Raw genomic sequence first — 72,089 nt, 5'->3', positions numbered from 1 at the left:
AAAGCACAGATGCTCACAGGCATGTATTTAAGCAATGCCGGCTGGAATACAGTTCCGGGGTAGGAGCTTGGCTGCTCGGTGCGCGCGCTGCCTTTTTTCGTCACAGTGACAACACCTTCTGTTAGCGAAAACAGGTAACTAATGTATGTCTTTCGTAACAGCGAGGTTTCATAAAGCGAATGTTTGAAGAGCAGGGGACACCGATAAATAAATAAAATAAAAAAATAGAGGTGAAAGCTGGGCTTGCTTTCAGCGAGGTCACTTTCAGCCGGCATGTCCCTGACACTCGCGGGTTGTGTTACACAATGGGGACACAGAGGCTACATTTTGCTCACACACTTTATACCTGTAATTTCTGTTGATAATGTGAGAGGCAATTACAGGCTCCAAGTGCAGCATGAAATGGATGGTCCAATTGATGAATTTACATGCAGACATTGAAATTATTATAAATATTAGTGTGCAAATGGAAATAAATGGTTTATTGCTGTTACTAAAATAACAGGTGAAAGGATTAACTCTGCAATGAATACCATTTCCTATTTGCAAGTCAGAACTTTAGGGCCACAGCATGATTAGCTTTTCTTCTTATGATGATGTTTCTTCTCTCTATTTCCTATTTGTGCACCAGTTCTGAAATCACGGTCAGACTGAGGCGTACTATCAGCCATTGCTGTCGTTGCTCCATGTCCCATGTCTTAAAGACAGGTGCATTTATGGAGCCATAGAGTGCCACAACACAGAAACAGGCCTTTTGGCCCATCTAGTCCACACTGAATTGTTATCCTGCCTAGTCCCATTGACTCACACCTGGACCATAGCCCTCTATATGTTTTTCATCCACGTACTTATCCAAACTTCTCTTAAATGCTGCAATTGAACCCACATCCACCACTTAAGCTGGCACCTTGCTCTACATTTGAACAACTTCTGAGTGAAGACCTTCCCCCTTATGTCCCCTTTAAACATTTAACTTTTCACCCTTAATGCATGACCTCTAGTTCTGGTCTCGCCCAACCTCAGTGGAAAAAACTGGCTTGCATTCACCCTATCTATACTCTCAGAACATAGGCTTTACTAGAAGCCTATCCAATTTATTCTCCTCCCAGTCACAAAATCCTAGGACAGAGGGAAGCTTTTCAGCCTGATATTCTGCTGGCTTTGTAAATGATTGATCCCATTGGTCTCAATTCATTTTTTTTAAACTATTCAGAAACATTATTTTTTCCTTCCACCATCAGATTTCTGAACGCATGAACATTATTACCTCATTATTACAAACAAGAGAAAATCTGCAGATGTGGAAATCCGAGCAACACACACAGAATGCTGGAGGAACTCAGCAAGCCAGGCAGCATCTATGGAAAAAAGCACAGTCGCTGTTTCGGGCTGAAACCCTTCAGCAGGACCTCATAATTCTTTTATTTTATGCAATACTCATCTAGTAGTTCGCGCAATACTAATTGCAACAATTCACTGTCTAAGAACATAGAACATTACAGCACAGTACAGGTTCACAATGTTGTGCTGACCTTTTAACCTACCTTAAGATCATCTAAACCTATATAACCCTCTATGAGTCCTGACGAAGGGTCTGGGCCTGAAACGTCGACTGTACCTCTTCCTAGAGATGCTGCCTGGCCTGCTGCGTTCACCAGCAACTTTGATGTGTGTTGCTTGAATTTCCAGCATCTGCAGAATTCCTCGTGTTAGCCCTCTATTTTTCTGAAGAAAATAATATCTTTCTCTATCATCCAGATACATTTGTTAATGATTTTATAAATATAGTTCCCACTTCTCTTCTTTGTGGAAGATCATGTATTCTTTGAAAATGCTTCACTATTGTGAATGTCTTTTTAAGATGATAGAAAAATGCAAGGGGTCTGTAGGCGGGAAGGGTTAGATTGATCTTAAAGTCGGTTAAAAGATCAGCACAGCATCATGGGTCAAAGGGGCTGTATGGTGCTGTGATGTTCTATGTAATGTGTCCTATGAATTGGAAATACTTAGCAGGTAATTGAATTAGACCCGTCTTCCTGTGCCAAGCCGTCACTGCAATTTGCATGAGCGTTAAATTTCCCCTCTCAAAACTAATGGTGAAAAACAAGTGTAACAGCATTAGCGTGTTTAACATCCTGAAATTGATAATAAATGAGCCCTGTGCTGTGACCAGGCTGAGTCTGGTGTGTTTGCTAATGCTGCAATTCAGGAGTCAGAGAAGAGCCCTTAAAGGTAGCCACATAATATGGCGACCATGGGGGAGAGAAATGCTTCAGGGGAATCAATAACAGGTTGTACATCTGAGAACAGAAAACCTCTTCTATTCATGCAAAGCCGCTCCATCAAGACTGGAAAGGAAGGTGTGTGGGGTGGGGGGGAGTTAGAATAAGCTGGAGGGAGGGGAGGAGTACAAGCTGGCAGGTGATAGGCGAGACAAGGTGAGGGGGAAGCTGGATGGGTGTTGGAGAAGGGGGATGAAGTACAGAGATGGAAGGTGATGGTAGAGGAGGTAAAGGGCTGAAGAAGAAGGAATCTAATAGGAGAGGACATTCTGCCCCCTTCTTTTCCTGTCCTGATGAAGGATCGCAGTCTGAAACATTAACTGCGTATTCTCCTGCCTGACTCCAGCATTTGTGTGTGTTGCTCAAGATTTCCAGCATCCTCACGCTCTCAAGTTTATCTTTGGTTTACCATCCATTTTAGTAGGCAGTGGAGAGTCAGTCACACAGCTCCATGTCTGGGGCCATACAGAGGCCTGAGCCAGTAAGAACAGTAGAATGCCTTCCGTGAAGGACATTTAAGATATTTGTGCCCTGAGGGGGGAAATATGGGACCTCACATGAATCCACCTCTGCTTCCCAATTGTTTCTTTCGGGGGATGTGTCTCCTGTATAAAACAATGAAAACCAGGCTGCAAGTTCATTGAAATTATGACAGGTGAGCAAAGAGAACATTCAGCATAACTTCACTTCAGAGGTACACCTTTGCTTGTTTTCAGCAGAATTTAAGGCTATTTGTAAATGCTTCATAATGCTGGAGCATATTCTCTGCATTGCAAATTTTGATTCCCGCAGGTACACCTGCCAGAGTTATGTATTACTGTACCACTGGAGTTTGGGACTGTATTTTCTGCCACATTCACGAGGGAAATGCAAAGCATTTCCCATTATGACTCGTAGGCCAACTTGGGTGAGTTTATTTCTTTTTTTAAGCAAACATCGTGGAATAGGCCCTTCCAGCTCTTCGAGTCATGTTGTCCCAACACCCCGACAACCCCAATTTAATCCTACCCTAATTACTGGACAATTTACAATGACCAATTAACCTACCCAGTACGTCTTTGGACTGTGTTAGGAAAACAGAGTACCCAAGAAAAACACATATGTTCCACGGAGAAGATGTACAGACACTTTATAGAGAACGCCGGAATTGAGCTCCAAACTCTGACGCTCCATAGGAAACATCCTCTCCACATCCACCCTATCTAATTGATGCGAATTCAGAGCAAGTAACTAGGTTTTGAACTGGAATTGGAATTGGTTTTATTATTGTCACATGTACTGAAATACAGTCTTGCATACTGTTTGTACCGACCCTGGTGCCAGGGTCCGGGGTATTTCTGATCGTGTCCAAGATATCCTGAAGTGGGAGGGTGAGGAGCCAGAGGTCGAGGTACATATAGGTACCAATGACATAGGTAGGAAAAGGGATGAGGTCCTGAAAGGAGAATATAGGGAGCTAGGAAGGGAGTTGAGAAAAAGGACCGCAAAGGTAGTAATCTCGGGATTACTGCCTGTGCCACGCGACAGTGAGAGTAGGAATGCGATGACGTGGAGGATAAATGTGTGGCTGAGGGATTGGAGCAGGGGGCAGGGATTCAAGTTTTTGGATCATTGGGACCTCTTTTGGCGCAGGCGTGACATGTACAAAAAGGACGGGTTACACTTGAATCCTAGGGGGACCAATATCCTGGCAGGGAGATCAGCGGGGGCTACTGAGGTGACTTTAAACTAGAATGGTTGGGAGGTGGGAATCAAATTAAAAAGGCTAGGCGTGAGGAGGTTAGTTCACTACAGGGGGATGGGAACCAGTGCAGAGAGACAGAGGGGTGTAAAGTGAGGGTAGAAACAAAAAGTACTATGGAGAAAAGTAAAAGTGGCAGGCTGACAAATCCAGGGCAAGCATTAAAAAGGGCCACTTTTCAGCATAATTGTATAAAGGCTAAGGGAGTTGTAAAAGAGCGCCTGAAGGCTTTGTGTGTCAATGCAAGGAGCATTCGTAATAAGGTGGATGAATTGAAAGTGCAGATTGTTATTAATGATTATGATATAGTTGGGATCACAGAGACATGGCTCCAGGGTGACCAGGGATGGGAGCTCAACATTCAGGGATATTCAATATTCAGGAGGGATAGACATGAAGGAAGGGGAGGTGGGGTGGCGTTGCTGGTTAAAGAAGAGATTAACGCAATAGAAAGGAAGGACATAAGCCGGGAAGATGTGGAATCGATATGGGTAGAGCTGCGTAACACTAAGGGGCAGAAGACGTTGGTGGGAGTTGTGTACAGGCCACCTAACAGTAGTAGTGAGGTCGGAGATGGTATTAAACAGGAAATTAGAAATGTGTGCAATAAAGGAACAGCAGTTATAATGGGTGACTTCAATCTACATGTAGATTGGGTGAACCAAATTGGTAAAGGTGCTGAGGAAGAGGATTTCTTGGAATGTATGCGGGATGGTTTTTTGAACCAACATGTCGAGGAACCAACTAGAGAGCAGGCTATTCTGGACTGGGTTTTGAGCAATGAGGAAGGGTTAATTAGCAATCTTGTCGTGAGAGGCCCCTTGGGTAAGAGTGACCATAATATGGTGGAATTCTTCATTAAGATGGAGAGTGACATAGTTAATTCAGAAACAAAGGTTCTGAACTTAAAGAGGGGTAACTTTGAAGGTATGAGACGTGAATTAGCTAAGATAGACTGGCAAATGACACTTAAAGGATTGACGGTGGATATGCAATGGCAAGCATTTAAAGGTTGCATGGATGAACTACAACAATTGTTCATCCCAGTTTGGCAAAAGAATAAATCAAGGAAGGTAGTGCACCCGTGGCTGACAAGAGAAATTAGGGATAGTATCAATTCCAAAGAAGAAGCATACAAATTAGCCAGAGAAAGTGGCTCACCTGAGGACTGGGAGAAATTCAGAGTTCAGCAGAGGAGGGCAAAGGGCTTAATTAGGAAGGGTAAAAAAGATTATGAGAGAAAACTGGCAGGAAACATAAAAACGGACTGTAAAAGCTTTTATAGATATGTAAAAAGGAAAAGACTGGTAAAGACAAATGTAGGTCCCCTGCAGACAGAAACAGGTGAATTGATTATGGGGAGCAAGGACATGGCAGACCAATTGAATAATTACTTTGGTTCTGTCTTCACTAAGGAGGACATAAATAATCTTCCAGAAATAGTAGGGGACAGAGGGTCCAGTGAGATGGAGGAACTGAGCGAAATACATGTTAGTAGGGAAGTGGTGTTAGGTAAATTGAAGGGATTGAAGGCAGATAAATCCTCAGGGCCAGATGGTCTGCACCCCAGGGTGCTTAAGGAAGTAGCTCAAGAAATAGTGGATGCATTAGTGATAATTTTTCAAAACTCATTAGATTCTGGACTAGTTCCTGAGGATTGGAGGGTGGCTAATGTAACTCCACTTTTTAAAAAAGGAGGGAGAGAGAAACCAGGGAATTATCGACCGGTTAGCCTAACATCGGTGGTGGGGAAACTGCTGGAGTCAGTTATCAAGGATGTGATAACAGCACATTTGGAAAGTGGTGAAATGATCGGACAAAGTCAGTATGGATTTGTGAAAGGAAAATCATGTCTGACGAATCTCATAGAATTTTTTGAGGATGTAACTAGTAGAGTGGACAGGGGAGAACCAGTGGATGTGGTATATTTGGATTTTCAGAAGGATTTTGACAAGGTCCCACACAGGAGATTAGTGTGCAAACTTAAAGCACACGGTATTGGGGGTAAGGTATTAGTGTGGGTGGAGAGTTGGTTAGCAGACAGGAAGCAAAGAGTGGGAATAAACGGGACCTTTTCAGAATGGCAGGCGGTGACTAGTGGGGTACTGCAAGGCTCAGTGCTGGGACCCCAGTTGTTTACAATATATATTAGTGACTCGGATGAGGGAATTAAATGCAGCATCTCCAAGTTTGCGGATGACACGAAGCTGGGTGGCAGTGTTAGCTGTGAGGAGGATGCTAAGAGGATGCAGGGTGACTTGGATAGGTTGGGTGAGTGGGCAAATTCATGGCAGATGCAATTTAATGTGGATAAATGTGAAGTTATCCACTTTGGTGGCAAAAATAGGAAAACAGATTATTATCTGAATGGTGGCCGATTAGGAAAAGGGGAGGTGCAACGAGACCTGGGTGTCATTATACACCAGTCATTGAAAGTGGGCATGCAGGTACAGCAGGCGGTGAAAAAGGCGAATGGTATGCTGGCATTTATAGCGAGAGGATTTGAGTACAGGAGCAGGGAGGTACTACTGCAGTTGTACAAGGCCTTGGTGAGACCACACCTGGAGTATTGTGTGCAGTTTTGGTCCCCTAATCTGAGGAAAGACATCCTTGCCATAGAGGGAGTACAAAGAAGGTTCACCAGATTGATTCCTGGGATGGCAGGACTTTCATAAGAAGAAAGACTGGATGAACTGGGCTTGTACTCATTGGAATTTAGAAGATTGAGGGGGGATCTGATTGAAATGTATAAGATCCTAAAGAGATTGGACAGGCTAGATGCAGGAAGATTGTTCCCGATGTTGGGGAAGTCCAGAACGAGGGGCCACAGTTTGAGGATAGAGGGGAAGCCTTTTAGAACCGAGATTAGGAAAAACTTCTTCACACAGAGAGTGGTGAATCTGTGGAATTCTCTGCCACAGGAAACAGTTGAGGCCAGTTCATTGGCTTTATTTAAGAGGGAGTTAGATATGGCCCTTGTGGCTACGGGGGTCAGGGGGTATGGAGGGAAGGCTGGGGCGGGGTTCTGAGTTGGATGATCAGCCATGATCATAATAAATGGCGGTGCAGGCTCGAAGGGCCGAATGGCCTACTCCTGCACCTATTTTCTATGTTTCTATGTTTCTAATTACGATGCAGTGCATTGAAGGAGAACGAGGTAAGACAATAATAATGCAGATTAAGTGTAACAAGTGTCTGAGTTTGTGTGTAGGTTTGCATTGATTCTGTTGTATTTCTCTGTTCTACTAAAAGTAAATCTCAGGTTAGAATATGGTGACACATACTGAACGTACTTTGATACTAAAGTTAGTTTCAACTTAGAAATTTGAATATGTTCAGAGATTTGTCAGTGGCATCACATGGCAGAGGATCCTGGCCTCTTTTCAAGATCTGATTGTAATTTGTGTGCGACTGGCAAATTAGAACATTCCTACCTGAAGAGTGATGGGCTGCTCCAACTTTACGAAATTATGTCACAGATGCTATAACTTATAATCACATTGCTGTTCAGCTGAATGCTAAATTCCAAGCAAAATGGTTCTGTTCACTGGAGCTTCTGTCTGTTCATGAGTGAAATGTGTAATAGTGGAAACTAGCTTCACAGACCAGTTGAAGAGACAATAAGGTAGATTTTGGAGTACTATGTGCAATTCTGGTCACCAACCTACAGAAAAGATGTTAATAAGTTCAAAAGTTCAAAGTAAATGCTAAGTTCAAAGTACCTGAAATTCAACTTCTTGTGAGCGCACATAGTAAATTTAAGAAAAATAATAGAATCAATGAAAGACCGCACCCAACAGGACAGACAAGCAGCCGATGTACAAAAGACTACAAACTGCAAATACAAAAGAGAATAATATTAATAATAATATTATATTAATAATAATAATAATAAACCCACTTTAATTCACTGAATCAGATGAAAATTGGGTTTCAAATCAGAAACAATGGAATGATTTATACCTTGACGCATCTTCTATACATTGATCATTTGAAATTATATGCTCCTTCATCAGTAGGGCTAAAGCAATTGATTCAAATAGTAGAACTATTTTCGAAAGATATAAACATGAACGTTGGACTGGATAAATGCAGAGCATTGAACATAAAGAAAGGTGCAATAGAGCTAACAGAATACAAAAGAGAGCAGCAGGATACAATACAACCGATGGCTGAATATGAAACATAAGTATCTGGGATATCAACAAGTAAAGAAAATAGATCACAGTGTGATAAAGGGAAAACTTGTGACAGGATTTACTTCAACGCTTAAAGAAAATCTGCCAAACAGAGCTCAACAGTAAAAATATAACAAAGGTCATAAACAATTCTGCTAAACCTATATTAACCTATTCTTTTGGCATAATATCTTGCTCTGAAACCGATCTGGAAAAATTTACAAAGAAGTACAAGAGCTGAAATGACAAATTTCAGCAAACATTATGTACACTCGAAAGTGCTTAGATTAACACTACCTAGGACAGAAGGGGGAAGAGGAATAACAGATATAAAAATCTGCACAACAGTCAGATAAAACTTCTAAGGATATATTTTCATCAACGAAAACAGGATTCAGCACTCCACACGAGCATATGCAATTCTGATATGTATACACCACTAAACTTAAAAGAGAGCACAACCCAGAAAAAGAAAGAAATTATCACTATTGAAGAAAAAGTTAACCAAAGAAAAAGCATAGCCATACATGGAAGACATCCCCACAATCTGAGCAGATCATATGTAAACAAGGAAGTGTCAAACACCTGGCTCAGAGTTGGAAACCTCTTCCCAGAAACAGTAGGTTTCCTCGTGGCAATACAGATTAACACAAAAAATATCGATAATACAAAACAAAAGGCTAACAAATTCAAGACAATAAATGTAGAAGATGCCAAGAGAAGCCAGAAACAACACATTACAGGATCCCATAGCAGTTTAACTCAGTCTGATTAATTACACAGGCACAATCAAATGGCAAACGTCATTCTCCAAAATCTTGCTTTAAAATACAAAATCATAAACCAAACCATACCTTACCATAAATACAAGCCTGATCAAGTTTTAGAGTCATATATGCAGCTTTGCTGTCCACATGCCCTAGTGTTGAGTGAAGAGCCAATGAAATAGCATCTGCTGTGGGCCTACAGGTCGACCTTCACTAATCCGGCACCATTGGGACCTGAGGAGTGCCGGATTAGTGAGAATGCCGTATTACAGAAGGATCACATTAAGCATAATCAGAGCTGGATTATCGAAGGAACTGGATTACAGGTAGTTGGATTAGTGAAGCTCGACTGTATTGTTCTGGTAGGCAAAATGGAATGATCCAAGTCACTTTCAGGCAGAGGTTGATTTGTTTCATCACCAGCCTCTCAAAGCACTTCATTGCAGTGGATGTAAATGCTACTAGATAATAGTAATTGAGGCAGATTACCACATTCTTCTTAGGCATCAGTATATTTGAAGCTTGCTTGAAGCAGATGGGTACTTCAGACTGCCGAAACGAGAGGTTAAAAATCTCAGTGATAACTCAATCCAGTTGATTAGCACAGGTATTTAGTACTTGCCAGGTACTCCATCTGGGCCAGATGTTTTCCATAGGTTGACCCATTGTTCTCACGTTGGCCACAGAGACTGAAAACACAGGCTCATCAGGGGCTCTTAGAATTCATAATGGTTCCTCCATGTTTTGATAGTTAAAGCGAACACAGAAGGCATTGAACCCCTCTGGGAGCAAAGCCTTGTTGGCATCTACATATATCTCTGGATTTCACTTTGTAAAAGGTAATAGCATTCAAGTCCTGCCACAGCTTTTGGGCATCCTTCAGTGATTAACATTTGGATGGAGTTGCCACTTTGCACGTGAGATGGCTTTCTGGCAATTGTATCTGGGCCTCTTGAATCTTACTTGGTCGCCAAACCTGAATGCCACTGATCTGGCCCTCAGCAGACTGCAGATCTCATGGTTCATCCAGATTTACCAGTTGTGGGAGATTCTGACTGACTTTGTGGGGTCAAACTCATCTATATACTTTATACTTTGTACTTTATACTTCATTGTCACCAAACAATTGATACCAGAATGTACAATCATCACAGCGATATTTGATTCTGTGCTTCCCACTCCCTGGATTACAAATATTAAATATTAAACGTATTAAAAATAGTAAAAATTAGTAAATGCTAAAAATTTAAATTATAAATCATAAATAGAAAATAGGAAAATGGGAAGTAAGGTAATGCAAAAAACCGAGAGGCAGGTCCGGATATTTGGAGGGTACAGCCCAGGTCCAGGTCAGGATCTGTTCAGCAGTCTTATCAAGTTGGAAAGAAGCTGTTCCCAAATCTGGCCATACGAGTCTTCAAGCTCCTGGGCCTTCTTCCGGATGGAAGAGGGACGAAAAGTAAGTTTCAACTATGACTGTTTTTATAAAGTCTGTGACAACCGTGGTGTATTCATTCAGTTCCACAGATGAGACCAGTGCACTGATTCAAAGCAATCCCGTAGCCACTCCTCTGTCTCCTACAATCATCCCCTTGTTGTCCTAATCTCTGGAGCCTTGCTCTTTAGCCTTTGCTGGTCTGCATGTAAGAGAAAGACAGACAGCTTATCAGATTTCCCAAAACCTGGGCATGGAACAGTGGGCATTCCTCATATTAGTATAACAGTGATCTAGAGTGTTGGAGCATCTGGTGCTACAAGTTATATGGTGATAGTAATTGGGCAGGGGTTTCCTCAACCAAGCCTGATTGAAGATCCTGACTATGATTTACAATGTGTTGGGGTAGACAGTTTCTTGATTGGTGATGGTAGCATGTAATATCTCGAGTGCCTGATTAACGCTGGCTCATGGAGGAATGTAAGCCATGGTCAGGATCATGGAGCAGAATTTGCTTGGCAAGTAGAATGGTCAGCACTTAATCATTAAGTGTTCCAGGTTGGGGGTTCAAGTGTGTGACAATACCATCATGTCCTAGCATCACAAAGAGTTTATCATGATCACAACATCCACCTTTTGCCTTCTCAAAATCAGCATTCGGTCCATCCTGTGTATCAAGAATCCTTTGAGGCTTACCAGTGTATCTGGCATGTCCAGAGTGAAGCACAAGACACAGTGATTCTTCATTTCGCTCTGGTACAGCAATATCAGTTTTGTTCCCCATTGACTGTACATTTGCTGACAAGATGGTGGGTAGAGGGAGTTTCAATCTCAGCCCGGCTTTGAGTCCTTCCCTCCTCTCTCTTCTAGCCATGGTGATGTACCTTTGTCCACTTACAGGTGCCGTATCTGCATTGCTTGAGAGCTAGGTCTGCTGAGTCCTTCAGAAGTCTGGGAAATCGCTAGTTCATTGAGATGGTTCAAAAGTACATTGCTTAAAGTGAAACTACAGGCTGCAGATTGCAGCAATTGTAGTTCAGAAGCGACTTGCCTTTCAATAAGATTGAAAGAGTACAGATAAAATTTACAAGGATGCTGTTGGGGCTTGAGGACCTGAGTTATAGGGAAAGATTGAATAGGTTAGAACTTTATTCCCTGGAGCGTAGGAGGATGAGGGGAGAATTGATAGAGGTACACAATATTATGAAGGGTATAGATAGAGTAACAGCAAGTGGGCTTTTTTCACTGAGGTTGGGTGAGAACAGAACTATAGATCGTGGGTTAAAGGTGAAACGTGAAATATTTAAGAGGAGTCTGAGGGGTAACATCTTCACTCAGAGGATGTTGAAAACGTGGAATGAGCTGTCAGCGGAAGTGGTGGATACAGCATTGATTTCAACATCTAAGAGAAAGGTAGATAGGGACATGAATGGGTAGTGTATATGGAGGTCTATGTTCCAGGTGCAGATTGATGGGATTAGGCAGAATAATGCTGTAGTATGGCATGGACTTGTGGGTCTGGAGGCCATATTTCTGTACTGTAGTGTTGTAGAGTCATGGAGTCATAGAGAAGTACAGCACAGAAACAGGCCCTTCGACACATCCAGTCTGTACTGAGCCATTTAAACTGCCTACTCCCGTCGACCCACACCAGGACCATAGCCCTCCATACCCTGACCGTTCATGTACCTATACAAACATCTCTTAAACGTTGAAATCGAGCTCACATGCACCACTTGTGCTGGCAGCTCATTCCACATTCTTACAACTCTCTGACTGAAGAAATTTCCCCTGACGTTCCCCTTAAACTTCTCAACTTTCACCCTTAACCCATGACTTCTAGTTGTGGTGCCATCCAACCTCAGTAGAAAAAGCCTACTTGCATTTACCTTCTCTATACCTCTCATAATTTTGTAAACTTTTATCAAATATCCACTCAATTTTCTACGTTTCTAAGGTCCCAGCCTATTGATGATTACAGAATGTCTCTCTGCTAGTTCCCATTCCCTCCCCTCTGCCTTCCTCTTTTCCCAATCAGATTCCTCTCCCCCTGCCCCCTTCCCACTCTCAGTCCACAATAGAGACCCAAATCAAAATCAGGTTTATCATTACTCCCATATGTTATGATTTTTTTTTTGCGGCAGCAGTACAGTACAAGATAAAATTACTACAGCACTATGTAAAATTTTTAGACAACCTAGCTACGTATACTGTACGTGCCTAAGACTTTTGGACAATATTGTATGTCCTGTATTGTTAGCTGATTAATTAAATAAATCTTGGGCAAAGTACCAATGGCAGTGATTACCAAACTACTGTTTCATCATTAAAACCTGGCTTTCTCACTAATGTCCTTCAGCTGTCCTAGCCTGGCCTACATGTGACTGAAAAACACAGCAATGTGGTTCACACTCTGCTGAATCCCTGAAATAATCTATTCAGTCATTCAGGTCAGAAGTTAATGGGCAATCAGGCTTAGATTATATATGTTGGTTTTCCCACTAACACCCAAATCCAATGAATTAATATGTAAAATGTACTCTTTTAGTGGCCATGTGTTCTTTTAATTAGTTCACAGATGAAGATTTTGCTCTGTTTAGATTCAAAATAAGAATTTTCCATTATTTCATTTATTTGTGGCTTAATCAAGGTGACTAGTTAGAGTTGCACAAGATGAAAAGAAGCATAGATAGATTGGAAAACCTTCTTTTCCGGGACGGATATGGCGAATATGGGAGGGCATAATTTAAGGTGTTTGGAGTTAAGTACGGGGGGTATATCAGAGGCAGGTTTTTTTACACGGAAAGTGGCAAGTGCATGAAATGTACTGTCAGGTTTGGTGGTAGAGACAGGTACATCAGGGACAGTTAAACATAGAAACATAGAAAATAGGTGCAGGAGTAGGCCATTCGGCCCTTCGAGCCTGCACCGCCATTTATTATGATCATAGCTGATCATCCAACTCAGAACCCCGCCCCAGCCTTCCCTCCATACCCCCTGACCCCCGTAGCCACAAGGGACTGTTAGATCGGTGCATGGATGACAGAAAACAAATGGAAGGTTATCTGGAAGGGAAGCATTTGATTGATCTTGGAGTTGGTTGAAGTGTTGGTACAATGTCATGGGCTAAGGGCCCTGTTATATGCTCTACCATTCTATGCCTATGTCTATGTCTATGTCTATGTCTGTTTCTATGCGTATGTCCATATTTCTATCTAAACATAAATGAACAATTATTGCTTGATGGCTCTGACCTTGTGCTCTCTGAAGTTTAGAAGAATGGGGGGGTGGGTTCTCACTGAAACCTATCAAATACTGAAAGGCCTAGTTAGAGTGACGTGGAGAGGATGTTTTCAGTAGCGTAGGGTGTGGGGTGGTCTAGGACCAGAGGGCACAGCCTCAGAATACAAGAACGTCGCTTTAGAACAGAGGGGAAGAGGAATTTCTTTGATAATTTAGTTATTTGATAATTTATAAATAACTCTTAGCAATGTTTTCAAAGGTTTTGAAGGTTCCAAAGGTACATTTAATGTCAGAGAAATAGATACAATATACATCCTGAGATGCTTTTACTTCACAACCATCCACAAAAACAGAGGAGTGCCCCCAAACAATGAATGACAGTTAGATGTTAGAACCCCAAAGTCCCCCCCAGCTCCCCTCCTTCCCACATGTATGCGGCAGCAATCAATGATCCCCCCACCAGCAAAAAAAAGTGCATCGGCACCCGCCACCGGGGCACTCAAGCGCATAGCAAAACAACAGCAACGACACAGTCTTGCAGTACCCCAAAGACTACTCATTCACATGGTATTCAACGTACCGCTGGCTCTCACTCTCCCTAGTAAGGGAGAAAGAGGTGTCTCCATTTCACAGTGAGAGGGGAGACATAACAAACAACTCACTGGTTTATGATGTTAATAGTCCATTGCCTTGCTTTTTCCGAGCTCTGTGCCCAAAGATCTCAGGTCTCTGAGCATACAGCCATAGATCTTCGGAATCCTAAGACTCACCGATCTCCTTCCGGGACACTGACCTTTGATCCGCCCATCTCCAGAGCCATGAAATCTCGGACATCTGAAGGTGAGTGAAGCTCTTAGGCCGTGCCCTTAGTGTGTCAAATAACGACCAGTCGTGAAACCCCGAGAGCGGGTCCCATTCCTGCGAAGAACCAAAGTCAGCATGTAACTCCAGGTCAGGGTCTTCAAAAGAACTCTGAAAGGGAAAAATAGAGGTATTAAAGATGGAAATGGAGCTGTTTCTGAAGATGCAAGTGAAGGGGTCGCCATTAGGCGTCATTAACTCTCCTAAACTCATCCTCCTAGAAATGTTCTCTACCTTTTCCCTTTTAAGCTGGTCCCAAAACGATTGTAATTCCACATCATTGTCTGTCAAGCCAAAATCATTCCTCATTGCTCCACTACTTGATAAGAATCCTTCTCCCTTTTGAATGCCCTTTCCAAATGTTGAGTACCTGAAATGCTTAGTTCCCAGCTTTGTTAACAGTGCAGTCATATTTTTGCAGTCTGGAAAAATAAGACCACGTTGACTAGGAGAACAGGCTCAAAGGCCAAATGGACTACCCATGGAACATAGAATGTAGCACAGCACAAGAACTGGCCCTTTGGCCCACAATGTTTTGCCGAAACAATTAAATTAGTAATCAAATGTTGAACTAATCTCTTCTGCCTACACAATGCCATATCCTTCGATTTTCACATTCATGTACCAATCTAAACATCTCTTAAAAGCCCCTAATGTATCTGCCTTTACTAATATTACAGGCACCCACCACTCTGTGTAAGAAAACTGGCCCCCCATATCTCCTTCGAATTTAACCCCTCCCACATTAAATGCATGCCCTCTGGTAGAGCATAGAACATAGCCCTTTGGCCCACGATATTGCGCTGACATTCTAACCTACTCTAAATTCTATTTATCCCTTCCTTCCCACATATTGTACCCTTCCATTTTTCTATCTTGCTTCTAATTTTCTATGTTTCCATCCTTATTTATTTCTATTTTACCACTAACTTGTTCCTCTTGTGAACGTTGTGTGCAATTCAGGTGCAGCATTATATATTTTGATAGTTTAACATTTTTCTTGACTTAATTCCCTTCACTTGTGCTGCTTATTTTTATATACTACACACGTACTTTTTCTTTTCTCCTTTGAATTTCCCAATCCCCTGTCTAGCTAATTCAAACCCTCCCCAGAATTACTGGCAATCTCCCCTTCAAGGATACCGTCCCTTTGTCTGTTCTTTAATATATGAATTGAGCTTCAAACATCATGAATATATTCCATTATTTTGGTGAGATTCCCCCTAAGGGGGCTAATTAGTAATCTGCTCAGCTCTAAATGTGTTTAAACTTTTGACAGGAAAAAAACACTCTGCCATTTAAGTACTCTCTTCTCCAATGATGAAATTCTTCACACATATACCCATTATCACCAAGGTCTCAAAAATCTTTAACTTCTGGATAATTAATTTCACAGAATCCCAGCTAACAACACCATTCATTTTATAACAAAGCACTCCTGACAGGAAGGTTCAGTCCCGGATGAGTTCAGCTCCTGCAAGAGCAGTCGTGCGATCACTAGTCGAGTATAATGTTCTGAGGAGTTATATATCGGTGGCTGCAGAGGCCGATCAGGGTCTGGCCCCTGTGCCACTTGCTGACCACCATGGGACTTAATCTGGATGTTAGGGTAGATTCCCTTAATGGAGAACATCTGTGTGTGACTTTGTTTAACAAAGTGCATGAGCAGCTACCACACTGTGTTTGACAGATTGGGGTCAGTGTCCATTGGTATAGAATGCAAGGCAACTGGGGACCTTTCACTACTACAGCCTTCCTCCACCTTTACTGCCATTGAGATGCATCATCATCTCCACCAGCTCCACTATGAGGGTCTTGGTTGAATGGCGCTTTGTCTCGAACCTCCATCTTGACCTTACTGCCATGGGTGACTTTACCAGGAGCTCAGCACCAGGTGGCTCAACCCCAGACAGAATCGATCTCAGGAACTCGCAAGCCTCTCCACCATCACAAGATGATGATCCTCGGAGAAGACCTCGAACAACACTAAACCAGTTCATCACCATCCACAACAAAGCAATTCTCTTGACTGGCTCGCCATTCACCTCCCCACAAGCAATTGCATTCTCCACTACCACGTGTGTTTTTTTAAAATGTGCTGCATTGGATCCAGAGTAAGATTTACTCTATCTAAGCCTTTCAGTAAGAATCCCACTCATTCTTCTAAGCTCCACAGAGTACAAGCCCAGAGCCATCAAATGCTTCTCATACATTAACCCTTTCATTCCCAGAATAATCCTTGTGAACGTCCTTTGAACCCTCCCAAATGCAGGAGATCTTTTCTTAAAGGTCCCAAAACTGCTCGCAATCTCCAAGTGCAGTCTGACCCAATGCCTTATGAAGGCTCAGCATTACATTCTTGCTCTTATATTCCCATCCTCTCAAAATGAATACATTTACTTTCCAGAGGGCCCATAGGGTTTTCATGGCAAGATACGGAAAGTAGATTGCCAGGCCTTTATTCTGCACAGACACTGCTGCTGCCCAGGTTGAGACTCAGCTGGGTTTGAACTCAGGACCATCTGCCTTGAAGTCCAGTGCTGATACCACTACACCACTAGCCAGCCCAAACCTTTCTATGGTGCATTGATTAAAATTGGTAATGCTGGAGGGAGACCCTCAACTAGTAGAGGCAAAGCAAACATTTTAGTTATACAAATACTCCAAAGACTGAGAATTAGCACCCTGCAGAAGATAATCTTCTAACCATTTAGCCATCATCATCTAAACTGAATAAAGAAATGGTATTTAGAGGTTAATAGCAAAATAAGAGCAATAGGAGATAGAAGGAAGGGAGGGAACAAGGGAATAAAGAACAGAAGGGTGAAGGTTAACTGGTAATGGCAGGCACGGTGTAAGTTTGCATCTGAAAGTTTTGGGATAATGTCAAATTTCATTGGTGGTATTCATCTTCAGCAAGGACATGGGAGAGATGGGAATAGGGCAGTGGAGATTTAAGAGAATTTGCATGCATGCACCTCCACTTCTTCATATTTTATAATCCATCTTGGGTGACTATACTCTTTTAAACGTAACTAATAATTAGCGTGACTTTCTAATATCCAGATAGGTTTGATTCCGACAAGATCCATTGCCTGGCCTCATCAATCACTTTCATCATGTTCTCAAAACTCTCAATGAAGCTTTAAGACATGCCTTCCCCACACAATATGCCAATGCCAAAAGTTGCAACAGAAGCCCAGGCTTATGGAAATATATTATTGATTCTTGCATTTCTCACAATTTCTGTCACTCAACAATCTCCTCAGAACAATGAGAATAAAAACAGTAAAAATTAAATCGAACCTCCATCAAAGTGTTGCAGAACCTTCCAGACCCACTGTATAATGAGAAAATGTTTACAGAATGTTGTTACACAGAGAAACTTTTCCAATTCTAGGCTTTTGACATCTCCCCATTTTTAATGGAGACTGTCATAGTGTAGCTGTGGAGCTCTCTGAATGGAAATCTATATCCCTCCATCTCATACACCTCTTTGAGATACTTCTTCAAACCTATCTGGTTGAGGTCTGTTGTAATATATCTTTCAGTAAGGAAGAATCAAGGAACATTGAAATTCTTTTAATTACACTCTGCATCCAGTTTATTAGGTACACCTGTATATCTGCTCATTTTTGCAAGCATCTAATCAGCCAATCATGTGGCAAGAAATGCATAAAAACACGCCGGCATGGTGAAGAGGTTCAGTTGTTGTTGAGAACAAACATCAGAATGGGGAAAAAATGTTATCAAAGTGATTTTTATCATTTGGGGTGATTTGAGTATTGCTGAAACTACTGATCTCCTTGAATTTTCACTCACAACAGTTTTTAGAGCTTACAGAGAATGGTGTGAAAAACAAAAAAAATCCAGTGAGTGGCAGCTCTGCGGGTGAAAACATCTTGTTAGTGAATGAGGTCGGAGGAGAATGGTCAGACTGGTTCAAGCTAACAGAAAGGTGACAGTAAATCAAATAACCATGCATTACAACAGTGGTGTGCAGAAGAACATCTCTGAATATACAACACGTTGACCTTGAAGTGGTTGGGCTACAGCAGCAGAAGACCACAATCATATTCATCAATGACCACTTTATTAGGTACAGGAAGTACCTAATAAAGTGGCCACTGAGTGTATATTAAAGACATTGCCCAGAGCGAAGTAATTGCTGACATGCTTTTCCAAGTGAATGCTTTGAAAGTATTGGATCTTCTGTTTCTAAAGTTTTTCTAAAACTTGAGTAAGATGACCAGACATAATGGAGCAGATCCAAGCTACTGATGGCACACTGCTAGGATGGTAAATGAGCTGCGAAGATAATATCAAGAATCTGCAAAGGGATGTAAATAGGTTAAGTGAAAAATCGGACAGTCAAATTCTCCTTCTTTGTCATAGGAAGTTACCCCCGTTAAAGAATGGCTATTTGGAGCTCTGTTCAGTTCTCGTTGCCCTGTTATAGGCAAGATGTTATTAAACTGTGATAGTGTTGAGTTTCTTGTCTGCAAAATCGTAAACATAATTGAAGATTTTAAGCCTTATCCCTTTGGGTACCCTCACTATAGGGAGGTTATACTGCATCCCTCTATACTTCAAAGACTAGCTTACTTCCCTGTAAAAAGCCTGTGGCAAGGTTTAGCTACCAACACCCACTTCTTGAGCAGAGTCCCCCTCCCTACCAGCAAGGAGATGCTTCCAGGTAATGAACACACTTTATTTTACACAGAGAGCTCTGACCCTTTGGAAAAGACATGCTTCTGTAGTAAAAGCTAAGGTTTGCAATAAGCTTCTCAGGCCCTGGAAAGGGAATATCCATCTCAACACTGGAAATGTTTAATAAAGGCTTTAAAAATAAACCTGGAAATTCTAAACTTGTATGCCTGACATGAGTAGTGATAAAGTTATTGAAAGGTATTCTAAGGGACCAGATATACGAGTATTTGTATAGACATGGACTGATTAAGGATAGTTAGTATGACTCCGTGTGAAGCAGGTCATGTCTAACCAACCTTATAGAGCTTTTTCAGGGTGTTACCAGGAAAGTTGAGGAAGGCAAGGCTGTGGATGTTGTCTGCATGGACTTCAGCAAGGCATTTGACAAGGTCCTGCATGGGAAGCTAGTCAAGAGGTTTCAGTCGCTTGGCATTCAAGATGAGGTAGCAAATTGGATTAGACATTAGTTTCGTGGGAGAAGTCAGAGTGATGGTAAATAGTTGCCTCTCTGACTGGAGGTCTGTGAGCAGTGGAGTGCCGCAAGGATCGGTGCTGGGTCCATTGTTATTTGCCATCTATATCAATTATCTGGAAGATAATGTGATTAACTGGATCAGCAAGTTTGTGGATAACACCAAAATTGGGCGTGTAGTTGGCAGCAAGGAAGCCTATTATGGCTTGCAACAGGATCTGAACCAGCTGAAAAAACGGGCTGAAAAATGACAGATAGAATTCAATGCAGACAAGTAGGAGGTGTTGCGCATTGGTAGGACCAACCAGGGTAGGTCTTTCACAGTAAGTGGCAGGATGCTGAGGAGTGTGGTAGAACAAAGGGATCTGGGAATAGAGGTCCATAATTCATTGAAAGTGGTGTCATAGGTAGACACGGTCCTAAAGAAAGCTTCTGGCATATTGGCTCTGATAAATCCAAGTATTGAGTACAGGAGATGGGATGTTATGTTGAAGTTGTATAAGACCTTGATGAGGCCTAATTTGGAGTATTGTGAGCAGCTTTATTCAACTACCTACAGAAAAGATGTAAATAAGATTGAAAGAGTACAGAGAAAATTACAAGGATGTTACTGAGTCTAGAGGACCTGAGTAAAATGGAAAGATTGAAAAGGTTGGGACCTTATTCTTTGGAATGTGGAAGACTGAGAAGAGATTTGATAGAGGTATACAAAATTTTGAGAGGTTTAGACAGTATAAATACAATCAGGCTTTTTCCACTGAGGTTGGGTGGGATTACAAGTTGAGGTCATGTATTAAGGGTGAAAGGTGAAAAGTTTTAAGAGAACAAGAAGGGAAATTCCTTCACTTAGAGGGTCATGAGAGTGTGAAATGAGCTGCCAGTGCAAGTCGTGCACCTGAGTTTGATTTCATTGTTTAAGAGAAGTTTGTATAGTACATGAATAGCAGGGGTCAGGAGGGCTGTGGTCCTGGAGCAGGTTGGTGGGAGTAGGCAGTTTAGATGGGCTGGCATGGATTAGACAAGCCAAAGAACCCGTTTATGTCGTGCACTTTTCTATGACTCAAGCAACCCAGCCACCCACTGTGTATTTCCAGAACATTCTGTTTTGATTTTAGATCTCCAGCAGTGCTATACCACTTGGATATATTTATTTCTTGCTAATTATATCAATGCATGATATTGATGTAGAAATTCATCAGGAAATTGAGAGCAATAATAAGAATTACTGTCATCTGTATTTCAACTCTACTTGGATGGTATATTTAATTTAGCAACACAGAGCTCTCCACAGAGCCATACCTTTGACTCAGCCGATTTGTCAATGAAATTCCCTCTGTCTTAAGACACAAGAGATTCTGCAGGTACTGGAAACACATACAAAACTCTGGAGGAGCTCAGGTGGTCAGGCAGCACCTGTGGAAGGAAATGAAATGTAGACGATTCAGGCTGAGATCTTTTATCAAACTGAAAAGCAAGGGGCGAGAAGCCAGAGGAAGAAATGGGGGGAGGGGGAAGAAAAGATCATGGATGAGTCTTTGAGGGCTGTTCTTCTGGAAAGAATCATGGACTTCATTGGCCGAATGGCCATTTGCCTCAGGTGAGCCTCAGTGAGGGAATAAAAACGCAGGAAGCAGACATGACTGCAAAGCAGCTCTTGAATGGAGATGAAGCAACTACCCAGAACGACAACATCTGCAAACCTGGCTCAATAAAACTGGCTTCCTGCCAACATTTCCTTCACAGTTATCTGATGAATTCTTCAGCACCGGGAAGAGGACTCATCTCTGACTCCAGCCCAGTTGTTAAGGTGAAGGATAATCCAAAGGGAATTCAACTCAATAAATACTACTGCCCTACAAAAATAAAATTATAAATCTTTAACTTTATTATTCCAATCAACCCTTAAATCTTAGAAAGATGCTGGAGAAACTCAGCTGGTCAGGCAGCATCTATGGAGGGAAATAAAAAGTCAAGATTCAGGCTGAAACATTTCATGTAATGCTAAGGCTTTATAAGGCATTGGTCTGATTGCACTTGAAGTATTGTGAGCAGTTTTAGGCCCCATATCTAAAAAGATATGCTGGCATTGGGAAGAGTGCAGGGGAGGTTCATGAGAATGATTCCAGGAAAGAAAGGGTTAATGTATGGGGTGCATTTGATGGCTTTGGGCCTGTACTTGCTAGAGTTCCAAAGAATGGGGTGGAGGTGATGTCATTGAATTGTTTTGTATATTGGAAGGCCTAGATAGAGTGGATGTGGAGAGGGTATTTCCTGTAATGGGGGGGGTCTAGGACCAGACGTCCCAGCCTCAGAATAGAGGAATGTCCCTTTAGACCAGAGATGTGGAAGAATTTCTTTAGCTAAAGGCTGTTGAATCTGTGGAATTCATTTCCACAGACGGCTGTGGAGGCCAGGTCACTTGGTACATTTAAAGCAGAAGTTGATAGGTTCTTGATCAGCAAGAGTGTTAATGGTTAAGGAGAGAAGGCAGGAGAATGGTGTCTTGTGGGATAAGAAAAAAACAATCAACTGTAACGGAATGGTAGAGCGGATGCAATGGGCCAAATGGCCGAATTCTGTTCCTATGTCTTAAGATCTTATGGTCTTCGTCAGGACTGGAAAAGAGGGGAGGAAGTGAGAGAGAAGCCAGAATAAGGTATTGCGGGAAGCAGGAGGATGGTTCACAAACTGGCAGGTGGTAGGTGAGCCTCAATGAGGGAAAAGAAATGTAGGTGGTGTAGGGTAGGACAAAAGAAAATGATATGGAGATCTAGGAGGTGAACAGTGGAAGATCTCCTATCAGATTACTTCTTCTTCAGCCCTTTGCCTCTTCTAATACATGCTGGCCTTGCTACCAACATCCATCTATGAATGAATATTCATACACCTTTTCCTCACTGCCAACAGTTCTGTGGGTAATCATCAATTCTGAAGGAAAGCAGTCACCAAACATCCTAAAGTGAATGGTCCTTTAATGAAGGCAATAATGAGCGGTTGCCATGTGTGTTTAAAGGAGTGTTTTGCATTATATCTGCTGTGAATGCTAGAGCACCTGTAGCATTATAATTGTCAGTTAACCAGAGACCTACAAGCACAAGGCTGCAGATATCTGAAAAGAAAATTAAATCAAACAGAGTAGAAATTAAGTCTGCATTCTCTGAACCTATAGCACAAATCTCTTAGATCATTGCTAATCTGCCCCTCAACTCCATTTACCTGTTGTTGCCCTCTGTTCCTTCTTGAAGCAACTTTCTAGCTCGCGTAAATGGCATACACAGTGCAGTAATGTCTGTAAGCCCATTAAGCCTTTTGTGCGTCTGATCAAAGAGATGTGCAGATCAGAGCTCAGTGCTTAATTCAATAGAATGCATTTGGTAGCTTTTGAAGCAATGTGGTAAGCTGAGGCTCCAGGTGACCTATGGAAATGTGCATTGCTCTGCTGACGATCGATGCCCGTGTAGCTTTTCTTGACAGATGCAAATGTTGCTCTTTGTGGTACTTACAAGCTGTCAGGAGAGCAGAGCAGGAACTCGAAGCACTGGAGACAGAGACATCTGGCTCGAATCTTCTATTGTGTCTGCTTTATCCCAACGGGGTAATGACATCCTCTCTCATTAGCAAGCATTGATTTCGAGTGTAGGCTTCCTCCTGTATCGATAATGCAGATCTACCCTTCTAAACAAAATGAAGTATGCTGTGAGGGGGATTAGACCAATGCACCAACTCTGTAATTATATGCCTGGGTCTCAAGGCACAGAGCATTAACCTCTGCTGGACCTCCTCCATCTCCTGCTAGTGTTTGTGTGTTGCACCAACCATTTCTGATCTCACTAACAAGGGCTGCAGCTTTACTGCATGAATTTTAAATGTCAACCGAAAATTATGCTGGGAGACAGAGTCTGGAATCTCTAAAGGCAAGCAACATAAATGAGCCTAACATTTATATCCAGATTTCAAGCTTGTCACGGTATTTGCCTTAACAGATCGCAGTTGAAGAAAATTCGTCACAATTTGCTAGAATACGGATTTTGAAGCCCTTCAAGTACTGAAATTTACATAGAAAGCATCAGTTTAACAAAGCAACCAAAATGCCACTCAGATACTACCCTGCTCCCACTCACTAATGTGAATTATTTTGCATTTAGTTGCTGCACATTTGTATCTTGAATCACATTTTGGGTTCCAGCATCTCATTCCAGGGATGAGCTTAGAGCTCAGCCCACGGAATGCTGAGGAAATGGTTCCAGAGATTAAACTTGTTAATGTGAATTAGGAACGCCAGCAGCTCCAGCTACAAGCCCTGTGGGAAAACCATTAACTACCCTTCCAGGTTTTATGAGGCATTGGTCAGACTGTACTTGGAGTATTGTGAGCAGTTCAGGCCCCTTAACGAAAGAAAGGACGGCTGCTGGCATTGGACAGGGTCCAGAGGACAATTGGAGTTAACACATGAGGAATATTTGATGGCTTTGAGCTGGTACTCCCTCAAGTTTAGAAGAATGAGAGGGCATTTTCATTGAAATCTATCAAATATCAAAAGGGCTAAGTAGAGTGGATGATAAGAGGATGTTTTCTATATTGGGAGAGTCTAGTATGAGAAAGCACAGCATCAGAATACAAGGGTGCCCCTTTAAGACCGTGATGAGAAGGAATTTCTTTAGCCAGAGGGTGGTGAATCTGTGGAACTCATTGCCACAGATGGCGGAGTATATTTAAAGCAGAGATTGATAGGTTCTTACTTCATATGGATGTCAAATGTTACAGGAGGAAGGCAGGAGGATAGGGTTGAGAGAGATAATAAATCAGCCATGATGGAATAGTGGAGCAGAATCAGAGGGCTGGGCTGAATGGCCTAATTCTGCTCCTATGTCATATGGTCTATGGTCTTACTCTTAAAGACAGCTAGCAATCCAGTTAGTTAAACATCCCCTAACACTGCTCTCTCTGCCCTTAGCCATTCAGCTAAGGGCACAGTCTCGGAGAACCAAAGGGAGAAATTTGCTTGATTGTATTAGATCGTGCGGCTCCAAGTGTCAGTATTTAAAGGCGAGGGATGAACTCACTCCACCCGCAGTGACACGGGTTGCTCAGATTCCTCCAGCATTTTGTGTGTTGCCTCAGATTTCCTACCTCTGCAGTTTTTTAAAAAATGTCTCCATTTGTTAGTGAGTCTAGAGGAATTTTATGGCTGTGCCCTGGGGTAATTTCTTCCTTTACCTGAACTGGAACTGGAGCAGTCCTTGAGATGGAGGGTTATGAGGAAAGATAGAGCATTTTGGGCCCTATACCCTGTGGAGCTTAGAAAAATGAGAGGAGGATTTTAGTAGAACTCTGAAGAAGCTTGTCAGATGCTATGAGGATATTTCCCCGGTGAGAAATCTAGAACTAGAGGTCATAATCTCAGCATGTATATTCCCTTACTCGGTCCTGAGATAGAACAGATTTCTTCCAGAGTCATGAATATATGAAATTCTGTACTCAGAAACCCAGAGGTTGAATTATTCAAGACTCAGAGATACCGCTTTACGGATTACAGAGGAATCGGAGGTTATGGGGGATAGGATAGATGTGGATTTGAGATCAAGGTCAGGGCAGCGATTTGTTTTCTGTAAAACAGCAAAGGGATGAGTACTCAAATGGCTCACTCTTGCTTCTATTTATGTCCTTATAGAACATAGAACATAGAAATCTACAGCACACTACAGGCCCTTCAGCCCACAATGATGTGCCAACCATGTAACCTACTCTAGAAACTGCCTAGAATTTCCCTACCGCATGTAAACTAATCCATCGTTCCTGCCACCAGATTCTGCCGCCCAAATTTCACCACCAGCACATCCTCTCCAGTAGCTGAACTATTCCGGTGCACAAGGACTGAAGGACATCGATTTCCTGCCCCTGATAATTGCACAGGTGTCTTACTGCACTCATTGAGAAACTTCAGAATTTGTATGTTCACCTGAATACATAAATAAGTTATAGCACCAGGGAACTTGGTTCAATTCTGCCTTCAGGTGCTGTTTACGTACAATCTGCATATTCCTCCCTCATCTTAAAAAATGCTGGAAAGTGAATTGGTTGCATGGTGGCATAGTAGTTAGTGCACACTTTACAGTGCCTGCAGTCACTGATCGGGTTTCAATTCCCGCCCCTGTCGGTGAGGAGCTTGTTTCCACGTGACCACGTGGGTCTTTTCCAGGTGTCCTGGTTTTCTTCCTAAACTCCAAAGACTATGGTGGCTATGTTGGCACCAGAAGCATGGCAACATCTGCCGGCTTCCCCTAGCACATCTCAAATGATGGTGTAAACGGTGCATTTCACTGTATGTTTTGATGTTTCGATGTACACGTCACAAATAGAGCTAACGTTCTCTCTTCTGTCTGCCTTACTGTAAGTCAGCTCCCGTACTGGTGAGAGTCGAAGTGCAGCCAATGGGCATGTGAGAAAGAATAAGTCATAGTCCCCCAGGGAAATAGAGAGAGTGACAATGGGACTGTGGGTGCTGTCCTGCTGGGAGCCAACGCAGACTTGATAGTCCAAGTGGCCATTTTCTGTGGCGTGGTAAATAAACACACAGGAAGCATACATGGCTGAAAAGCAGCTCTTGAATGCAGATGAAACAACCATCCAAGACTCTGTCATCTGCTAACCTGGCTCCCTACTGCCTCAATAAATGTGGCCTCCTGGCGAGCAACTCTTTCATGGTTATCCGATGGATTCTTCGATACCAATAAGAGAAGGAGTCGGCCCAGCTGATTTAAGGGGAAGGATAATCCAGAGGGAAATGAACTCAATCAATCCTACCACCCCACAAGAATGAAAATCATAATTTTTTAAATTTCTTATTCCAATCAAGCCTTGTATCATAGCAAATGATTCTTTTCCCGTAACTCATGTGTTTCCCAGTGTTTCATTGCCCCTGCTGTTCCTGGTCATCACCCTTGTCAAAAGTGTTCTTCCTTATTCATCCATTCCCTTTGTTCTCTGCATTCACAATCACAGGTTCTCTCTAAGTGCCAGCACTGAGTCCTTGTTTTATTGACTTCCCACCTCATTCAACTAGTTATTGAAAATCTTGCTGTGTGTCAGATTTCAGACTCACAGTGACATATCCCTTCTCTCTTTGATGTTAAAAAAAACACCAACATGAGTGTAAAATCAGCTTTGCATTCACACCAATATTTAGAACGTAGAACAATATAGCACAGGAACAGGCCCTTCAGCCCACAATGCCCACATCCTTCCATTTTCCTCACATGAATGTGCCTATCGAAACGCCTCTTAAAAGTCCCTAACGTATCTGCCTCTACCACCACCCCAGGCAGCACATTTCAAGCATCCACCACTCTCTGTGTAAAACTCCTTGCCCTCACATCTCCTTTGAAATTACCTCCTCTCACCATAAATTTATGCTTTGTGGAATTGGATATTTCAATCCTAGGAAAAAAGATACTGTCATATGTCTCTCATAATCTTATAAATCTCTATCAGATCTCCCTGCAGCCTCCACCTCTCCAGAGAAAACAACTCGAGTTTATCCAACCTCTCATGATAGCACATGCCCTCTAAACCAGGCAAGCTGGCAAACCTCTTCTGCATCCTCTCCAAAGCCTCAACATTCTTCCTATAACGGGGCAATCAGAAATGTATGCAATGCTCCAGATGTGGCATAACTAGAGTTACAAAGCTGCAGAATAAATTCCTAATGTTTGAACTTAGTGCCTTGTCTAATAAAGGCAAGCATGCTATATGCCTTCTTAACCAGCCTATCAACCTGTATGGTCACGTTCAGGAAGTTACAAATATGGACCTCATTACTTCTGACCACATTACCCTAATAACCATATATCTTTCAACTCAAGCGAGCAACAATCATCTTCTAACCTTTGGTATTTCAGATCTCGTCATTTATCAGAATTATTGGCTCCATTATCTCCACTGGGCACCCACACCTCAGAGTCACAGGGACATGGGACAAAGAAGCGGGCCATTGAGTCAGGCAGTATCAGGTGCTGGCTCCACTTGCTCCCATTGGCTGCCCACGCTAAACCGGCATTGTGGATCAGATGTAGTCCTGACGAAGGGTCTCGGCCTGAAACGTCAACTGCACCTCTTCCTAGAGGTGCTGCCTGGCCTGCTGCTTTCACCAGCAACTTTTATGTGTGTTGTGGATCAGATCTGGTTAGGTTTCCAAGTGGAGTTTTCAAAAATTTCACCCGTGTCCAATGAATGTGACTTAAGCAGATCTCGGCTCCATGATGCTTTTGCATGAGAATAGCCACAGGACTGGAACATTGTGGACCTGCCAGACTGCCATCATTCTCCCACTTATTTACCTGAGGCTAAGCTACCCCATATCCCAATACAGTACAACTCAGATTCTCCAGCAGACTAAGGACTTTGCTGGTACAAGACTGGCAAACGTGTCTGCTCTACTGGATGTTAATTCTCCAAAACACTTTAACTCACTTTTTAAAAGATGAATCGGCAAGCTTTAGAGCAGAGGTTTCCAGCCTTTTATGGAGCCATGGAGCCTTACCTTTAACTGAGTGGTCCATGGACCTTAAGTTGGAAACCCCTGTTTGAGATGGATATGGGTCAAACACAGTCAAGTGGATCTAGCTTAGGTAGGCATGTTTGTCAGCATGGATGAGTTGGGATGAAGGGCCTGTTTCTATAGTTTGTAAGTGTATGCTGACTATCAATCACCCAATTACATTATCCATCCTATATTAATCCTATCTTTTACTCTTCCTGCAATCCCATTAATTCCCAGATTTTACCACTCTATACACTGAGGACAATTTGATGATGATGAGGCCTCTGCTGGTCAGGATCGACAGTGGATGTTGTATCCTAGCTGTCTAGATACACAAGCCAGGGCAGTACGATATAGAGAGCAAGTAGCTGCCCATGTAGCCAGCTCCCACTCTCCATGCATCTGATGAACCCAAAGGAATGGCAGAGGCTGATACAGTTTGGCACCAGCAGCGTCGTAGGAGTTGCCAGTCAGTGTTGAACTCAACGTAGGATTGCCTTAAGGACTCCAGCTCCAGGTTTTTCCCTCTGGGCTTACTCTCGAAGCCTTCCTCATAAGTGGCTATAGCTTCAAGGCAGTGAAGGTTTAAGATCAGAGATTTCCTAGATGAGCTGTCAACCATGGCTGATGAGCCCCTTCTGCCTGAAGCACCTTTGCTCCTTCTCCTGTCAGTAGAAACGTTCCACTGGATGTAGTAGCTAAGCCAGACGTGAAGGCAAAGTGCTGGACTTGGTTGACAGATGCTATTTGAGCCATACGCCATTCGGAGCAGTTAATAGTTAGAAGGAGCTTATCCCCACTACCAACCCTGGCTATAACAATTTATGGCGTCCAATCAACCTACTGGTCTAAAGGTCTCCTTTGGGATGTAGCAGGAAATCCATGTACCTGCAAGAAGAGGGAAGGTCCAAACTCCATATAAGTAGCATCTAAGATCAGGATTGGATCAGGCGGTCAGAGCACTATCAGGTCTGCACTGTACCACCCTTCCGATTTGTTCACCCGATGTTTTGTTGCATACTGCATGTGTTTCCAACCTTTTTTTATGCCATGGCGCGTTACCATGAACCGAGGGATCTGTGAGCCCCAGGTTGGGAACCCCTGGCACAGTGGTACCCAGACACTTGGACACTTGGCCAGGGACATATGTTCAACTATCACCACACCAGCTGAAAAAAATAAATCAAAATCACTATTTATCAGAAGATCCACCTGGTGTACTAATACCTGTTAAGGAAGAAAACCTGTATGGCCTAGGCAAAATATTACCCACCAGTACCCTCTGGATTAGCTTGGTAAAGAGCTAAATTCAAGTGAAGCTAGGAATGAGAATTAAATATTGGCCTTGTCCGCTACAAGCACATCCCATCAACAAATAAAGAGAAAAAGTCATTCACCTCTTTAGCTTTGACCGACTGTAATGACCAAAGCATCCATAATACGTGGAGTATAAGAACAGGAAGTCATAAACACAAGCGATTCTGTAGAGGCTGTGAATCTAGAGCAACATGCACAAAATTCTGGAGAAATTAAGCAGGTCAGGCAGAATCTATCGAAATGAATAAACAGTTGATATTTCAGGCTCTTCATCAAGAATAGAAAGTTTTGGTACAACTTTTAAAAGCATTAATAAACATCAAAGTCAAAGTTACATTTATTATGAAAACAACTATGTAAATGTTACTTTAGATTCAGGGCACTGAGGAGTGTGCAATAGAACAAAGGGATCTGGGAACACAGATCCATAATTCCTTGAAAGTAGTGTTAAAGGTAGATAGTGTTGAAAAGTGAGCTTTTGTCAATTTGGCCATCATAAATCAGATTATTGAGTACAAGAGCTGGGATGTTATGTTATGTATAAGACTCTGGCAATATTGAGGTCAAATTTGGAGAATAGTGGGCAGTTCTGGACACCTATCTACAGGAAAGATATCAAGAAGACTGAAAAGCACAGAGAAAGTTTACAAGGATGTTGCTGAGACTTCAGGATCTGAGATACAATCAAAGGTTGGATAGGTTAGCACTTTTTGTCCTACAGCATAGGAGAATGAGGGGTGATTTCATGGCCATTTACAGAATTGTGAAGGGGATAGATAAGGTAAATGGATTTTTCCACTGAGGTTAGGTGAGACTCGAGCTAGAGATCATAGGTTATGGGTGAAAGGTGAAATACTTAAGGAAACGTGAGTGAGAAATTCTTCACTCAGAGGGTGGTGTGGATGTGGAATGAGTGCCAGCGGATATAGGTTTGATTTCAACATTTAAGACTTTAGATTGGTACCTGGATGGGAGGGGTATGGAGAGCTATGATCCAGGTCTGGGTCGATGAGACTTGGCAGAGTAACAGTTTACATGGACTAGATGGGCCGAAGGATCTGTTTCTGTGTTGTCGCACTCAATAATTCTCTGACTCTTTGACTCTAAAAAATGTCTATTTCAGTATAAAATGATTAAAGTGGTCATTGAGTTGTAAAACTATAGGGATTACAGTTGTGCCCATGATGGAGGTAGGGATTCTCACAGCATTTGGATGAGAACATGAACCTCCAAGGCTTGCAAGGCTACAGACCAAATGCCAGTAAATGGGAACTAGTATAGACGTGCTTTTACTGGTCAGCTTAGGTATACTGTACAAAAGTCTTAGGCACATATGTATAGCTAGGGTGCCTAAGAATTTTGCAGAGTTCTGTATTTGTCAACATGAAGTGAAGACCAAGCTTGTAGATCTAGCGGGAGCAAAGTGTGTTGGGAATGGTGAGGATGGAACGCCATGGGAGGGGTATGGGACAGGTGGCACAAAATTGCTGTGGGTACAGACACACCCAGCCCTGAGACACCAGGTAAGGTAATTTGATGCCAAACAATTGGTTTATTGATCGTTACAGAATGTCTCTCTGGCGCCTCCCGCTCCCTCCCTCCTATCTTCCTCTTTTCCCAACCATGATTCCCCTTCGCATTCTCAGTCCACAATAGAGACTCATATCAGAATCAGGTTTATCAGCACTCGCAGACTGCATGAAATTATAATTTTTTTTTGCGGCAGCAGTATAGTGCATTACATAAAATTACTGCAGTACTGTGCACAAGTCTTAGGCACCCTAGGTACATATATATGTGGCAAAGACTTTTGCACAGTATTGTTTTGAGGTACACAACCTTCATCACACTGATATTGTGGCTTGAATAAAACATTCCTTTTCATCACTAGATTCCATTTACTTCATCTTTCAATTTTCTTCATCTCTCCAGTTGCTGAGTCACTGAACTTTCCTTCCTTTCTTTTCCTTCTAATCCCACATGCTCTCCTTTCTGAAGCTCATCACAATGAGACCCCACTGTCCCCACTGACAGGTCAGCGAGCCTACATTTGATTAATCTGGTCAATTGCTAACTTCTCAAACAGAACAGCAAAAGCTCAAAGCTATTAAACACGAATAATCATAAAGTGTCTAATCATTTACAATGATATTGGATGTGACTAGATTGGAAAGCAGTGAATCTATTTTGTGTCTGTATTAAAAGCAAACGAGGGCTTAATTAGAGAATAAATTGAGCATAGACTTCCTGAAAAACGGAGCTAAACGGAGGAAATTGTTTTCCTGCATTGACATTAAGTAGGCTTGTTTAGTCGAGTGGTTCAGCATTGTTATTAGTTAAAAATTAGAGTCGTAGAATCATGTAGCAGAAAAACAGGCCCTTCATCCCATCAAGCCTCTGCCAGCAGGTAAGAACGTAAGTAGATCCTGGACTTGGACGCTGAAAAGAAGCTTTCGTGAATCTCGTTTTTATTCTAGCCACATTTTCACTAACCGCCCCCAGATTCTGCCACTCACTCACAAATTCCAGGCAATTTTGTAGTGGCCCATTAACTTGTCAATCACCAGGACTTCCTGAGGGAAACAGAAGGCGAGCAAACTCCACACAGACAGTATGGGAGGTCAGAGCTAAAACCCAAATCATTGGAGCCATGAGAAAGCAGCTCTACTATGAAGCGCCACTGTACAACTTAGTGGTGAACATGATAGTACGGGCTTGTGACAAGAAACCACCCAGTTCACTGATATCTTTTAGGGAAGAGAACAGGCCAGGATGGTCTACATGCGAAGCCACGCCCTAATCAGTGTAGCTAGTTCTTAACTACTAGTCATCTCAATACTAAAAGTGGTGTACAACTAAGCAGAGGAAATGTATATTCCACCAGAAGGGAGGCACAGTCAAAACACTCAGGACCATGGACAATTAAACAAAATCTCTCAAAAGATAATTGACAGGTCAGCTTTTTCGAACTACTCTCCTAAACTCTGGAATTCAATACTGAAAACTGGAAGGTGTGCAGGCTCTGTAAGACACAATACAAAGGAGCAGGATTAGGCCATTCAGCCCATCAAGTCTGCTCTGTCAATCCGTCATGGCTGATCCCAAATTTCCCTCAACCCCATACACCTGCCTTCTCATCGTTACCGTTGATGCCCTGACCAATCAAAGAAACTATTGATTTTCGCTTTAAATAGACCCACAGTCTTCGCCTCCACGGCTGTCTGTGGCAGAGCATTCCACAGATTCTCTACTCTCTGACTAAAAAAAATTCCTCCATACCTCTGTTCTAAAGGGCACCCCTCAGTTTTGAGGCTGTGCCCTCTAGTTCTTGACACCCTCACCATAGGAAACATCCTCTCCACATCCACTCTATCTGGTCTTTTTAACATTTGGTAGGTTTCAATGAGATCCACCCAGCATTCTTCTAAGTTCCAGTGAGTATAGGCCCAACGCTGACAAATGCTCCTCATACGTTAACCCCTTCATTCCTGGAATCATCCTCGTGAACCTGCTTTGGACTCTCCAATGACAACACATCTTTTCTGAGATGTGGGGCTCAAAACTGTTGACAATACTCCAGGTGCGGCCTGACCAGAGTCTTATAAAGCCTCAATATTATCTCCTTGTTTTTATATTCTATTTCCCTTGAAATAAATGCCAACATTGGATTTGTCTTCTTAACTATAGACTCAACCTGTACTTCTGGGAGTCTTGAATAAGGGCTCCCAAGTTCCTTTTGCATCTCTGATGTTTGAACCTTCTCCCTATTTATATAATAGTCTGCATTATTATTCTGTTTACAGTAGCAGAATGCATTATCATACATTTCCCAACACTGTATTCCATCTGCCACTTTTTTGCCCATTCTTCCAATTTGTTGAAGTCCTGCTACAATCACGTTGCTTCCTCAGCACTACCTACCCCTCCATCTACCTTCATATCATCTGCAAACTTTGCACAAAGCCATTAATTCCATTATCTAAATCATTGACAGGCACTGTGAATAGTAGTGGTTCCAATACTGGCCCCTGAGGAACACCACTAGTCATCAGCAGCCAACCAGAAAAGCCCCCTTTATTCCCATTCACTGCCTCCTGTCTGTCAGCCATTCCTCTCTCCATGCCAGTATCTTTTCTGTAACACCATAGGATTTTATCTTGTTAAGCAGCCTCATGTGTGGCACTTATCAAATGTCTTCTGAAAATCCAAGTAAATGACATCCACTGCCTCTCCTTTGTCTGCCCTGCTTGTTACTTCCTCAAATCGATAGATTCTGGCATTGTACCAGATGACTGGAAAATTGCAAATGTTGCTCTGCTATTTAAGAAGGGTGGGAGGCAGCAGAAAGGAAACTATAGACCTGTTAGCCTGACATCAGTGATTGGGAAGTTGTTGGAATTGATCGTTAGGGATGAGATTACAGAATACCTGGAGGCACATGACAAGTTAGGCCAAAGCCAGCGTGGTTTCCTGAAAGGAAAATCCTGCCTGACTAACATACTGCAATTCTTTGAGGAAATTACAAGCAGGGTAGACAAAGGAGATTCAGCAGACACTTGGATTTTCAGAAGGCCTTTGACAAGGTGCCGCACATGAGGCTGCTTAGCAAGATAAGAGCTATTGGAATTACAGGGAAGTTATTAGCGTGGGCTGGTCAGCAGAAAACAGAGAGTGGGAATAAAGGGCTCCTATTCTCGGTGGTTGCCGGTTACCAGTGGAGTTCCACAGGGGTCGGTTTTGGGATTGCTGCTTTTTACAATGCGTGTCAATGATTTGGACTACGGTAGTAATGGATTTGTGGCTAAATTTGCTGACGATACAAAGATAGGTGGTGGAGCGTGTAGTGTTGAGGAAACAGAGAGCCTGCAGAGAGAGACTTAGACAGTTCAGGGGAATGGGCAAAGAAGTGGTAAATGAAATGCAATGTTGGAAAGTGTATGGTCATGTGGAAAAGTAAACAGGCAGAGTATTATTTAGATGGGGAGAGAATTCAAAATGCAGAGATGCAAAGGGACTTAGGAGTCCTTGTGCAAGATACCCTGAAGGTTAACCTGCAGGTTCTGTCCGTAGTGAAGAAGGTGAATGCAATGTTGGCATTCAATTCTGGAGGTATAGAATATAAGAGCAGGGATGTGATGTTGAGGCTCTATAAGGCACGTGTGAGACCACACTTGGAGCATTGTGTGCAGTTTTGGGTTCCTTATTTTAGAAAGGATATACTGGCATTGGAGAGGGTTCAGAGAAGATTCATGAGAATGATTCCAGGAATGAAAGGGTTACCATATGAGGAATGTCTGGTAGCTCTTGGGCTGTATTCCCTGGAGTTCAGGAGAATTGGTGGGGGGGCGGGGGGCATCTCATAGAAACATTCTGAATGTTAAAAGGCATGAACAGATTAGATATGGCAAAGTGATTTCCCATGGTAGGGGATTCTAGGACAAGAGGGCATGACTTCAGGATTGAAGGACGTCCCTTTAGCACTGAGATACGGAGAAATTACTTTAGTCAGAGAGTGGTAAATCTGTGTAATTTGTTGCCACGAGTGACTATGGAGGCCAAGTCATTGGGTGTGCTTCAGGCACAGATAATTTGGTTTCTGATTAGCCAGGGCATCAAAGGGTATGGGGTGAAAGCAGGGGAGTGGGGATAACTGGAAGAATTGGATCAGCGCATGATTGAATGGTGGGGAAGACTCGATGGGCTGAATGGCCTACTTCTGCTCCTATATCTTATGGTCTTATGGAATAACTCTAACAGATTTGTCAGGCAAGATTTCCCTTTACAGAAACCATTCTGACTTTGACTTATTTTATCATTTGTCTCGAAGTACCCTGAAACCTCTTCCTTAAAATGGACTCCAAAACTTTCCCAACCACTGAGGTTAGGCTAACTGGACTATAATTTCTTTTTTTTTTTTTTTTGCCTTTCTTCCTTCCTTCTTAAAGAGTGGAGTGACATTTTCAGTTTTCCAGTCCTCCGGAACCATGCCAGAATCAAGTGATTCTTGAAAGATCATAACCAATCCATTTCCTATCTCTTAGCAACCTCTTTCAGAACTCTTGGATGTAGTCCATCTGGTCCAGGTGACTTATCCACCTTAAGACTTTTCAGTTTGCCTTGCATTTTTTTCCTTTGTAATGGCACTTACTCCTGCTCCCTGACACTCTTGGACCTCTTCCACAGTTTCTTCCACAGTGAAGACTGATGCAAAGTACTCATTATGTTAATCTGCCATTTCTTTGTTCCCCATTACTACCCGACCAGCATCAATTTTCCAGTGGTCCAATATCAATTCTCATTTCCTTTTTATGCTTTATATAACTGAAAACACTTCTGGTATTCTGCTTTATATTATTAGCTAGCTTGCCCTCACAATTGATCTTTTCCCTTCTTTTGGAGTTTTTAGTTGCCGTTTGTTGGATTTAAAAAATTTCTCTATCATTCAACTTCTCACTCACTTTTGCTATCTTATATGCCCTTTCCTTGGCTTTTATACAGTTCTTAACTTCCCTTGTCAGCCACGGTTGTCTGTGTCTGCCATTTGAGAATTTCTTCTTCTGTGGGACATAGCTATCTTGTGCTTTGTCAACTATTCTCAGAAACTTCAGCCACCTCTGTTCTGCCATTATCCCCGCCAGTATCCTCCTCCAATCCACCTGGGCAAACTCCTCTCTTGTGCCTCTGTAATTCCCTTTATTCCATTGCGATACTAATACATGTGATTTATGCTTTTCCCTCTCAAATTGCAATATAAATTCAATCATATTATGATCATTACCTCCAACGGGTTCCTTTACCTTAAGCTGCTTTATAAGATTACACTGCACCCAATTTGAGATAGCCTTTCCTTAAGCAGGCTCAAGCACAAGCTGCTCTAAAAAGCCATCTTGTAGGAATTCAACAAATTCCCCCTCTTGCAATCTGACACCAACCTGATTTTCTCAATCCCCTTTCATATTGAAATCTCCCATTACAATTGTGACATTACCCTTATTACATGCCTTTTCCAGATCCCTTTGCAATCCCAACCCCACAGCTTGGCTACCTTTTGGAGGCCTATATATGATTCCCATAATTGTTTTTTTTATCCTTGCAGTTTCTGAACTCCACCCACAAGGGTCTGACATTCTCTGATCCTTTGTCATCTCTTTCTAAAGATGTAATTCCATCTCTAATCAACAAAGCCACACCGCCTATGCCTTCCTGCCTGTCCTTTTGAATCAAAGTATATCCTTTGATATTAAGTTCTCAGCTAAGACCTTCTTTCAGCCACAGTTCAGTGATGCCCACAATACCATGCTGACCAATCTCTAATTGCACCACGAGTTCATTCACTTTATTCCGAATGCTATGTGCATTTGAATACAGCACCTTCAGTCCTGCACTCAGTTGACACCTTTAACCATCACCCCCTAAAGTATTTATTTAACTTTGCTTTTAATGTCTATTATTTTCATGTTTATTTTTATCTTCTTTTATTTTTATGCATCCACTTTTATCCCATTGTAAAGCACTTTGAATTACACCGTCTATATGAACCGTGCTCAATACATAATAATAATAATTATTATTATTATTCATTTTACTTTTTCTCAGCTCATGCTGGTAAAACCTGAGGTGCAGGCATAGCCAAGCACACTCATTTCTCAATTACTAGGAACTTCCGGACTATTCAAGTGATGTTTAGTACCTGTATTGTGGCTTTCTGAAGATTAACATACAAACGTTTGTAGATGTTGATCTGTAGTCCTAATCGTTTAATGCTATTTTAGTGCCTTTGGGATGACCCCAGTTGTAGATATTACTATTGGGACAATGTATTCCCTGTTCATGTTCCAAAGTCTTTCAATTTCCTCTTTCAATTCAGCGTATTTCTGACGTTTTTCACTTATTGATTTCTGTATGGTGTGTGAGTTTGGAATGGCTATATCTATTAAGTTGTTCTTGCTTGTTTATCCTGTATTATTATATCCAAATGATTATTATGGATTGTCCTATCTGTAATAACAGATTGATCTTAATATAATTTGTGGGATTCTGACTCTAAAACTAGATCAGGCTTGTATTTATAGTAAGGTATGACTTCTTTTATGAGTTTGTATTTTAAAGCAAGGTTTTGGTGAATGATGTTTGCCACCTGATTGTGGCTGTGTAAATAATCAGATTGAAATAAACTGCTGCAGGATCCTGTAATGTGTTGGATTATTTCTGGTTTCTCTTGGCATTTTCTACATTTATCATTGTGAATGTGTGGGTCTTCTATTACCTATTTTTGAATTTTTTTGTGTTAATCCGTATTGCCACAAGGACCCCTTCTATTTCTAGGAAGAGGTCTCCAATGCTGAGCCAGGTGTCAATATCTAGTCTGCTCAGATCATGGGGATGTCTTCCATGGAGGGTCATGCTCTTCCATTGGTTAACTTCTTCTTCAATAGTGATAATTTCATCATTCCTCTGGATTGTGCTCTCAGTTTTTGCAGTGCTGAATCCTGTTTTTGTAGACGAAAATATGTTTTCCTTGACTTCATAAGCTACAAATAAATAGATAAAGAATAACAATTTTTTTTATTTTTTATTTTTCTCAGCTCAAGCTGATAAACCTGTGATCTGGACATAGCCAAGCATGATCATTTATCAATTGTGAGGAACTTTTGGACTATTTCAGTGATGTTTAGTATTGTGGCTTCCTGAAGATTTACATATATATTGCTGTGTAGGGCTAATTATTTAATGCTATTGTGTAGTGACTTTGGGATGATACCAGTTGTAGATATTGCTATCAGGACAATGTATACCTTGTTCATGTTCCAAAGACTTTCAATTTCAAGGAATGCAAGTTATGTCCAGTGAGTTAGAGTGAGAGGTGTAGGATGACATAACAAACAGAGTAGGTGATAAGTACCTGTCAAAAACAAAATAAAAGTGTTCTCATAGTTTAATGCAGAGAAAATGTTTCCACATGCAGGAAGACCCCAACTAAAGGCCATTAGTCATGAAGAAATCTAAAAACTGAATTCTGGAGAAGTATCTTAACCCAAAGACTGATGACAATATTGAACTTTAGACTGAAACTGATGATATGGATTCACTAAAGATCAGATTGAACAGGTATACTGTAGGAGGAATAAGGGAATCAAGGAATTTCGAAGAACAATGGTTCTCATTGAAATCTACTGAATATTGAAAGCCCTAGATAGAGTGAATATACAGAGAAAGTTTCTAACCATAGGAGAGTCAAGGGACCAGAGGGCACAACCTCCGAATACAAGGACATCCATTTAGAGTAGTATCACTAAATAAATAGATATACAGATAGATAGATAAACATACTAATAAACAGATAAATCAATGGAAAGAGTAATGAGGAGAAATTTCTTTAACCAGTGGGTGATGAGTCTGTAGAATTTATTTTCAAAGATGGCTGTGAGGCTGTATTGGGTATATTTAAAGTGGAGGTTATTAGGTTCTTGATTAGTAACGGTTGATCAAAGGTTTGAAAGGTTACGGGAGAACACAGAAGAATGGAATTTGGAGGGATAATAAATCAGTTATGATGGAATGGTGGACCAGACTTGATGGCCTGAATTACCTAATTCTGCTCCTATGTCTTATGGTCTTATTACCTTTCTGCTATGATTAGAAGTTGTAGATTTCTGCAATGTTTTCACCTATAAAATAATCTTACTTGAATTTCAATTTGGAATTCAAAGACAGGGTCTTGGATAATCTTATATTTCTGATAACAAAACTGGAAGATAATTGGACCCTAGCTGGTGTTGCAAACTGGAGGGGAGGGGTCTAATTTTATGTGGCCACTGTGGTGATATCACGTGCAATGATGTGCCAGTACATGATTGAACAGAGCACTGAGCATGTGTGTGATTGCCAGAATGTTCCAGCACGTAGCTGGGTTAAGACGCGTTTGTTTATTACTGTAAATAAAAGTTCTCTAATTCTTCCAGAATATGATTCTTTACTGTTAACCCATGGTATGTTTAAACAGAAGTAACATAACACGGTGTCAGAAGAGGTTCTGGAAGAATAATATGGGAGAATCGAGAATTGAAGATAGTCAAGAAAAAAAGAGAAGAAAAAACAGTAAACGGTAAAATGGAAGGTTTACAACCCCAACCAAAACTTCAGCTGACTGGCAATGTAGCAGAGAATTGGAGGATATTCAAGCAACAGTTTGAGCTGTACTTATCAGTGATCGATTATGAAGAAAAATCAGAAATAACCAAAGCTGGACTTTTGCTCCATGTAATTGGGAATGACGCAGTAGAGGTATATAATAATTTTGTCTTTGAAGATGGAGATAATTTCAATTTAAAGTTGATAATGGACAGATTCGAAGTAATTTGTATACTCAGCATAATTTAACGTATGAGCAATATAAATTCTTCACATGTGCGCAGAGAGCCGCTGAAACAATTGATCAGTATGTTCCTGAGTTAAGAAAGTGTAGTAGAACATGTGAATTTGGATTGCTCATGGACTCTCTCATTAAAGATAGACTTGTTTGTGGCATTCAAGATAATGCTCTGAGAGAAAGGCTGTTGTGAGAGCAAGGTTTAAGTTTTGAAAAAGTTTTGGTGCTTTGCAAAGCTTCTGAGACCGTGACGTTGGAGGCTGAAGAGGTTTTTGTCGAAAACTGCAATGTAAATGCTGTAAAAAAATGCAAATACATCAAGAAATTTAATAATACGTCAATGAAACCAACAGAGAGCAAGACGGCATTAGAAAGAAAAAAATCATGTGATCGCTGTTCGTGGGAACATTGTCCAAATCAGTGTCCCGCATATGGCAAAATTTGCAATGGCTGCGGTAAGATTAATCATATTTCATGCTGTCGAAAAGTAGAAAGAAGGAAAATAAAATGAAACAAGTAAATGCTGTGCTTGAAGATGAACGTGAGGAATTTTATATAGATGTGCTTTGTGAAAATAAACAAAGTAAGAATGACTGGACTATTCCATTGCAAGTGAATCAAAGCAATATTCTGTTTAAACTTGATACAGGAGCGCAAGTAAATGTTCTTGCAGAATCTGAGTTTAATGCTTTAAAGCCAAGACCAAAGTTACATCAGACAAATATAAAAGTGACTGGGTATTCAGGTGCAGACGCTCCAGTTAAAGGAACATGTGTGGCAAAGGTATCACACAAAAATATTGTGCATACGCTTTCATTTGTGGTCATGCCGAAAAATGTACAGTCAATTCTGGGTTTATCTGCCTGTGAAAGACTTATTTTGGTGAAAAGAATTTTTGTCTTGGATAGTGACACAGAGCTAGAGCGACAGAATGTTGCACTACACTGGGCAGAAGGTGATGTCACTCGACTGCAGGTCCAGCTCATGGAGGCAAATGCTGACCTGGAGAATATAAGAGCAGTAGCTGCAGTGTCTGAGAGGACCAAACAGGAGGTAATTGATGATATAAAAAGGCAATGGCAGGAGGAGGTTGCTTCAATGCAAGTGATAATGAGAGAGACACTGGGAGAATATGAGATTCAGGTTCATCACTGTCTAGAGCAAGAATGCTCACAGTGGGCACAGTATAAGGAAGAAGTGAAAGCACAAGTGAAGGCATTGAGAAGTATTATTGAAACGATGAAGTCTCAGCATAAAAAAGAGATTACACAGTTAATGAATGAATTAGATGAAGGAAAGAAAATTCGTATTTCATTACAAATGGAAGTGGAACGTGAATCGACTGATCTAAGGAGACGTTTGTCTGAAGGACAAGGAGACAAAGTGAGGATACAAGATAAAAGGAACAAATGGACACAGACCAGATCATACATGGTCCAAACAGAGGGGGGAGTGGTGTTAAGAAAGAATCACAAAGGCTTTAAGAGAGAGCCAACTTCAGAGTTTCAGTTATCTGATACAGATGTGTTTTGATTAACGTTGTTAATTGTTTTTCTTTTTAAGGAAAGGAAGATGTGGTGATATCACGTGCAATGATGTGCCAGTACATGCTTGGACAGAGCACTGAGCATGTGCGGGATTGCCAGAATGTTCCAGCATGTGGCTGGGTTAAGACACGTTTGTTTATTACTGTAAATAAAAGTTCTCTAATTCTTCCAGAATATGATTCTTTACTGTTAACCCATGGTACGTTTAAACAGAAGTAACATAACAGCCACTAATAAATACAACAGAAGAAATTAGGAACAGCCTCTTTCACCAGAGAGATGAGAAGATTGATTTAATTTCCATATGGAGTGATGGAAGTGAATTATCTTTTAGTGGAAGCTGGAGATGGTCATATGGGATAAAAAGTAGTACAAATTATTTTAATAGAGTGAAGCAGTAAGGGGTGAGCTGAGGATCACTTAGAGCATCGACACTAGCAAAAACGATTTGGCCTGTTTCCCAAATGTTCATTTTCGCTAATTCCCTGAAATTCTACATGGATAAGCTTCCTGATCCCATCAAAATTAATTTAAGGTCTGTGCTTCTCAATTATCTCTGTGCACCTAATTGATTGTTATGAGGAACTTCGCTTATATTCCCTTTTGAATTTTGAAGAATGTATTAACTTTGTTGCTAGGGTAAAATAGCCTTCCCCAGGAACATGGTTAAACAGGAAGAGTTCTCCAAGGGGAGATACTTCTAAAATTTCCCATAAGTATAGCTTTTAAAAGGGATTTATTCCATCTGTCTGAGTGATCTACTTTCCTTTAAGGTGCCTGGAAAACCAAAGCTCTTGACTGGAAGGTCCTAGTTAGAAATAAGTGTTTAATGCTATTAGGTACTTGGTGTTCTTGGCCACTTTATTAGTTTCACCTGTACATCTGCTCATTAATGCAAATATCTCAACAGCTAACCATGCGGCATGACTCAATACATAAAAGACATGGTCAAGTGGTTAAGTTATTGTTCAGACTGAACATCAGAATGGTGAAAAACTGGGATCTAAGCAACTTTGACTGTGATGCCAGACATGGTGGTTTGAGTATCTCAGAAACTGCTGATCTCTCCGGACCTTCTCGCACAAAATTTCCTAGAGTTTGCAGTTCTGTGGGCAAAAATGGCACGTTAATGTCAGAGGTCAGAAAAGAATGACCAGACTGGCTCAAGCTGACTGGAAAGGCGACAGTAACTCAAATAATCACGCGTTAAAGCAGTTGTGTGCAGAAAAGCACCTCTGAATGCACAACACGCTCAATCTTGAAGGGTGCAATTTATGCTGTGCCCCAGGTGCTGCAGGATACTACGCTTGAGATGTCATGTGTCAGATAAATCAGATTCATGTTTAAGTTCATTTATTCATCATATGCATATCAAAACTTGCAGTGAAATGTGTCGTTTGTTTTAGCAACCAATACAGCCGAAGGATGTGAGCAGAATAAAAGGAGGTCCCTTTAGAATAGAGGTGAGAAGGAATTGCATTAGTCAGAAGGTGGCGAAACTGTGGAAGTCGTTGCCACTGATGGCTGTGGAGGACAACTCATTGGGTATGTTTAAAGTGGAGTTTGATAGGTTCTTGTTTAGTAAGGGCGACAAAAGTTCCGGAGAGAAGTCATGAGGATGGGGTTGAGAGGGATGGAGTATCAGCCATGATGGAATTGCAGAGTAGACTCAATGGACTTACTGGTCTAATTCTGTCCCTATGTCTTGTGGTCTTACATGGTGGGGGCAGGCCACAGGTGTCACCACATCTTCTGGCGCCAGCACAGCATGTCCAAAATATTCATCGGAACACCCTCAACAAAACAAAAACAACTACAGCTAAACCCATTTTCTCCCTTCCCCCCAACCCCACTCACACACATAGACATACAATACCATCAACTTCAGGCCAGGACACCTCTTGGTCTCTAACCCCAGGTCAGGCTGTCTCTGGGCCTCCAATCCCAGGACAAACCTTCTCTGGGTCTCCAGCCTCCAGTCCCCACCCCAGACACGTAGACTCTGACTTCCAGACACCATCTTTAACAATAATGCTATCTGCCATATCAGATAGATGGAACCGCCCCAGTACCATAAACAAGAGAAAATCTGAAGACACTGGAAATCCGAGCAACACACACAAAATGCTGAGGAACTCAGCAGGCCGGGCAGCATCTATGGAAAAGAGTAAATAGTCGGTGCTTCTGGCCAAGGAAGGGTCTTGGCCCGAAATGTTGACTGTTTACTCTTTTTCATAGATGCTGCCCGGCCTGCTGAGTTCCTCCAGCATTTTGTGTGTGTTGCCATCAATACCATGACCAGAGAAGGGCAAGCACTTATCCTTTGTGCACCAGTATGTTGTAAACATGAGAGGCTCTTAGATAGGCACATGAAAGTGCAGGAAATGGGAGGAGCTGGGCATTATGTCAAGAGAAAGGTTTAATCTAATTGGGCATTTGGTTGCTAATTTAATTAGCTTGATACAACATTGTGGGCCAACAGGTCTGTTAGTGTGGTGTTCTTTGTTCTATCTTCTTAATCAATCACATTTCATTGAGTGACCTTGACCTTGTGAATATACTCACATGGCTGTTACTGAGCTCTTAGGCAATGTGTTGCTTGTAAAAGGCTTCATTAAGGACATAAAAATCACCGTATAAAACATAGAACATAGAACTATATAGCACAGTACAGGCCCTTTGGCCCACAATGTCGTGCTGACCCATTAACCTACCCTAAGATCAATCTAACCCTTCCCTCGCAAATAGTCCTCAAATTTTCTATCATCCATGTGCTAACGGTAAGAGTCCCTAAATGTCCCTAATGTATCTGTCTCTACCACCACCCCTGGCAGCCTGTTATACATACCCACCACTCTCTCTGTAAAACACTTACCACTGACATCCCCCTCTCCCCCACCCCGATGTTTCCTGCAAGCTCCTTAAAGTTATGCTCCTTTGTACTAGCCATTTCTGCCCTGGGGAAAAAGTCTCTTGTTGTCCACTCTAACTATGCCTCTTATCATTTTGTACACCTCTATCAAGTCACTTCTCCTCCTCCTTCACTCCAAAGAGGAAAGCCCTAGCTCAATCAATCTACCTTCATAAGACATGCTCTCAAAGCCAGGGGTGGTGGTAGAAGCAGATATTTTAGGGATATTAAGAGTCTCTTAGATAGGCACATGGATGTCAGAAAAATTGAGGTATATAGGGAGGGAATGGTTAGGTTGACCTTAGAGTTGGTTAAAGGGTTGGCACAACATTTTGGGCCAAAGCATCTGCTCTGTGCTATACTGTTCTATGTTCTATCCCTATCCAAGGCTATGGTACAGGGCAGGGAGTTGTGGTTACTGTCTGAAATGCTCACCCATATAAATGTTGTTTAAAGACAGCTTTATCACAAATCAGACCGAAGACAATGTCCTCTAATAGACAATCCTATCCTATAACTGGGCATTGGCTGCTCAATTACATTCCAGGATTCTAGGGTCCATATTCAACTGGGGATGTGCTTTCTTTATCAGTTCCATCTGAAGAACTCCACTATCATATTTTGCATTTGTTTACCTGGGATCACTTCACTCTTCTCAAAGCTTCCTACTTTACATTGTCTATTGGAAATTATTTCACTTTACAAATCGATCGTTAATGGACTATATTGTCCCTAACAGAATTTTTCACTGATCTTAGTGTTTCTGAATATAATGTTGAAAGTACTTAGAATGCAAAGTTCTCCTGTGCAGAACATGCTTTCTAAAGAAAATGTACTTTGTCTCTTTGAGCTGATTTCAAGAAAACATCAGCAAAAAATGTGCAATGTATACATACTGTACCAGCAACAAAAAAGGCAAAAACTTCAATGCACAGGGGAAAAATAACATTGCGAAATTGCACTCACAGTTTCTGCAATGATTCCTACTAAATCTACTGCCTTGCCCCTCTCTTTACTTGTCCACCCAGAAGGGGGAGAGACCAATTGAAGCTGACATCAGGACATCAGTTAAGAGGGATACATGCGGTGACATTAGCTGGTGGGTTGGGGATATGTCTCTACCAGAGGAAGTGTAAGGCTTTGCTTCCCTCTGCTAGCCTGCAAGTCACCCCTGGGCAGGGTGTAGCACTGGCTTAGCCCCCCTCCCACCCCGATCAGTGCCACGTGAAGCCTTGGGAGCAGGTGATGGTGGTCACATGAGCAATTGGCACATATCACAAGTCCTGGTTATGCGACCACTGACACCAGGCAGACAATCTCTGAAGAGTATTGGTAATGACTGGGGTTACCTGTCTTGTAAAGACACTGTCCAGAAGAAGACAATGACAAACTAGTTCTGTAGAAAAATCTGCCAAGAACAATAATGGTCATTCAACCATACATAGATACTCATGAGTACAAGCAAACGGGAAAGTGTTACTCTGGGGCCTAGGTGCAAAGCACATTACCAACAGTCACACACAGCCTAAAGCACACATAGCACATAGAAGATAGCAAGCATATGTAAGATATCGGTAAAATACAGCCACACAAAAAGTCCATGAATGTTGCAGAAATCTGCAATTGACCACAATACAGCTTGTCTTCTGCCAAGTGAACTCCATCCGGCTGGGATGCCGTGCCACACCACCTCTGGTGGACGCGCCAGCTTTGATGCCCTGTAAACAAGCGACTCCGTAGCGTGAGGCCGAGTCCTCGCTACAACCAAGACCACGCAGCTCCCCTGCCGTCTTCTCCTGCTCCCCACCAATAAATCAGTGAATCCGACTTGCAGCATTCCACATTAGACACCTGCACAAATACACTGAAAGGAAAGGTTAGGAGAGGGATATGGGCCAAGTGCGGGCAAGTGGGACTAACTGAGATGGATACCTTGGTCATCACAGCCCAGTTGAGCTGAAGGGGTACTTCACTCTATAACTCTATTACCATGTAATACTACTGTCAATCAAGCTTCTGAGACATGCAACTGCAAATGATTGTAATTGATTTTGCAAACATAATTATATAGAACTATCTACCACTCACCGATATCTTTATGAAGATATTTAGATTATGAAGACACGCAGTACTCTTTTCTTGTCATTTAGTAATGCATGCATTAAGAAATGATACAATATTTCCTCCGGTATGATATCACAAAACACAGGACAGACCAAGACAGAAAAAACTGACAAAACCACATAATTATAACATATAGTTACAACAGTGCAACAATACCATAACTTGATGAAGAAGTCCATGAGTACAGTAAAAAGTTCAAAGTCTCTCAAATGTCCCACATCTCACACAGACGGGAGAAGGAAGAAAAACTCTCCCTGCCATGCCGGACCACAATCCGTCTCTGAGTCATCCGAAAGCTTCGAGCCTGCGAATCAGCTCTCCGACACCAAGTACTGAGCGCCATCTCTGTCCGAACGATTCACCTCAACCTCAGTCACCAACAGCAGGCATAGCCGGGGATTTTGAGGCCTTCCCTCTGGTAGATTCCCGACCGCACAGTAACGACAGCAGCGAACAAGCATTTCAGAAATTTCTCCAGATGTTCCTCTGTGCTTTCACGTCCGTCTCCATCAAATCAGAATCGTCCACGGCCCCTATTTAACGGATACAATATAATTTTTCACCGGAGGGCTGCGCACGCGCGGCGCACTGCTCTCTCTCCCGCTGCCAACTTTAACTTGTTTCTGCAAGGAGTAATTGCTTATCTTCTTATTCTGGATTTCTGCACCCTTCCTTTGCAATCCTGTTGAAAGGTCTCAGCCCGAAACATCAATTGTTTATTCTGATTTGTAGATGCTGCTTGACTTGTTGAATTCCTCCAGTATACGCTACTGAAGATTTCCAGCATCTACATACAGAATCTCTTGTGCTTATGTGTTCCCTGTTTGTTAAAGTAATAGTATCACAGAGCATTACCACACAGAAATGGGCCATTTGGCCCATCTAGCCTATTTGTTAAATGAACTTTCTTTGACTTTGTCCTGCAATAGAGTGCAGATCTTTACACATCTTGCTCCACCTTGTCTCTTTGGCAATAAATATTTTTGTTTTTTGGAACATTCTCTTCCAGGGAAGCTGGGACCTATACAGGAGGGATTGTTTGCACCTGAACTTGAGGGAGACAAATATCCTAGTGGGAAAGTTTGCCGGGGGGATTGGGGGTTAAACTCGAGTTGCATGGGGATGGGAACAAAAGTAGCAGAACAGATATGGAGAGGTCAATATTATTAAGCCTACATACAAGGTCAGGAAGTGAAAGTTCAAACATGGCGAGACTAATATTCTGAGCTGCATATATTTCAATGCAAGGAGTATTGTAGGAAAGACGGATGAGCTTAGAGCATGAGTCTGCATGTGGAATTATGACATCGTAGCTGTTAGTGAGACTTGGTTGCGGAAGGGGCAGGACTGGCAGCTAAATGTTCTGGGGTTCCGTTGTTTTAGACATGGTAGAGTGGGAGAGATGATAGGTCAAGGGGTGGCATTATGTATCAGGGAATATACCATGTCAGTGCTCAGTCAGGAGAGAGTGCAGAGCATGTCTGTTGAGGCTTTATGGGTAGAACTGAGGAATAAGAAAGTTTTGATCACGTTACTGGGATTATCTTATAGACCACTCAAAAATCCGCGGGATTTGGAGGAGCAAATTTGTAAAATACATTGCAGACTGTTGCAACAAACATAAGGTTGTGATTTGTAGGTGATTTTAACTTTCCATACGTTGATTGGGGCTCTCAACCTGTAAAAGGGCAGTATGGGAAAGAGCTTATCAAATGTGTTCATGAAAGTTTCCTTAATTAGTGCATAGAAGTCCCAGCTAGAGAGAGTGCAATACTAGATCTCATATCAGGAAATGAGACAAGGTGGGTGACAGAATGTTATGCAGGGAAATACTTTGTATCTAGTGATCATAGTGCCATTAGTTTCAAGGTAATTATGCTCTTCTCCTTGGATTGAGATTCTAAATTGGAGGAAGGTCAATTTTGATAGTATCAGGAAGGATCTGGCAAGTGTGGAGTAGGACAGATTGTTTTCTGGCAAAGGTGTACTTGCTAAGTGGGAGGCCTTCAAAAGTGAAATTTTGAGAGCACGAAGCTTGTATGTCCCGATCAGAATGAAAGGCACGGATAACACATTTAAGGAACCTTGGCTTTCAAGAGTTATTGAGACTCTGGTTAAGAAAAAGAAGGAGGCACATAGCAGGCATAGACAGACAGGAACAAAAGAGGTATTTGAGGAGAATAAGAAATGCAAGAGAACACTTAAAAAGGAAATCAGGAGGGCTGAAAGGAGGTTGATGTGGCAAACAAGGTGAAGGAGAATCCGTACAGATATATCAAGAGCAAAAAGATAGTAAGGGACAAAATTGGTCCTCTGGAACATCAGAGTGGTAAGTGCCATGTTTTGTAACTTCAAAACATTAAATTAATTCAAAGGTGACACAAGGGTCTGTGAATACGAGTATAATTTCTTCTTTTACTTTAAATGAGGCACACGCATATCACGTGGTAGCCTGATGAAGTATGCATTTAATGTATTTTTACAAATAACCCATAATGAATTATTTAAACAAACAGGTATACTTAATCAAACAATATATATACAAGATTAATCTAATATTATTGAAATATTAAATACACAACCGCTTAGCTCCCCCCAGCTATAATCTCTAACTCAGTATACCGTAGAATGCATCTCAAATATATAGACAATATATTATACGTACAATGCAACTACTATAATCAGACATCCACAGCAGAGTAAATTTTAAATTGTGCCATTTAGCCCTAAAGATTTAATTCCTGTGGAGGATTTCTTACACTTGTGGAATAATGTCTTTCCCGACAAGGGGGATCACTCTGCTTGGCAAATGAGATGTGTGGCTGTGAAAACAATCTTATGTTCTGGAGCCTCATCCGTGGTGGTTGCAGGAGTTGACTCTGAGACTGCAGGAAGTGTTTCTTGCAGCAGTAACTACCTTTATTCTTCTTCCTTTTCTTCTAGTTCGTGCATCTTGATCTTGGGAAGTTGCATTTAGTTCACTGGAATATTCTCTTATTAATCCTTCAATTGCTCCCTTTATGATCTGATGTCTCCTCATCCATAACATCATCTGACAATTTCTCTGCTTTCATATCTCCATTGACTCCTTTCATTTTGGCCTTCCATTCATCCAGCAAGGCTTTGGTCTTTCCATCTACTTTTACAAGTAGTTTTTTGCCTCACATTTGAAGTTCATGCAATAACCTTAATGCACGCAGAGTAGATTCTGACTCTTTATACTCACAAAAGCCGAATGTGTCCAACTTTCCTGAAGCTTCCTGAACTCCCTTTCACATTTTGCAAGTACCTGCCTGGTGAACATATGAGAAGCTTTCTCAGATCTATTGCCTACAAAAATTGCTGTAGTCAGACCACTGCTTTTGTGACTTTCACCCTTTCTTTGAGCAGCATGGACCTTCCATGGTCCAATATGCTTTCATAGAACAGAAATTTACAGCACATTACAGGTCCTTTGGCCAACAATGTTGTGCCAACCATGTGACCTACTCTAGAGACTGCCTAGGATTTCCCAGAGCATAGTCCTCTATTTTTCTAAGCTCCATTTGCCTATCTAAGAGGCTCTTAAAAGACCCTGTTGTACCCGCTTCCATCATTGTCGCAGGCAGTTTATTCCACGCTCTTACCACTCTCTGTGAGAAGAACTTACCCCTGACATCCCTTCACTACCTATTTCCAGGCACTTTAAAACTATGCCTCCTCGTATTAGCCCTTTCAGCCCTGGGAAAAAAACCTCTGGCTGTCTACACGATCAATGCCTCTCTTCAACTCATACACCTCCATCAGATCACCTCTTATCCTCCGTAAGTACACTCAGTCTGTTCTCATAAGGTATGCCCTCCAATCCAGGCAACATCCTTGTAATTCTCCTTTGCACTATCTCTATAGTGCCCAACATGCTCTGTGTATATGACCCACTTTGTTGCATTTTCTACAAGTTTCATTTTTAAATCTGCATTGTTTGGTGTATGTGAGCCCCTGCCACAATGGTGACAAAATTTGTTTGGCCAGGCCGGTTTCTGTCTGGACTTGGTATTGGTTCAACTAAAATTAACTCTAATACCTTACGGGGGATACAGTTGTGAAAGAGGAATCTAAATGAACTCTTTAGATATTCAGATACCATTTGGTCAAAACATTTGAAGCTAATCTGTCTTTTATAGATCAATATGCCACTGAATTAGTCACAAAGGGCTGATGCTGGAACTGGCTCAGAGGTGAAGTGGAACTGGGGTGGAACAGTTAGGCCTCTTATGCCTCTTCCCACCTGGCATCCGTTTGGCAAACAAGTCGTTGTTTTATTTATTTCATAAGGCAATTCCTTATGCTAGTCCAGGTTTGCTCATGCTCACTTTCATTCCTGACTGCAAATCAATTGCATCCATGTCTGCGGTTTCCTTTGAACTGCTTTTTTTCCACTGCTTGTTTGAGTGTAGCTTTGTTTCAGTTAGGAGACGTTTTTAAATGCTTTCTTTCAAGATTTCACAAACTAAACAATCTCTCAGTGTATAATTCAGCCCATTAACAAACTGACAATGTTCGGAGATAATCTCTTCGAATTCAACCATGTACCCTTTTTTTTGATTCTGCTTATGAAATCTAAAGCATTCTGCAATTAGTATTGGCTGTCTACACGATCAATACCTCTACACGATAATGTAGCGGCAAAACTCATTTCTGATGGTTTGATTAGAGCAGTCAAACTTCAAAGCAAAGTGTATGTTTTAAACCTAAAGCGCTTAGCAAAATTGGTACTTTTCATTGGCTATTTCATTTGCTTTAACATTCTGTTCAAATTGCTTGTTACCTCTTGTGCAATCGAACTGATCAACACTTCTGATTTTTTAAAAATGATTTTACCACATAATATTCACCCTTTATGAACCCTGAATTCTTCTGTTTGCAGCCTCTTTTTAAACTAGATGTCTCTCCATGTCGTGGGCCGCTTCATTTAATTTCGAATGTTTCCCGCAGTGTTTTTTTAAGTTTGAACGTCTCTCTCCACTTTAACTGGTGTGTAGCCATTTTGGGTTCGTTTCAAAAATACTTTGTCGGCAATGTTATGTTTTGTAACTTTAAAATATTAAATTAATTCAAAAGAAGATGTGTGGAATTTGAATTACGGGTGTAACGTCATCTTTTACTTTAACTGAGGCACGTATCATGTGGTAGCATGATGACGTATGCAATTAACATATTTGTAAACTTGGTTGATCGGTTAGCTTGGCAATATGTTTGCAGATGTTTCAACTCCAATCTAGAAGCCATCATCAATGCACAGTTGAGGGTGTTGTGTTTTACTGTAAACTGTTCACAGTGCTTTGAATCAGCCAGCCAGGATACGAGTCTAATCAATATCCATTTGGATCCCCGAGGAGTATATAAGCTGGCTTTCTGAGGAGACTACGCACCGCTGATGGCTTCTTGATTGGAGCAGAAACGTCTTGCCAAGCTCAGCGATCAACCAAATTACTCAAATATTATTGAAATAGGAAACACACAACAGTAATCACTACGTAGAGCTGAAAGAGATGGGAAAATCTTAAATGAATTTTTTGCACCTGTATTTACTCAGGAAATGGATAGTCATAGTCATACTTTATTAATCCCGGGGGAAATTGGTTAAAACAGATTTCAGCTAGTATGTCCGCTGCTCTGTTCGCTAAACCGGCGGGCATGAGCGCAATCGATTGGTCCCTGGAATACACAATGCGGCCATCCTGCTGCCACGCTAATGAGACGTGTCCGAATGTAACTAATTCCAGCGCTAAAAAAACAAGTAAAACTCTCTCCACCAGCATGTTAGAGAGGGTGCAGCTTCAACGTGTTACCGTGAGAAAAAAAAAATACAACAAATAACTAAGTTAAAAAGTAAGAAACTACGGAGCAACTGTAACCGGCTGCATGCACGACCGGCGCATGCGCACATCACAGATCGCCAGCTACAAGAGTGTATAGGTGTGAGGCAAAGTAGCAGTGAGGTTATGGGCCCTATACAGTACAAAGGAGCAGGTGTTTGCTATCTTGAGGCAAATTTGAGTGGATAAATTGCCAGGGCCTAACAAGGTGTTCTGTTGGACCCTACAGGATGCTAGTGCAGAAATTGCAGGATCCATAGCAAAGGTATTTAAAACACCCTTAACCACAGTTCAGAGGAATGGAGGATAGCTAATGTTATTCCGTTGTTTAAGAAAGGCTCAAAATGCGGGGACACGAAGAAATCTGCTGATGCTGGAATTTCAAGCAACACACATCGAAGTTGCTGGTGAACACAGCAGGCCAGGCAGCATCTCTAGGAAGAGGTACAGTCGACGTTTCGGGCCGAGACCCTTCGTCAGGACTAACTGAAGGAAGAGTTAGTAAGAGCTTTGAAAGTGGGAGGGGGAGGGGGAGATCCAGAATGATAGGAGAAGACAGGAGGGGGAGGGATAGAGCCAAGAGCTGGACAGGTGGTAGGCAAAAGGGATACGAGAGGGTCATGGGACAGGATGCCTAGGGAGAAAGAAAAGGGGGAGGGAGGGAAACCAGAGGATGGGCAAGGGGTATAGTGAGAGGGACAGAGGGAGAAAAGGGAGAGAGAGAAAAAGAATGTGTGTATATAAATAAATAACTTATGGGGTACGAGGGGTAGGTGGGACATTAGCGGAAGTTAGAGAAGTCAATGTTCATGCCATCACGTTGGAGGCTTCCCAGACAGAATATAAGGTGTTGTTTCTCCATCCTGAGTGTGGCTTCATCTTTACAGTAGAGGAGGCCGTGGATAGACATGTCAGAGTGGGAATGGGATGTGGAATTAAAATGTGTGGCCACTGGGAGATCCTGCTTTTTCTGGTGGACAGAGCGTAGGTGTTCAGTGAAACGATCCCCCAGACTGTGTCGGGTCGTCCCCGCACCCCCCCATCCATCCCCACTGATCTCCCTCCTGGTACTTCTCCTTGTAAGCGGAACAAGTGCTCCACATGCCCTTACACTTCCTCCCTCACCACCATTCAGGCCCCAGACAGTCCTTCCAGGTGAGGCGACACTTCACCTGTGAGTCGGCTGGGGTGATATACTGCGCCCGGTGCTCCTGATGTGGCTTTCTATACATTGGTGAGACCCAATGCAGACTGGGAGATCGTTTCGCTGAACACCTACGCTCTGTCCGCCAGAGAAAGCAGGATCTCCCAGTGGCTAGACATTTTAATTCCACGTCCCATTCCCATTCTGACATGTCTATCCACGGCCTCCTCTACTGTAAAGATGAAGCCACACTCAGGTTGGAGGAACAACACCTTATATTCAGTCTGGGTAGCCTACAACCTGATGGCATGAACATTGACTTCTCTAACTTCTGCTAATGCCCCACCTCCCCCTCGTACCCCAACCGTTATTTATTTATATACACACATTTTTTTTCTCTCTCTCTCCTTTTTCTCCCTCTGTCCCTCTCACTATACCCCTTGCCCATTCTCTGGGTTCCCCCTCCCCCTTTTCCTTCTCCCTGGGCCTCCTGTCCCATGATCCTCTCATATCCCTTTTTCCAATCAACTGTCCAGCTCTTGGCTCCATCCCTCCCCCTCCTGTCTTCTCCTATAATTTTGGATCTCCCCCTCCCCCTCCCACTTTCAAATCTCTTACTAGCTCTTCTTTCAGTTCGTCCTGACAAAGGGTCTCGGCCTGAAACGTCGACTGAACCTCTTCCTAGAGATGCTGCCTGGCCTGCTGCGTTCACCAGCAACTTTGATGTGTGTTGCTAAAAATGCGGAGTCTAGGATGGGTCTTCTGAGATGTTGACACCCAGAAAATTGAAACTGCCCACCCTTTGCACTGCTGACCACTCGATTAGGACTGGTGTGTGGCTCCTCAACCTCCCCTTCCTGAGTCTACAATCAATTCCTTGGTCTTACTGACAATGAGATAGCAAGGTACTATATTGCGGTGTGGAACTGGAACAATTGTGAGTGGGTGTAGAGCTGGTAACTTACAGCATGAGTGCTGACTGTGCACAAAGAACTGGAGTGGAACATTTAGGCCTTTTATGCCTCTTTCTACCTCGCATCCATTTGGCAAACAAATCCTTGTTTTATTTACTTCATAAGGCAATTCCTTGTGCTAGTCCAGGTTTTCACTTCTGAGCCAGTTCCAGCATCAGCCCTTTGTGACTAATTCAATGGCATATTGATCTATAAAAGACAGATTAGCTTCAAATGTTTTGGCCAAATGGTATCTGAATATCTGAAGAGTTCATTTAGATTCCTCTTTCACAACTGTATTCCCCGTAAGGTATTAGAGTTGATTTTAGTTGAACCAACACTAATTTTAACTGGAGTTTGAGTTGATCATTACTCATTATACTTCAAAAGTACACTGGTCAAACCTGGTGGATTTGAATCCTGGGATGATGATTAATGTATCATACATTTACATTAGTGATGCTATTTAAAAGCTTCTGCACAGCAAACAATGAAGTACATTTTTTAATATCTTTATGACTCAAATCTCAAGTTTTCTAATAAGTTTTGAAACATTTAATGGCACAGCCCTTGCAGGCATGCAATCATCTTCTTTAACATTACAACTTCTACAAGCAAGTTACTTAAAGCACTAATTCAATAATTTTACTTGAACAGAATGTTGAAATTCCTCACTTTTATCTGCACTTACAGACTTAATGAGCTTGTAGAGGGAAGATTTCCACTCAGTGCTGGAGAAGGCAGATGAGACGTTGTTTTCATTGGAACAAAGAAGACTAGGGCAGATTTAATCAGGATTCATTAAATTATGAGTGTCTTTATATGCTAATTAGGAAGGACCTATTTCCCCCTAACCCATAAATATTGGTCATGACCATTGGTATTAGTTTATTTTTATCACATGTACCAAGATACAATGAAAAGCTTTCCTGTTCAAAGTAAACATTATCAAAGTTCATGTATGTTACCATTTACTAACTTGAGATTCAGTTTCTTGCAGGTGTTTATAGAAAAGAAGAAATATAATGGAGCTTGTAAAATATTGTATGTATACAAAGACTAACAAACAACCAATGTGCATGACAAATTATGCAAATAAAAGAAATAAAACTGAGGACATGATTTGTAAAGAATCCTTGAAACTGTGTCGATATGTCATTGATTAAGTTTAGAGTTGTAGTATCTCTGTGTCTGACCAACATGTTATTGCATTTGTTACATTGATGGCTAGGAGAGCCATTTTGTTGAAGTGGAAGGATACAACGGCTCCCACTTTGTCACAATGGTTCTCTCAAGTGATGTTATGTCTTAGTTTGGAGAAAATTAGAAGTCGAACCTTTGAACCTATGTTTGATTTTGAGAAAAGATGGGGTTCATTTGGTCGTTATTGTCTTGAGTTAATTGATGGATTCTCCACGATCTAATTGTAATTTTTTTTGGTACTTTCTTTTTTGCTGGCAGTTTGATGTTTATCTTTAGAAGCCTTATGTATGATGCATGGCTCTGGGGTTGAACACCTAATGGGATTTTTCTTTTTTCCCCACTTTTCTTGCTTAGTAGGGTTTTCTTTTCCATCACAAAATTCTTTCAATCTTTAAATAATGATTTTTTTTCTTGAGACATTGTAAGTGTTGTTTACTTCGATGTATTTAGATTTATTTTTGAAAAAAAATAATAAAAAGATTTGAAAAGAAACGTTTAGAGTTATCATGAGCGAAGTTATCCCTGTTTAACACACGCAAAATGCTGGAAGTACTCAGCAGGTCAGGCAGCATCTATAGAAACGAGCAAACAGCTGATGTTTTGGGCCTTCAGGATTGAGAAGGGAAGGCGAACATGTCAGAATAAAAAGGTGGGGGGAATGGAAAGAGGCTAGCTGGAAGATCGTAGATGAAGCCAGATGAGTGGGAAAGGCCAAAGACTGGAGAAGAAAGAACCTCTGTTTTCACTGTAGTTTTACTGTTCATACAGATGAAATCATTACTTAGTGCATTGAGCTAGAATAAGGTAAAAAAAACGATGCAGAATAAAGTGTAAAAGCGACTGAAAGAGTGCAGTGCAAGACCACCATGAGGCAGAGTGAGACCAAAAGTCTGTGTTATTGTACAAGAGGCCCATTCAAGAGTCTGGTAACAATAGTGTAGAACCTGTTCTTGACCGTGGTGGTATGAGTGTCTCCTGCCTGATAGGAGAGGGGCTGAAGAGAGAATGTCCCAGAGAAGAGAGAAGTCTACAAAGAGAGGAGTCTGATTGAAGGTAATGGGTAGATGGATCTGTCACCAGAAACAGATTGACGTGGTGTTGACTTGAAGCATAAAATTATGTGAATATAAGATTTCAGGATGACAATATGGGTTGTCAATAATGCACAAAGAATTCTGGGTTCACGAGCAAAGGTTGTGATGTATTCAGGAATACCTTTTTTTAATCTTAACAAATGTCTATATTCTCTCTAATAAAATATATGATTAGCTTGCCTCCAGAAATTTATTCCATACATTATCCACTACAGCATGAATATGCTTAATTAGAACATTATTAGAGAGTAATATTTTCCTTGCAACTTGCAGTCAGATATTTCTTCATCAAATCTTTTGCAGATGCCTATTTTCCAGGATAAAGAGCTTATGATCAAAAAATGCTCTGTGTTGTGGGTGCAGAGCGTAGCAGACACTGCCTGCGATCCTGGCATCCAACCTTCAGCTCTCTATTCAATGGAATCGGATTTTGAAAGTGGCCTACCACACATGTTCACTACTTGATTCATTCCTTATATTAAGGGATATCTGCGGTAACTTCTTCCAGGCATTCTTCATGTTGACCCCAACAAACTCCCTACAGCTCTTGCTACAACACCATTGGTTGGAGATGGGAGACGTCTTCACGGCAGATTCTGGCAAAAACACATCTTCATCTGGATTGTAGGAAAACTTGCATTATTGGATCTCAGTGCTCCCGAAGAGTTTTCAGCCAATGTACTTTAGTCAAGTCTGTAATGTGGTAATGCAGTCTACTGTGATTTTACATCTTACTGCCTGGAGGGCTGAAATTTGACCATTACAGCAGAACACCATGGGTGGTATAGATCTGCAGCACATTTTACACCAGGCCTAATTTTATTTTATGGATTTGTTATTACATTTCCTGCACAATTAGTGATATTCAATTTGAACCCAGAAAATAATGAGCATTGTACTTAAAAGTAAATCTCTTTGAACATCCGCTTTAAATTTTAAGCCCTTGATATACTGATGTATTTAATCCTTAAATGTGATTAAGATAAGAATAATCAGAAAATCTAAATCAAAGCAGCTGCCACGGAAAAGTAATATTCTGGATGGCTCTCAGTGTCTTAGCTAAATAAAACCTTTTTAAATACCTCACTTTGTGTGGAGCATTTCTTTGCTTGTGCAAAGTACTTCAGGTCCCTGTTTCCTGAGCAAATAATTAATTTGAATATGGTGCTGAATTCCCTGGAGTGAACAGTGAAATAGATAGATATAAAAGTAATTCATAGAAGCCAAATTACTGATCAAGTAATTTAGAGACCTAGACTGATGATGCAGAGCAGGGGAATTTAAAATCAATTCAATGCATTTAGAATTAAAAGGTACAGAAGTAACACGCACACACACAATGCTGGAGGACCTCAGAAGGCCAGGCAGCATCTATGGAAAAGAGAAATCTGTCAATATCTTGGGCTGAGACCCTTCTTCAGGACTGGAAAGGAAGGGGAGAAGACTGAGTAAAAAGGTGGGGAGAGGAGAAGAAGTACAAGGTGGGAGGTGATAGGTAAAACCTGGAGAGAAGGGGGGAATAAAAGAAAAGAGCTGGGAAATTGATTAGTGAAAGAGAGAAAGGGCTGGAGGAGGGGGAATCCGATAGGAGAGGACTGAAGATCAAGGAAGAACGGGAAAGGGGAGGAGAACCAGAGGGAGGTGATCAGCAAGTAAGGAGGTAAGGTGAGAGAGAGAGAAATATGAATGGGAAATGGTGAAGGAGAGGAGGTTGGGGAGGGGGCAATTACCGAAAGTTCGAGAAATCGACGTTCATGCCGTTAGGTTGGAGACTTCTCAGATGGAATATAAGGTGTTGCTCCTCCAACCTGAGTGTGGCCTCATCGCGGCAATAGAAGACTTGTCAGAATGGGAGTGGGAAGTAGGATTGAAATGGGTGAAATTGAGCAAAGGTGTTTGACAGGGTGGTCTCCCAATCTACATGGAGTCTCACCGATATTCAAGAGGCCACACCAGGAGCACCGGATATGGTAGGTACAGTAGTATCAGCAATAGTGACTACTAACTCATCAACCACTGATATCATCAAATAATAAAATAAAATCCTGAAGCTCCCAACTGTTACATCAACATCCTTTAGTCTTGCTACCAGTAGACAGAGTACGACAAGTATTAACTCACCTCTAACCGTCCACTGAAATTGCAGGGCAAACCCCTCAATTGTTAGGAAGGCAACTGTTGGAGAGAAATTTGGAGTAGGTACAAAATAGATACAATAGGAATCAAAGAAGGAAGAGAGTAAAATACATGGGACCTTGAGCCTGCTCTGCTATTCCCTAAGGTACCCCAGATCCTTCTCCTCAACCAAATATCTACTACCTGGTCTTATTTTCTCTTTTGGTTCCAAAAGTCTATTGAATATAATCAATAGCTGTGCATCAGTGGTGGTAAAGATTAAGAATTCCACAGATCCAAGCTAGTCTCAACAACATAGAACATGGAACATAGAACTGTATGTCACAGGAATAGGCCCTTTGGCCTATTTTGTTGTGTAAAATTAATTCATTTCATAAGTAAATGCCTAATGAGACAAATCCTTTCAAATCTTTCCATTCTTTTCACCTATTTAAGAGCTTCTGAAATGCCTCTGCCATATTTGCCTCCACCACTATCCCTGGCAGTGCATTCCAGGCACCCACCTCTCTATGCAAAAAAAAATTGTCCTGTACATCTCCTTCTCCTTCTTACCTTAAAGCATGAACTCTATTATTAAACATTTTTTACCTGGGAAAAAGAGAAGAATAAGACTAGCTATTTATTCCTCCAGTATTAAACATTTTGAATCTAGAAAAAAAGATATCAGCTGCCTCTCATAATCTTATAAATGTCAATCAGCTTACTATTGATGGTGAGGATGTGTATGTGGTGAGGACCTACAAGTACCTGGGGATGTACTTGAATGACAGACTTGATTGCAGCACGAACACAAAGGCTGTGTACAAGAAGGGCTAGAGTTGCCTCTACTTCCTGAGGAGACTGAGATCCTTTGGAGCATGCATTCCTCTCCTTCACATGTTCTACCAGTCTGTCGTTGCCAGTATGATCTTCTATGCGGTGGTGTGCTGGGGCAATGGCACCAACACGGGCGATGCCAAAAGGCTCAATAAACTGATTAGAAAGGCTGGCTCTGATATAGGAGTCAAAAACTGGGCACACTGGAGGCCGTGGTAGAACAAAGGACCGTGGCAATTCTGGACAATGTTTCTCACCTTCTGAATGCCTTGTTGACTGAAAAGAGGAGCACTTTTAGTAATAGACTAAGACAACTGCACTGCTTCTAAGAGGGCTATATGAGGTCATTCTGACCCGCGGCCATTAGGTTCTATAATGAGTCAACCTATAGCTGGGGATGGGATGACTCTCTCATGTTAGACTGTTTGAGGTAGCATTCTTTCTTACTTCTCTTCTAATATTTGTATATCTGTGCACTTGTAATGCTACTGTGACACTGTAATTTCCTTTGGGATCAATAAATTATCCACCTCTCTATCTATGACTCCTTTCAGTCTCCAGTCCTCCAAAGAAAACATTCTAAATTTGTCCAACCATTATAGCACATGTCTTTTAATCCATGCTAAACCTCTGCACCTTTTCCAAAGCCTCCTCATTCTTTCTGCAATGGGGCAACCAGAAATGAATGCAATACTCCAGGTATGGCCTAAAAAGAGTTTTATAAAGCTGCAATATTTCCTAACAATTGATCTCAGTACCTCCACAAATAAAGGCAAGTGTGCCAAATACCTTCCTTACTACTGTTGGATTAGGATGTAGAATTGTTATTTTTCTTATAGATAACTATCCTATTCTTACTTGTATTTTTATAAAACCATCCATATACATGTAAATTTTCCAGCAATTATAATAAAGTAGTGTCTGTATTTTTTTAGTACCTTCTTATTTTTCAGTCGCAGGTGTAACATCACTTGAATCTGGTTATTTTACAGGTCCATTTTTATCACTGCAATCTCCAGTCTGACTAAGAGACAACCATGAGTGCTTTTCCTTTGTCCTCCCATGTTTCCCTTGGCTCCTCTTTCTTCGTTCATTCTTTGTTCTTATAACACTTAAACTGGTTTTGAACAATGTTTTATGCCTTGTGCTTGATATCTGAAGAATCTTGGATAATAAATGCATCAGGATTAAACACCACCTTGTGTATCCACATTCAGGGAGCTTGAAGACCAAGATCTCACTCTATATGAACAATGCCATTAACAAAGTACTGTCCATTTACGTTTGATTTCACAAAGTGCAACACTTCACACTTGGCCAGATTAAATGCCATCTGTCAATTCTCTGTCCGTATCTGTAGCTGATCTATGTCCTGCTGTAACCTTTGGCAATTCTCTATATCAGGGGTCCATGGACTTGTTGGTTAATGGTAGAGGTCCATGGCATAAAAAAGGTTGGGGCCCCTGCTCAATACAATGTACTATACCATGAATTGTTCTATGATCATCAAAATTACTAACCCACCCATCCATATTTTAATCAAAGTACTTTATAAATATCACAGACGAAAGATGTCCCAATATAGATCCCTGCAGAACATAACTAGTCAAGGACGTCCAACCAGAATAAGACCGTTCGATCACTACACTGTCTTCTATGGCTTAGAAAATTCTGAAAGTGTATTGCCAAGTCACTCTGGATCCCATGCATCTTAATCTTTTAGGTGAGCCTCCCACTAAGGACATTGTCATATGTCTTGCTAAAATTCATGTAGACAACATCTATAGTTCTACCTTCATCAATCACTTTCATTACTTCCCTAAAAAACACAATCAAGTTGGCAAGACTTGACTTATCTCACACAAAGACATGTTGATGGTCCCTAATTGGATGATGGTTTTCCAAATCCTAATAAGTTCTATCCTTACTAATAGAGTCTTTACCATAGATGTAAGACTCACTGGTCCATAGTTATCAAGATTTGTAAAGAATGAAAAGCTGAATATGATGACACTTTAATACTGAAACTATACCCAAAGTTCAAAGTTAATTTATTATCAAAGTATATATATGTCACATTATACACTCTGAGATACATTTTCTTCCAGGCATTCACAGTAGAACAAAGAACTACAATGGGATCAATGAAAAATTGCACTCATGACAACAACCAATGTGCAAAATAAGACAATCTGTGCAAATGCCAACAAACAAATAATATAATAATAAGTAAATAAATAAGACAACAAAACCATAAGATATGGAAGCATAAAAGTCCATTCAGTCCATCAAGTTTGCTTCTCCATTTGGCTGATTCATTATCTCTCTCAGTCCCATTCTTTTGCCTTCTTTCCATAAACTTTGACACACTTACCTGTCAACTTAGAGTGGACATGGGGAGGATGTTTCCTATAGTGGGGGAGTCTAAGACCAGATGGCAGAGCCTCAGAATACAGGATATCCACTTAGAACAAAGACGAGGAGGAATTTCTTTAGCCAGAGGATAGTGAATCTGTGGAATTCTTTGCCACAGACGGCTGTGGGGATCAAGTCATTGGGTATACTTAAAGTAAAGGTTAAAGAGTTCTTGATTAGTAAGGTTGTCAAAGATTACCAGGAGAATGGGATTCAGAGGGATAATAAATCAGCAATGATGGAATGACTGAGCAGACTTGATGGGCTGAATCACCTAATTCTGCTCCTGTGTCTTATGGTCTTCTGATCTTAACCACCACTTTAATTACACCCAATGACTTGGCCTCAGATAATACTGAGAATATTAGTTGTAAAGCTCTGGAAAGTAAGTCTGTAGATTGTGGAAGCGGTTTAGTGTTGAGATGAGTAAACTTATCCACGCTGGTTCAGGGGCCTGATGGTTGAAGGATAATGACTGTGACAATAACTCAAGATTCCATCATTCAAACTTCTAATTCCTCTTAATTGCCATGATTCCCAGGCGTCTTCCCAAGACAAAGTGAAATGAAGCTTCCCCTTCCATTTCCCTCAAGTTGTAAAGCAATGAGTTAATCTTCATGTGTAGCTAATTAGCTTGATTCATGGTGGTTTTTCTGATCTTAACTTGACAAGGGAGCTCGGTTGGAAGAAGAACACTTCAACTTTAATTATCATAATGTAAAGTCTGATGTTGAATTTCATTGCTGGCCCAGCAGGAGATATGGGTCTATAACAGAAATTTACATTAATGACAGAGAGAAAGATCAATTACCTTGTTAATCAATTGTGCTGCCTCAAGGCTTAATCAGCATGGACAGGCATCACTTCTGGCCAGTTCTGTTCTTCAGCTACATCTTTATTCATGAAATAAAGAATGGAACTTGCCTAGATTAGTAATACATTTTTAATGCATGGCACTTATTTCCAAATATACTGGTATTATATTGTTATAGACATATTCCATTTTTATACTATTGGTGTCAAGTTGCAGACACACTCCTGCACTCAATGGAAATTGAATCGATTGGGAATTGATGTCCTTCTCAAACTCAAATAGAAGACATGAGTCACAGGTCACTAGCATCTGACATATTAGTCAAAGGCAAATGTCAGTGTGCACAGCTGGTGCTAGTTAAATCTCAGCTTGTAGTTTTTTTTTGCTCAAAGAATCTTAAGTGGAGCAATATCATCTCATGCTTCTGTGCAGTTTAGAGGGAATCTTGCAATTAGACCACATGTCCATAAGAAAAAGGAGAAAAATTAGGCATTTGGTCCATCGAATCTGCTCTGCCATTACATTATAGCTGATTTAATACCCTTCTCAAGCCCATTCTCCTGCATTCTCTCTGTAACCTTTGACATCCTAAATAATCAAGAAACTATCAACCTCTGTTTTAAATATACCCATCGACTTGGCCTCCACAGTCATCCATAGCAATGAATTCCACAAATTCAGCTCCCTCTGGCTAAAAAAAAAAATCATCCTCATCTTTGTTATAAAGGGAAGTTCTTCTATTCTGAGGCTGTGCCCTCTGGTCTTAGACTCGGTCACTATAGGAAGCACCCTCTCCACATTCACTCTATTTACACCATTAAGAATTTGATGCAATTCAGTGAGCACCCCTCTCATTCTTCTAAATTCCCTCGCGTTCAGGACCAGAGCCATCAAATGTTCCCTACATTAACCATTAAGACCCAGAATCAATCTCGTGAACCTCCTCTGGACCTTCTCCAATGCCAGCACATGGTTTCTAAGATAAGGGGCCCAAAACTGCTCACAATACTCCAACTGCGGTCTCAGCAATGCATTATAAAGCCTTAGCATTACTTCCTTGCTCTTATATTCTAATTCTCTTAAAATTAATGCTAACATTGCACTTGCCTTCCTTACTAAACCTACAAGTTAACCTTTAGTGAATTTTGTGCAAAGACTTGCAGGCCCCTTTGCACCTCAGGGTTTTGAATTTTCTTCCCATTTAGAAAATAGTCTATACCTTTATTCCTCCTACCACAGTGCATGACCATACACTTCCCTGCACTACATCCATCTGCTGCTTTGTCTGATGTCCCTGTTTAAGTCCTTCTGCAGACTCCCTGATTTTTCAACACTACCTGCCCCTCCACCTATCTTTGTATCATTCGCAAACTTAGCCAAAAAGACATCAATTCCATTATCCAAATATTGACATATAACATGAAAAGAAGCCATCCCAATACTGACATCTGCAGAACACCACTAATAACCAGCAGCCAACCAGGAAAGGCCCTCATTATTCCCTGCCTTTGCTTCCTGCTAGTCAGCCAATTTTCTATCCAGGTTGTATCTTTCCTGTAATACCATGGGTGCTTATTGTGTCAAGCATAAGCCTTCTGAAAATCCCAGTAAACAACATCCACTGACTCTCCTTTGTTACAAAGATCCTTAGTAATAATGATCAGTTTGACACAGAGAGAATCTGTTTTTACCAACAAGTACCTTTATTGACTCAGTTCACAATTCCAGTCCTTCATTCCAGAATCTAGTTATTCTTGAAAAATCATTACTAATGCCTCCACAATCTCCTCAGCTACCTCTTCATAACCCTGAGGTGTAGTTTACCTGGTCCAGGTGATTTATCTACCATCAGACCTTTTAGCTTCCTAAGCACCTTCACCTTAGTAATAGCAACAACACTCATTTCTGCCCCCATGACACTCTTGAATTTCTGGCATACTGCTAGCATCTTCCATGGTAAATACTGCTGCAAAATACTTATTAAGTTTGTCTGCCATTTTTTTTTGTCCCCATTACTACAGTAACTCTACAGCGTCATTTTCTAGCAGACTGATATCCGCTCTCACCTCCCTTTTATTCTTTATATATCTGAAAAAGCTTTTGGTATCCTTGTTTATATTATTGGCTAGCTGACCTTCATAAGTGTAGTTGAATGAGAATTAAACTTGATTGATTGATCGAGTTAATCTTTTCTCTCCTTATTCCTGTTTTAGTTGCCTTCTGTTGTTTTTTCAAAAGCTTCCTAATCTTCTAAATTCCCACTAATTGGGTTGCCTTTGGGGAACAGAAAGAATAATATGACAGAAAATACACTCAGTTGCCATTTTATTAGGTACACGGCTGGAACGCACTGTGGCCATCTGTGGCTGTAGCCCATCCACTTCAAAGTTCTATGTATTGTGTATTCAGAGATGGCCTTCAGCACACTATTATTGAAACACATGGCTATATGGCTACTGTAACCTTCCCATCAGCTGGAACCTATCTGGCTATCCTGCCCTGACCTCTCTTATTAACAAGGCATTTTCACCCATAGAACAGCCACTCACTGGACTTTTTCAGTTGTTTCTCACACCATTATCTGTAAACTTTAGAGACTGCTGTGTGTGAGATCCCAGTGGATTAGTAGCTTCTGATATATTCTAACCACCTTGTCTGGCACCAAGACTCATTCCTTGATCGAAGTCTCTTAGATCACATTTCTTCCCCATTCTATACACCACACACATACAAAATATTGGTCCTGAGGAAGAGTTTTGGCCTGAAATGTTGACTGTTTACTCTTTTCCATGGATACTGACTGGCCTGCTGAGTTCTTCCAGCATTTTGTGTCTGTTGCTTGGATTTCCAGCATATGCAGATTTTTTTCGTGTTTCTTTACCATTCTGATGTTTGGTCTGAACAACAACTGAACCTCTGATTCTCACAGCCATCTGGACTATACCTCTTCCCTCCCTATCACTTGTGTAAATTCCATCCCCTTCTCTCAGTTCCTCCGCCACATCTACTCTGAGCAATTGGATTTAGATTAAAAGGAAAGACAACAACTGGGCTGCAAGATGAAGACAGGAGGGTATGGAACTGAGGGGGGTGTATCTAGGACACCAGGTAGCACCATTGAGCCCTCTGGAGACATCATGGGCTTATCAACGAAACGTCAAAGAAGGAGGGTGCCCACCTGATGATCCCGATGACGTACCTACCCTCCCTCCTTGTCAGCACTGCAAACACACTGCCAACATTGAGAGTGCCAACTTACCACAGGGATTGAAACATCAAGTCCTAGTAGTTCTACTGAGGATAAGGCTTTTCATTTCAGAACAACTGAGGCATCCTCCTTCTTCAAAGAATGGAGCTTCGCTTCTACCACCATCTCTTCCAATTCACAAACACCTGTCCTCAACCCATCTTCTAGCCACCACACTAAGGATAGAGTTCCTCTTGTTCTCACCTACCACACACTAACCTTCATGTCCAGCACATAATTCTTCATAACTTCCACCATCTCTAACGGGATCCAACCACCAAGTGCATCTTTCCCTCCCCCTGCCCCCACTTTCCACTTTCTGCAGGGATCACTCCGTACGCAGCTCCCTTGTCCACTCATCCCTCCCCTTTGATCTCTCGCCTGGTATTTATCCTTGCAAATGGAACAAGTGCCAACCCTGCCCCTACACCTCCGCCCTCACTATCATTCAGGGCCCAAAGCAGCCCTTCCAGGTGAAGCGACACTTCACCTGTGAGTCTGTTGGGGCCATCAACTGTGTCTGGTGTTCACAATGTGGCCTCCTGTATATTAGTGAAACCCAACATAGATTGGGAGACCACTTCACTGAGCACCTACCAGAAAAAGCAAGATTTCCCAGTGGCCACTGATTTTAATTCTACTTCACATTTCCATTCCGACATGTCAGTCCAAGGCCTCCTCTACTGCCAGGATGAGGCCACCCTCAGGTTGGAGGAGCAACACCTTATATTCCATCTGGTTGGCCCCCAATCTGATGGCATGAACATCAATTTCTCCTTCTCCATTCCCTATTCTTGTTTCCTTCTCTCACCTTATCTCCCTACCTGCCCATCACCACCTTCTGGTTCTCCTCCTCCTTCCCTTTTTTCCTTGGTCTTCTGTCCTCTCCTATCAGTTTCCCTGTTCTCCAGCCCGGTATCTCTTTCACCAATCAACTTCCCAGTCCTTTTCCTTTGTCTCCTCCCCCTCTCCAGGTTTCACCTATCACCAGCCACCTTGTACTTCTTCTCCTCCTCCCCCCAGCCTTCTTACTCTGTCTTCTCCCCTTCGTTTCCAGCCCTGAAGAAGGATCTCAGCTCAAAACATCGACTCTTTACTCTTTTGTATCGATGCTGCCTGGCCTGCTGAGTTCCTCCAGCATTTTGTGGGTGTTGCTGTTAATGCATTGAGTTGCTGTCACATGTTTGGCTGATTTGATATTTGTATTAAAGTGGCCTACTGAGAACATATAAAATTGCATTGAGCTCAATCTGAAATGAGATTCTTAAACCTCAGCAAAACAAATCATGGAGTTATGGGATGCACTGGCTCTAGTAAACTGGGAAACAACTTTAGAAAATATAGACTAAAAGAACCAATTGTGTGAGGATATTGCTTCCAGCCTAATGAGGTTGCATTGAACTTGAACACCTACCACCTGGGGATCAAATGTGGACCATTCTGTTTACCAAGATAGTTCTCCTCTTTCATCCTTTCTACAGTCTACCTATCACCAGCAGCCAACAGTAATCAAGCATTTGAGATACTGCATGATTCCATCACCAAACAAGAAACAGACTACGCCAATGCAGTTCATATCCGAGTCAGGGATTTCAATCAAGCTTACTTAACGAAATCCCTGCCCAATTACTATCAGCATTTAATCTGTAGCACCAGAGGCCCCAGCACGCCAGACCACTGCTATGCCCACTGTTCTACGCCTGCACCGCATTTTGGGAAATTTGATCACAGCTGTTCTTCACCTACCATCATACTGGCAGAGGGCAACAGTGCTGAGAGCATGGGATACAGTGTTGGGAAATGTATGATAATGCATTTTGGTAAAAGGAACAATAGTGTGGACTATTCAAATGGGAAGAAGGCTCAAACATCAGAGGTGCAGAGGGACTTAGGAGTCCTCATGCAAGACTCCCAGGAGGTTAACTTACAGATTGAGTCTGTGGTTAAGAAATCAAATTTAATGCTGGCATTTATTTCAAGGGAAATAGAATATAAAAGCAAGGAGATAATGCTGAGGCTTCATAAGACTCTAGTTAGGCCACACTTGAAGTATTGTCAACAGTTTTGGGCCCAATGTCTCAGAAAGGATGCGTTGTCATTGGAAAGAGTCTAGAGGAGGTTCACGAAGATAATTCTGGGAATGAAGGGGTTAACATATGAGAAGTGTTTGTCAGCTTTGAGCCTCTACTCACTGGAATTTAGAAGAATGCAAGGGATCTCATTGAAGCCTACCGAATCTTGAAGGGACTAGAAAAGGTGGATGTGGAGAAGATGTTTCCTGTGGTGGGGGTATCCAGAACTAGATGGCACAACCTCAAAATTGAGGGGCAACCTTTTAGAACAGAGGTAAGGAGGAAATCTTTTAGCCAGAGAGTGGAATGTGGAATGTCTGCCACAGACTGCAGTGGAGGCCAAGTCTGTGGGTATATTTAAAGTGGAGGTTGATAGTTTCCTTATTGGTCAGGGCATCAAAGGACATGGCAAGAAAGCAGGTGTATGGGATTGAGTGGAATCCGTGTTCAGCCATGATAGAATGACAGAGCAGATTCAATGGGCTGAATGGCCTAATTCTGCTCCTATGTCTTATGGTCTTATGCGGGAGGCAGAGGAGCAGCTACAGGATTTCTTTGAGTCAGTGGACTGAGCTGTGTCCAAGAACTCATCTGTGGATCTGAATGAATACACCACCAGTGTAGTTGAAAGTGACAACCTATCCCAAAAACTATCATCCAGTAGCACTTACATCCACAGCAATGAAGTGTTTTGAGATGTTGGTGATGAAACATATTGATCCTGCCTGGGAAGCTGCTTGGATCTGCCCCAATTTGCCTACTGGAACAACTATTTCCTTGGCTCTTTTCTCAACCCTGGCGCATCTGGACAGCAAGGATATATACATCAGGATGCTCTTTATTTTCTACAGCTAGGCATTCAGTACTATCAGCTCCTCAAAACTAATCAATAAGTTTCAAGACCTTGGCCTCAACACATCCTTGTGCAATTGGGTCCTTGGTTGTCTCACTTGCAGACCTCAGACAGTCTGGATTGGCAACAGCATTTCCTTATCAATTTCCATCAGCACAGGTTCACCACAAGGCTGTGTGCTGAGCCCCCTGTTCTACTCACTTTACACTTATGACTGTGTGGCTAAGCATTGCTCCAATGCCATATTCGAGTCTGGCACCACTGTCATGGGTCAAATCAAAAGTGGTGAAGAATCAGCATATAGGAAGGAGACAGAAAATCTGGCTGAGCTCTGCCACAGCAACCTCTTACTCAATCTCAGCAAGACCAAGGAGCTGATTATTGGCTTCAGGAGGAGGAAACCAGAGGTCCATGAATGAGTCCTCATCAGGGGATCAGAGGTGGAGAGGGTTAGCAACTTTAAATTCCTTGGCGTTACCATTTCAGAGGATCTGTCCTGGCCCAGCACATAAATGAAATTACAAAGAAAGCACGGCAGCCTCTTTCCATCCTCAGGAATTTGCAATGATTTGGCATGACATTGAAAACTTTGACAAACTTCTGTACTTGTTTGGTGGAGAGTATATTGACTGGCTGCATCACAGCCTGATATGAAAACATCAATGCCCTTGAATAGAAAATGCTGCAAAAAGTAGTAGATATAGCCGAGTCCGTCATGGATAAAGTGCACCCAACTATTAAGCACATCTTCCCAGAGCATCATTACAGGAAAGCTGCATCTATCATCAGAGACCCTCCCCACCACCACCCAGTTCATGCTTTCTTCTTACTGCTCCCATCAGTAAGAAGGTACAGGAACCTCAGGACTCATACTACCAGGTTCAGGGACTGTTATTATCCCTCAACCATCAGGCTCTTGATCCAGAGGGAATAACTTTACTCAACTTCACTTGCCCCATCACTGTACTGTTCCCACAACCTATGGACTCATTTTCAAGGAATCTTCATCTCATGTCCTTGATATTATTTATTTATTTATTGTTAATTCTTTTTTTCTTTCTTTTTGTATTTGCACAGTTTGTTGTCCTTTGCACACTGGTTGTCTGCCATGTTGGTGGGTCTTCCATTGGTTCTATTATGGTTAATGGATTTATTGTATATGGAGGCATATATCTACTTTGATATTAATTTACTTTGACCTTGAACTTTGATGTCCTCTGAAATGGTAAAAGCATACATAGGCAGTCCTAGGGAGATTCGCTTGGCCATATCCCATCAAAGAGACCTATACTATTCTAAGACAGGATTACCAACATTTTTTATGCCATGGACCAATACCATTTAGTAATGATATTTAGCAATTGAGAACCCCTTCTCTAAGGCGTATCATAGAGTAGGTGTCAAGATGTTTTCGAAAGTGTTACAAACAAAGGGACATATTACAAAATGAGATAATACGTAATCAAATGTGTTCCCTTAAGGTTGTTATTGCCGGGGTGGTAATGGGGACAAACTATGGTCCAGGTGCAATTGTTGGGACTAGGAAGAATAATATTTTGGCAGGGACTAGATGGGCTGAAGTGCTTGTTTCTGTGCTGTTGTGTTCTATGTCTCTATAATTCTCCCATGCTGTTCTGCCCAGCATGTATCCCACAATCAAATGACTATCAGATGATTATTCTTGGAGTTTATAGACTGGTGTAAAAATTAGCTGCACATTTCCTGTAACAGTGATGATGCTGAAAAAGCATTTCATTAGTTGTGAAGTACTTTGTGATGCTCTGCAAAGTGTTATAAAAATTCTCGTCACATTTTCATGTTATTTCCCTGCTCTGGCTTATATGCAACTTCAGGCGCCACCAGTACAGTTAACTTTAAGCTACCTTCTTAATTCAGAAGGAATTAAGGATAGACAATAAATACTGACACTTTCAATGATGTCAACACCTGAACCATAGTCCTCAGTACCCCCCCCAATCCATGTATTTATCTGAACTTCTCTTAAGTGTAGTAATTGAACCCACATCCACCACTTCTGCTCGCAGCTCATTTCACACTTGCACAACCCTCTGAGTGAAGAAGTTCCCTCTTAGGTTTCCCTTAAACATTTTACCTTTCATTCTTAACCTATGACTTTTAGCTCTAGCCTCACGTAACCTCATTTGAAAAAACCTGCCTGCACTTGCCCTATGCATACCCCTCACAAGTCCGTATACCTCTAGCAAATCTCCCCAAATTCTCCTATACTTCTCTTAGCAAAATTTATTTATCTATTGAGATACAGTGCAGAACAGACCCTTCCGGCCCTTCAAGCTGCGCCACCCAGCTATCCCCCGAGTTAATGCTAGTCTAATCATGGGACAATTTACAATGACCAATTAACCTACCAACCGGTACATCTTTAGATTGTGGGAGGAAACCAAAGCACCCGGAGGAAACTCACCCAGTCATGAGGAGAATGTACTGTACAAACTCCTTACAGGCAGCAGCGGGAATGGACAATCACATAATTCCTCACAGTGAACTCCATTTTTCAGATTTTCACTCAGTTATTCAATCAATCTATATCCCATTGCAGAAACAGAGTGACTTGATCACAACAGACCCACCACGTATTTTTGAATGGTTGGGAAACTTACTTTTTGTTCTGTCCTCTGAGACATTCATGTAAACAGTAAACACCAGGCAGCCAAGATCTGATCCCTGGGTTACAGCTAACCAACTTGAAAGGATCCATTTATTCCAACTCTTTGCTTTTTATGTCATAACTTATTTTCAAGCTTTTCCAGCACATTTTCTCCAATACCTTATGTTCTTCATTATTGCACTAGTCTCCTATGTGCCACCTTGTCAAAAGCTTCTGGACATCTAAATACATCATATATATAGGCTCCCCACTATCACACTCTCCCTGCCATGCCCTTAACGAATTCAAGCAGATTTGTCAAACATGACTTAGCTTTCATAAAACCGCGTTGATCATATACA

Source organism: Mobula birostris, chromosome 4, assembly GCF_030028105.1.
Source record: "Mobula birostris isolate sMobBir1 chromosome 4, sMobBir1.hap1, whole genome shotgun sequence".
Lineage (NCBI taxonomy): Eukaryota > Metazoa > Chordata > Chondrichthyes > Myliobatiformes > Myliobatidae > Mobula > Mobula birostris.
Note: the sequence above shows the minus strand (reverse complement) of the source record.